The 72,089-nt window shown below is 37.3% G+C and overlaps 3 long non-coding RNA genes across 7 annotated transcripts; 1 reads left to right on the top strand and 2 right to left on the bottom strand.

Annotated features, from left to right (window-relative positions):
- Window positions 1-41,369: 41,369 nt before the first annotated feature.
- LOC146375788 (uncharacterized) lies at window positions 41,370-43,835 on the bottom strand. Its single transcript, XR_014801770.1, has 3 exons — window positions 42,846-43,835; window positions 41,978-42,135; window positions 41,370-41,550 (listed from the first exon to the last, which is right to left on the bottom strand). It is a non-coding gene; the product is annotated as an uncharacterized LOC146375788 (long non-coding RNA).
- A 61-nt stretch (window positions 43,836-43,896) lies between these two features.
- LOC146375789 (uncharacterized) lies at window positions 43,897-47,400 on the top strand. The gene is made up of 3 exons (XR_014801769.1): window positions 43,897-45,924; window positions 46,635-46,792; window positions 47,220-47,400. It is a non-coding gene; the product is annotated as an uncharacterized LOC146375789 (long non-coding RNA).
- A 4,926-nt stretch (window positions 47,401-52,326) lies between these two features.
- LOC146375790 (uncharacterized) lies at window positions 52,327-58,363 on the bottom strand. 5 transcript variants are annotated; one of them, XR_014801867.1, is made up of 7 exons: window positions 58,237-58,363; window positions 57,119-57,199; window positions 54,517-55,273; window positions 53,875-54,031; window positions 53,515-53,622; window positions 53,288-53,409; window positions 52,327-53,145 (listed from the first exon to the last, which is right to left on the bottom strand). It is a non-coding gene; the product is annotated as an uncharacterized LOC146375790 (long non-coding RNA). The 5 variants fall into 5 exon arrangements; XR_014801868.1 differs by lacking the exon at window positions 58,237-58,363 and adding an exon at window positions 57,741-58,083 and having other exon boundaries at window positions 52,329-53,145; XR_014801869.1 differs by lacking the exon at window positions 58,237-58,363 and adding an exon at window positions 57,431-57,516 and having other exon boundaries at window positions 52,329-53,145.
- Window positions 58,364-72,089: the final 13,726 nt, after the last annotated feature.

Genomic DNA, 72,089 nt, shown 5'->3' on the forward strand with positions numbered 1-72,089 from the left:
TTATTTCGCCAAGACAGTGCGTTTCTCGCTATTACATGCATTTGAATGGAGTTCTCGCCCAAAACAAAGTATAGGTTTTCATCTTGTGAATAACTTGAAAATCTTAGCTCAAACAGCTGCAAAACCTATTTCCCCAGCACGGAGATGCTGAATTCTATAAGGCAAAGCCATATTAATGTGTGTCTGAGTCTTCTATTACAGTTATAGCTATGTTTATGAAGTTGTACAAAAACGCTTTATTTCGCCAAAAAAGTGCGTTTCTCGCTATTACATGCATTTGAATGGAGTTCTCGCCCGACACAAAGTATAGGTTTTCATTTTGTGAATAACTTGAAAATCTTAGCTCAAACAGCTGCAAAACCTGTTTGCCCAGCACGGAGATGCTGAAATCTATAAGGCAAAGCCATAAATACGTATATCTGAGTCTTCTATCAAAAGTTATAGCTATGTTTATGAAGTTGTACAAAAAGTCTTTATTTCGCCAAAACAGTGCGTTTCTCACTGATACATGCATTTGAATGGAATTCTCGCCCGACACAAAGTATAGGTTTTCATTTTGTGAATAACTTGAAAATCTTAGCTCAAACAGCTGCAAAACCTGTTTGCCCAGCACGGAGATGCTGAAATCTATAAGGCAAAGCCATATTAATGTGTGTCTGAGTCTTCTATCAAAAGTTATAGCTATGTTTATGAAGTTGTACAAAAAGGCTTTATTTCGCCAAAACAGTGCGTTTCTCGCTATTACATGCATTTGAATGGAGTTCTCGCCCGACACAAAGTATAGGTTTTCATTTTGTGAATAACTTGAAAATCTTAGCTCAAACAGCTGCAAAACCTGTTTGCCCAGCACGGAGATGCTGAATTATATAAGGCAAAGCTATAAATACGTATATCTGAGTCTTCTATCAAAAGTTATAGCTATGTTTATGAAGTTGTACAAAAAGTCTTTATTTCGCCAAAACAGTGCGTTTCTCACTGATACATGCATTTGAATGGAATTCTCGCCCGACACAAAGTATAGGTTTTCATTTTGTGAATAACTTGAAAATCTTAGCTCAAACAGCTGCAAAACCTATTTCCCCAGCACGGAGATGCTGAATTCTATAAGGCAAAGACATATTAATGTGTGTCTGAGTCTTCTATCAAAAGTTATAGCTATGTTTATGAAGTTGTACAAAAACGCTTTATTTCGCCAAGACAGTGCGTTTCTCACTGATACATGCATTTGAATGGAGTTCTCGCCCGACACAAAGTATAGGTTTTCATTTTGTGAATAAATGAAAATCTTAGCTCAAACAGCTGCAAAACCTATTTCCCCAGCACGGAGATGCTGAATTCTATAAGGCAAAGCCATATTAATGTTTGTCTGAGTCTTCTATCAAAAGTTATAGCTATGTTTATGAAGTTGTACAAAAAGGCTTTATTTCGCCAAAACAGTGCGTTTCTCACTGATACATGCATTTGAATGGAGTTCTCGCCCAAAACAAAGTATAGGTTTTCATTTTGTGAATAACTTGAAAATCTTAGCTCAAACAGCTGCAAAACCTATTTCCCCAGCACGGAGATGCTGAATTCTATAAGGCAAAGCTATAAATACGTATATCAGAGTCTTCTATCAAAAGTTATAGCTATGTTTATGAAGTTGTACAAAATGTCTTTATTTCGCCAAGACAGTGCGTTTCTCACTGATACATGCATTTGAATGGAATTCTCGCCCGACACAAAGTATAGGTTTTCATTTTGTGAATAACTTGAAAATCTTAGCTCAAACAGCTGCAAAACCTATTTCCCCAGCACGGAGATGCTGAATTCTATAAGGCAAAGCCATATTAATGTGTGTCTGAGTCTTCTATCAAAAGTTATAGCTATGTTTATGAAGTTGTACAAAAAGGCTTTATTTCGCCAAAACAGTGCGTTTCTCGCTATTACATGCATTTGAATGGAGTTCTCGACCGACACAAAGTATAGGTTTTCATTTTGTGAATAACTTCAAAATCTTAGCTCAAACAGCTGCAAAACCTGTTTGCCCAGCACGGAGATGCTGAAATCTATAAGGCAAAGCCATATTAATGTGTGTCTGAGTCTTCTATCAAAAGTTATAGCTATGTTTATGAAGTTGTACAAAAACGCTTTATTTCGCCAAGACAGTGCGTTTCTCGCTATTACATGCATTTGAATGGAGTTCTCGCCCAAAACAAAGTATAGGTTTTCATTTTGTGAATAACTTGAAAATCTTAGCTCAAACAGCTGCAAAACCTATTTCCCCAGCACGGAGATGCTGAATTCTATAAGGCAAAGCTATAAATACGTATATCAGAGTCTTCTATCAAAAGTTATAGCTATGTTTATGAAGTTGTACAAAAAGTCTTTATTTCGCCAAGACAGTGCCTTTCTCGCTATTACATGGAGTTCTCGCCCAAAACAAAGTATAGGTTTTCATTTTGTGAATAACTTGAAAATCTTAGCTCAAACAGCTGTAAAACCTATTTCCCCAGCACGGAGATGCTGAAATCTATAAGGCAAAGCCATATTAATGTGTGTCTGAGTCTTCTATCAAAAGTTATAGCTATGTTTATGAAGTTGTACAAAAACGCTTTATTTCGCCAAAAAAGTGCGTTTCTCCATTTGAATGGAGTTCTCGCCCGACACAAAGTATAGGTTTTCATTTTGTGAATAACTTGAAAATCTTAGCTCAAACAGCTGCAAAACCTGTTTGCCCAGCACGGAGATGCTGAAATCTATAAGGCAAAGCCATATTAATGTGTGTCTGAGTCTTCTATCAAAAGTTATAGCTATGTTTATGAAGTTGTACAAAAACGCTTTATTTCGCCAAGACAGTAGGTTTCTCACTGATACATGCATTTGAATGGAATTCTCGCCCGACACAAAGTATAGGTTTTCATTTTGTGAATAACTTGAAAATCTTAGCTCAAACAGCTGCAAAACCTATTTCCCCAGCACGGAGATGCTGAATTCTATAAGGCAAATCCATATTTATGTGTGTCTGAGTCTTCTATCAAAAGTTATAGTTATGTTTATGAAGTTGTACAAAAACGCTTTATTTCGCCAAGACAGTGCGTTTCTCGCTATTACATGCATTTGAATGGAGTTCTCGCCCAAAACAAAGTATAGGTTTTCATTTTGTGAATAACTTGAAAATCTTAGCTCAAACAGCTGCAAAACCTATTTCCCCAGCACGGAGATGCTGAATTCTATAAGGCAAAGCTATAAATACGTATATCAGAGTCTTCTATCAAAAGTTATAGCTATGTTTATGAAGTTGTACAAAAAGTCTTTATTTCGCCAAGACAGTGCCTTTCTCGCTATTACATGGAGTTCTCGCCCAAAACAAAGTATAGGTTTTCATTTTGTGAATAACTTGAAAATCTTAGCTCAAACAGCTGTAAAACCTATTTCCCCAGCACGGAGATGCTGAAATCTATAAGGCAAAGCCATATTAATGTGTGTCTGAGTCTTCTATCAAAAGTTATAGCTATGTTTATGAAGTTGTACAAAAACGCTTTATTTCGCCAAGACAGTGCCTTTCTCGCTATTACATGGAGTTCTCGCCCAAAACAAAGTATAGGTTTTCATTTTGTGAATAACTTGAAAATCTTAGCTCAAACAGCTGTAAAACCTATTTCCCCAGCACGGAGATGCTGAATTCTATAAGGCAAAGCCATATTAATGTGTGTCTGAGTCTTCTATCAAAAGTTATAGCTATGTTTATGAAGTTGTACAAAAACGCTTTATTTCGCCAAAAAACTGCGTTTCTCGCTATTACATGCATTTGAATAGAGTTCTCGCCCGACACAAAGTATAGGTTTTCATTTTGTGAATACACAAAGTATAGGTTTTCATTTTGTGAATAACTTGAAAATCTTAGCTCAAACAGCTGCAAAACCTATTTCCCCAGCACGGAGATGCTGAAATCTATAAGGCAAAGCTATAAATACCTATATCAGAGTCTTCTATCAAAAGTTATAGCTATGTTTATGAAGTTGTACAAAAAGGCTTTATTTCGCCAAGACAGTGCGTTTCTCACTGATACATGCATTTGAATGGAGTTCTCGCCCGACACAAAGTATAGGTTTTCATTTTGTGAATAAATGAAAATCTTAGCTCAAACAGCTGCAAAACCTATTTCCCCAACACGGAGATGCTGAATTCTATAAGGCAAAGCTATAAATACCTATATCAGAGTCTTCTATCAAAAGTTATAGCTATGTTTATGAAGTTGTACAAAAACGCTTTATTTCGCCAAGACAGTGCGTTTCTCACTGATACATGCATTTGAATGGAATTCTCGCCTGACACAAAGTATAGGTTTTCATTTTGTGAATAAATGAAAATCTTAGCTCAAACAGCTGCAAAACCTATTTCCCCAGCACGGAGATGCTGAATTCTATAAGGCAAAGCCATATTAATGTGTGTCTGAGTCTTCTATCAAAAGTTATAGCTATGTTTATGAAGTTGTACAAAAACGCTTTATTTCGCCAAAAAAGTGCGTTTCTCCATTTGAATGGAGTTCTCGCCCGACACAAAGTATAGGTTTTCATTTTGTGAATAACTTGAAAATCTTAGCTCAAACAGCTGCAAAACCTGTTTGCCCAGCACGGAGATGCTGAATTCTATAAGGCAAAGCCATATTAATGTGTGTCTGAGTCTTCTATCAAAAGTTATAGCTATGTTTATGAAGTTGTACAAAAACGCTTTATTTCGCCAAGACAGTAGGTTTCTCACTGATACATGCATTTGAATGGAATTCTCGCCCGACACAAAGTATAGGTTTTCATTTTGTGAATAACTTGAAAATCTTAGCTCAAACAGCTGCAAAACCTATTTCCCCAGCACGGAGATGCTGAATTCTATAAGGCAAAGCCATATTAATGTGTGTCTGAGTCTTCTATCAAAAGTTATAGCTATGTTTATGAAGTTGTACAAAAACGCTTTATTTCGCCAAAAAAGTGCGTTTCTCCATTTGAATGGAGTTCTCGCCCGACACAAAGTATAGGTTTTCATTTTGTGAATAACTTGAAAATCTTAGCTCAAACAGCTGCAAAACCTGTTTGCCCAGCACGGAGATGCTGAATTCTATAAGGCAAAGCCATATTAATGTGTGTCTGAGTCTTCTATCAAAAGTTATAGCTATGTTTATGAAGTTGTACAAAAACGCTTTATTTCGCCAAGACAGTAGGTTTCTCACTGATACATGCATTTGAATGGAATTCTCGCCCGACACAAAGTATAGGTTTTCATTTTGTGAATAACTTGAAAATCTTAGCTCAAACAGCTGCAAAACCTATTTCCCTAGCACGGAGATACTGAATTCTATAAGGCAAAGCTATAAATACCTATATCAGAGTCTTCTATCAAAAGTTATAGCTATGTTTATGAAGTTGTACAAAAACGCTTTATTTCGCCAAGACAGTGCGTTTCTCACTGATACATGCATTTGAATGGAATTCTCGCCCGACACAAAGTATAGGTTTTCATTTTGTGAATAAATGAAAATCTTAGCTCAAACAGCTGCAAAACCTATTTCCCCAGCACGGAGATGCTGAATTCTATAAGGCAAAGCCATATTAATGTGTGTCTGAGTCTTCTATCAAAAGTTATAGCTATGTTTATGAAGTTGTACAAAAACGCTTTATTTCGCCAAGACAGTGCGTTTCTCGCTATTACATGCATTTGAATGGAGTTCTCGCCCAAAACAAAGTATAGGTTTTCATTTTGTGAATAACTTGAAAATCTTAGCTCAAACAGCTGCAAAACCTATTTCCCCAGCACGGAGATGCTGAATTCTATAAGGCAAAGCTATAAATACGTATATCAGAGTCTTCTATCAAAAGTTATAGCTATGTTTATGAAGTTGTACAAAAAGTCTTTATTTCGCCAAGACAGTGCCTTTCTCGCTATTACATGGAGTTCTCGCCCAAAACAAAGTATAGGTTTTCATTTTGTGAATAACTTGAAAATCTTAGCTCAAACAGCTGTAAAACCTATTTCCCCAGCACGGAGATGCTGAAATCTATAAGGCAAAGCCATATTAATGTGTGTCTGAGTCTTCTATCAAAAGTTATAGCTATGTTTATGAAGTTGTACAAAAACGCTTTATTTCGCCAAAAAACTGCGTTTCTCGCTATTACATGCATTTGAATGGAGTCCTCGCCCGACACCAAGTATAGGTTTTCATTTTGTGAATAAATGAAAATCGTAGCTCAAACAGCTGCAAAACCTATTTCCCCAGCACGGAGATGCTGAAATCTATAAGGCAAAGCCATATTAATGTGTGTCTGAGTCTTCTATCAAAAGTTATAGCTATGTTTATGAAGTTGTACAAAAACGCTTTATTTCGCCAAGACAGTGCGTTTCTCACTGATACATGCATTTGAATGGAGTTCTCGCCCGACACAAAGTATAGGTTTTCATTTTGTGAATAAATGAAAATCTTAGCTCAAACAGCTGCAAAACCTATTTCCCCAACACGGAGATGCTGAAATCTATAAGGCAAAGCCATATTAATGTGTGTCTGAGTCTTCTATCAAAAGTTATAGCTATGTTTATGAAGTTGTACAAAAACGCTTTATTTCGCCAAGACAGTGCGTTTCTCACTGATACATGCATTTGAATGGAATTCTCGCCCGACACAAAGTATAGGTTTTCATTTTGTGAATAAATGAAAATCTTAGCTCAAACAGCTGCAAAACCTATTTCCCCAGCACGGAGATGCTGAATTCTATAAGGCAAATCCATATTTATGTGTGTCTGAGTCTTCTATCAAAAGTTATAGTTATGTTTATGAAGTTGTACAAAAACGCTTTATTTCGCCAAGACAGTGCGTTTCTCGCTATTACATGCATTTGAATGGAGTTCTCGCCCAAAACAAAGTATAGGTTTTCATTTTGTGAATAACTTGAAAATCTTAGCTCAAACAGCTGCAAAACCTATTTCCCCAGCACGGAGATGCTGAATTCTATAAGGCAAAGCTATAAATACGTATATCAGAGTCTTCTATCAAAAGTTATAGCTATGTTTATGAAGTTGTACAAAAAGTCTTTATTTCGCCAAGACAGTGCCTTTCTCGCTATTACATGGAGTTCTCGCCCAAAACAAAGTATAGGTTTTCATTTTGTGAATAACTTGAAAATCTTAGCTCAAACAGCTGTAAAACCTATTTCCCCAGCACGGAGATGCTGAAATCTATAAGGCAAAGCCATATTAATGTGTGTCTGAGTCTTCTATCAAAAGTTATAGCTATGTTTATGAAGTTGTACAAAAACGCTTTATTTCGCCAAGACAGTGCGTTTCTCACTGATACATGCATTTGAATGGAATTCTCGCCCGACACAAAGTATAGGTTTTCATTTTGTGAATAAATGAAAATCTTAGCTCAAACAGCTGCAAAACCTATTTCCCCAGCACGGAGATGCTGAATTCTATAAGGCAAAGCCATATTAATGTGTGTCTGAGTCTTCTATCAAAAGTTATAGCTATGTTTATGAAGTTGTACAAAAACGCTTTATTTCGCCAAAAAAGTGCGTTTCTCCATTTGAATTGAGTTCTCGCCCGACACAAAGTATAGGTTTTCATTTTGTGAATAACTTGAAAATCTTAGCTCAAACAGCTGCAAAACCTATTTCCCCAGCACGCAGATGCTGAATTCTATAAGGCAAAGCTATAAATACGTATATCAGAGTCTTCTATCAAAAGTTATAGCTATGTTTATGAAGTTGTACAAAAAGGCTTTATTTCGCCAAAACAGTGCGTTTCTCGCTATTACATGCATTTGAATGGAGTTCTCGCCCGACACAAAGTATAGGTTTTCATTTTGTGAATAACTTGAAAATCTTAGCTCAAACAGCTGCAAAACCTATTTCCCCAACACGGAGATGCTGAATTCTATAAGGCAAAGCCATATTAATGTGTGTCTGAGTCTTCTATCAAAAGTTATAGCTATGTTTATGAAGTTGTACAAAAACGCTTTATTTCGCCAAGACAGTGCGTTTCTCACTGATACATGCATTTGAATGGAGTTCTCGCCCGACACAAAGTATAGGTTTTCATTTTGTGAATAACTTGAAAATCTTAGCTCAAACAGCTGCAAAACCTATTTCCCCAACACGGAGATGCTGAATTCTATAAGGCAAAGCCATATTAATGTGTGTCTGAGTCTTCTATCAAAAGTTATAGCTATGTTTATGAAGTTGTACAAAAACGCTTTATTTCGCCAAGACAGTGCGTTTCTCACTGATACATGCATTTGAATGGAGTTCTCGCCCGACACAAAGTATAGGTTTTCATTTTGTGAATAAATGAAAATCTTAGCTCAAACAGCTGCAAAACCTATTTCCCCAGCACGGAGATGCTGAATTCTATAAGGCAAAGCTATAAATACGTATATCAGAGTCTTCTATCAAAAGTTATAGCTATGTTTATGAAGTTGTACAAAAACGCTTTATTTCGCCAATACAGTGCGTTTCTCACTGATACATGCATTTGAATGGAGTTCTCGCCCGACACAAAGTATAGGTTTTCATTTTGTGAATAAATGAAAATCTTAGCTCAAACAGCTGCAAAACCTATTTCCCCAGCACGGAGATGCTGAATTCTATAAGGCAAAGCTATAAATACGTATATCAGAGACTTCTATCAAAAGTTATAGCTATGTTTATGAAGTTGTACAAAAACGCTTTATTTCGCCAAAAAAGTGCGTTTCTCCATTTGAATGGAGTTCTCGCCCGACACAAAGTATAGGTTTTCATTTTGTGAATAACTTGAAAATCTTAGCTCAAACAGCTGCAAAACCTATTTCCCCAGCACGGAGATGCTGAATTCTATAAGGCAAAGCCATATTAATGTGTGTCTGAGTCTTCTATCAAAAGTTATAGCTATGTTTATGAAGTTGTACAAAAACGCTTTATTTCGCCAAGACAGTGCGTTTCTCACTGATACATGCATTTGAATGGAGTTCTCGCCCGACACAAAGTATAGGTTTTCATTTTGTGAATAACTTGAAAATCTTAGCTCAAACAGCTGCAAAACCTATTTCCCCAGTACGGAGATGCTGAATTCTATAAGCCAAAGCTATAAATACGTATATCAGAGTCTTCTATCAAAAGTTATAGCTATGTTTATGAAGTTGTACAAAAAGTCTTTATTTCGCCAAGACAGTGCGTTTCTCACTGATACATGCATTTGTATGGAATTCTCGCCCGACACAAAGTATAGGTTTTCATTTTGTGAATAACTTGAAAATCTTAGCTCAAACAGCTGCAAAACCTGTTTGCCCAGCACGGAGATGCTGAATTCTATAAGGCAAAGCTATAAATACGTATATCAGAGTCTTCTATCAAAAGTTATAGCTATGTTTATGAAGTTGTACAAAAAGGCTTTATTTCGCCAAAACAGTGCGTTTCTCACTGATACATGCATTTGAATGGAGTTCTCTCCCGACACAAAGTATGGGTTTTCATTTTGTGAATAACTTGAAAATCTTAGCTCAAACAGCTGCAAAACCTGTTTGCCCAGCACGGAGATGCTGAATTCTATAAGGCAAAGCCATATTAATGTGTGTCTGAGTCTTCTATCAAAAGTTATAGCTATGTTTATGAAGTTGTACAAAAACGCTTTATTTCGCCAAAACAGTGCGTTTCTCGCTATTACATGCATTTGAATGGAGTTCTCGCCCGACACAAAGTATAGGTTTTCATTTTGTGAATAACTTGAAAATCTTAGCTCAAACAGCTGCAAAACCTATTTCCCCAGCACTGAGATGCTGAATTATATAAGGCAAAGCTATAAATACGTATATCTGAGTCTTCTATCAAAAGTTATAGTTATGTTTATGAAGTTGTACAAAAACGCTTTATTTCGCCAAAAAAGTGCGTTTCTCGCTATTACATGCATTTGTATTACATGCATTTGTATGGAGTTCTCGCCCGACACAAAGTATAGGTTTTCATTTTGGGAATAACTTGAAAATCTTAGCTCAAACAGCTGCAAAACCTATTTCCCCAACACGGAGATGCTGAATTCTATAAGGCAAAGCCATATTAATGTGTGTCTGAGTCTTCTATCAAAAGTTATAGCTATGTTTATGAAGTTGTATAAAAACGCTTTATTTCGCCAAAACAGTGCGTTTCTCGCTATTACATGCATTTGAATGGAGTTCTCGCCCGACACAAAGTATAGGTTTTCATTTTGTGAATAAATGAAAATCTTAGCTCAAACAGCTGCAAAACCTATTTCCCCAGCACGGAGATGCTGAATTCCATAAGGCAAAGCCATATTAATGTGTGTCTGAGTCTTCTATCAAAAGTTATAGCTATGTTTATGAAGTTGTACAAAAACGCTTTATTTCGCCAAGACAGTGCGTTTCTCACTGATACATGCATTTGAATGGAATTCTCGCCCGACACAAAGTATAGGTTTTCATTTTGTGAATAAATGAAAATCTTAGCTCAAACAGCTGCAAAACCTATTTCCCCAGCACGGAGATGCTGAATTCTATAAGGCAAAGCCATATTAATCTGTGTCTGAGTCTTCTATCAAAAGTTATAGCTATGTTTATGAAGTTGTACAAAAACGCTTTATTTCGCCAAAAAAGTGCGTTTCTCCATTTGAATGGAGTTCTCGCCCGACACAAAGTATGGGTTTTCATTTTGTGAATAACTTGAAAATCTTAGCTCAAACAGCTGCAAAACCTGTTTGCCCAGCACGGAGATGCTGAATTCTGTAAGGCAAAGCCATATTAATGTGTGTCTGAGTCTTCTATCAAAAGTTATAGCTATGTTTATGAAGTTGTACAAAAACGCTTTATTTCGCCAAAAAAGTGCGTTTCTCGCTATTACATGCATTTGAATGGAGTTCTCGCCCGACACAAAGTATAGGTTTTAATTTTGTGAATAACTTGAAAATCTTAGCTCAAACAGCTGCAAAACCTATTTCCCCAGCACGGAGATGCTGAATTCTATAAGGCAAAGCCATATTAATGTGTGTCTGAGTCTTCTATCAAAAGTTATAGCTATGTTTATGAAGTTGTACAAAAACGCTTTATTTCGCCAAGACAGTGCGTTTCTCACTGATACATGCATTTGAATGGAGTTCTCGCCCAAAACAAAGTATAGGTTTTCATTTTGTGAATAACTTGAAAATCTTAGCTCAAACAGCTGCAAAACCTATTTCCCCAGCACGGAGATGCTGAGTTCTATAAGCCAAAGCTATAAATACGTATATCAGAGTCTTCTATCAAAAGTTATAGCTATGTTTATGAAGTTGTACAAAAAGGCTTTATTTCGCCAAAACAGTGCGTTTCTCACTGATACATGCATTTGAATGGAGTTCTCTCCCGACACAAAGTATGGGTTTTCATTTTGTGAATAACTTGAAAATCTTAGCTCAAACAGCTGCAAAACCTGTTTGCCCAGCACGGAGATGCTGAATTCTATAAGGCAAAGCTATAAATACGTATATCAGAGTCTTCTATCAAAAGTTATAGCTATGTTTATGAAGTTGTACAAAAAGGCTTTATTTCGCCAAAACAGTGCGTTTCTCACTGATACATGCATTTGAATGGAGTTCTCGCCCAAAACAAAGTATGGGTTTTCATTTTGTGAATAACTTGAAAATCTTAGCTCAAACAGCTGCAAAACCTGTTTGCCCAGCACGGAGATGCTGAATTCTATAAGGCAAAGCTATAAATACGTATATCAGAGTCTTCTATCAAAAGTTATAGCTATGTTTATGAAGTTGTACAAAAAGGCTTTATTTCGCCAAAACAGTGCGTTTCTCACTGATACATGCATTTGAATGGAGTTCTCGCCCGACACAAAGTATAGGTTTTCATTTTGTGAATAACTTGAAAATCTTAGCTCAAACAGCTGCAAAACCTATTTCCCCAGCACGGAGATGCTGAATTATATAAGGCAAAGCTATAAATACGTATATCTGAGTCTTCTATCAAAAGTTATAGCTATGTTTATGAAGTTGTACAAAAACGCTTTATTTCGCCAAGACAGTGCGTTTCTCACTGATACATGCATTTGAATGGAGTTCTCGCCCGACACAAAGTATAGGTTTTCATTTTGTGAATAAATGAAAATCTTAGCTCAAACAGCTGCAAAACCTATTTCCCCAGCACGGAGATGCTGAATTCCATTAGGCAAAGCCATATTAATGTGTGTCTGAGTCTTCTATCAAAAGTTATAGCTATGTTTATGAAGTTGTACAAAAACGCTTTATTTCGCCAAGACAGTGCGTTTCTCACTGATACATGCATTTGAATGGAGTTCTCGCCCGACACAAAGTATAGGTTTTCATTTTGTGAATAACTTGAAAATCTTAGCTCAAACAGCTGCAAAACCTATTTCCCCAGCACGGAGATGCTGAATTCTATAAGGCAAAGCCATATTAATGTGTGTCTGAGTCTTCTATCAAAAGTTATAGCTATGTTTATGAAGTTGTACAAAAACGCTTTATTTCGCCAAAAAAGTGCGTTTCTCCATTTTAATGGAGTTCTCGCCCGACACAAAGTATAGGTTTTCATTTTGTGAATAACTTGAAAATCTTAGCTCAAACAGCTGCAAAACCTATTTCCCCACCACGCAGATGCTGAATTCTATAAGGCAAAGCTATAAATACGTATATCAGAGTCTTCTATCAAAAGTTATAGCTATGTTTATGAAGTTGTACAAAAAGGCTTTATTTCGCCAAAACAGTGCGTTTCTCGCTATTACATGCATTTGAATGGAGTTCTTGCCCGACACAAAGTATAGGTTTTCATTTTGTGAATAAATGAAAATCTTAGCTCAAACAGCTGCAAAACCTATTTCCCCAGCACGGAGATGCTGAATTCCATAAGGCAAAGCCATATTAATGTGTGTCTGAGTCTTCTATCAAAAGTTATAGCTATGTTTATGAAGTTGTACAAAAACGCTTTATTTCGCCAAAAAAGTGCGTTTCTCCATTTTAATGGAGTTCTCGCCCGACACAAAGTATAGGTTTTCATTTTGTGAATAACTTGAAAATCTTAGCTCAAACAGCTGCAAAACCTATTTCCCCAGCACGCAGATGCTGAATTCTATAAGGCAAAGCTATAAATACGTATATCAGAGTCTTCTATCAAAAGTTATAGCTATGTTTATGAAGTTGTACAAAAAGGCTTTATTTCGCCAAAACAGTGCGTTTCTCGCTATTACATGCATTTGAATGGAGTTCTCGCCCGACACAAAGTATAGGTTTTCATTTTGTGAATAACTTGAAAATCTTAGCTCAAACAGCTGCAAAACCTATTTCCCCAGCACGGAGATGCTGAATTCTATAAGGCAAAGCCATATTAATGTGTGTCTGAGTCTTCTATCAAAAGTTATAGCTATGTTTATGAAGTTGTACAAAAACGCTTTATTTCGCCAAAAAAGTGCGTTTCTCGCTATTACATGCATTTGAATAGAGTTCTCGCCCGACACATAGTATAGGTTTTCATTTTGTGAGTAACTTGAAAATCTTAGCTCAAACAGCTGCAAAACCTATTTCCCCAGCACGGAGATGCTGAAATCTATAAGGCAAAGCCATATTAATGTGTGTCTGAGTCTTCTATCAAAAGTTATAGCTATGTTTATGAAGTTGTACAAAAACGCTTTATTTTCGCCAAAAAAGTGCGTTTCTCGCTATTACATGCATTTGAATAGAGTTCTCGCCCGACACAAAGTATAGGTTTTCATTTTGTGAATAACTTGAAAATCTTAGCTCAAACAGCTGCAAAACCTATTTCCCCAGCACGGAGATGCTGAATTATATAAGGCAAAGCTATAAATACGTATATCTGAGTCTTCTATCAAAAGTTACATGTAACTTCATGAAGTTGTACAAAAAGGCTTTATTTCGCCGAGACAGTGCGTTTCTGACTATTACATGCATTTGAATGGAGTTCTCGCCCAAATCAAAGTATAGGTTTTCATTTTATGAATAACTTGAAAATCTTAGCTCAAACAGCTGCAAAACCTGTTTGCCCAGCACGGAGATGCTGAATTCTATAAGGCAAAGCCATATTAATGTGTGTCTGAGTCTTCTATCAAAAGTTATAGCTATGTTTATGAAGTTGTACAAAAAGTCTTTATTTCGCCAAAACAGTGCGTTTCTCGCTATTACATGCATTTGAATGGAGTTCTCGCCCGACACAAAGTATAGGTTTTCATTTTGTGAATAACTTGAAAATCTTAGCTCAAACAGCTGCAAAACCTATTTCCCCAGCACGGAGATGCTGAATTCTATAAGGCAAAGCCATATTAATGTGTGTCTGAGTCTTCTATCAAAAGTTATAGCTACGTTTATGAAGTTGTACAAAAACGCTTTATTTCGCCAAGACAGTGCCTTTCTCGCTATTACATGCATTTGAATGGAGTTCTCGCCCGACACAAAGTATAGGTTTTCATTTTGTGAATAACTTGAAAATCTTAGCTCAAACAGCTGCAAAACCTATTTCCCCAGCACGGAGATGCTGAATTATATAAGGCAAAGCTATAAATACGTATATCTGAGTCTTCTATCAAAAGTTATAGTTATGTTTAGGAAGTTGTACAAAAAGTCTTTATTTCGCCAAGACAGTGCCTTTCTCGCTATTACATGGAGTTCTCGCCCAAAACAAAGTATAGGTTTTCATTTTGTGAATAACTTGAAAATCTTAGCTCAAACAGCTGCAAAACCTATTTCCCCAGCACGGAGATGCTGAATTCTATAAGGCAAAGCCATATTAATGTGTGTCTGAGTCTTCTATCAAAAGTTATAGCTATGTTTATGAAGTTGTACAAAAACGCTTTATTTCGCCAAAAAACTGCGTTTCTCGCTATTACATGCATTTGAATAGAGTTCTCGCCCGACACAAAGTATAGGTTTTCATTTTGTGAATACACAAAGTATAGGTTTTCATTTTGTGAATAACTTGAAAATCTTAGCTCAAACAGCTGCAAAACCTATTTCCCCAGCACGGAGATGCTGAATTCTATAAGGCAAAGCCATATTAATGTGTGTCTGAGTCTTCTATCAAAAGTTATAGCTATGTTTATGAAGTTGTACAAAAACGCTTTATTTCGCCAAAAAAGTGCGTTTCTCGCTATTACATGCATTTGAATGGAGTTCTCGCCCGACACAAAGTATAGGTTTTCATTTTGTGAATAACTTGAAAATCTTAGCTCGAACAGCTGCAAAACCTATTTCCCCAGCAGGGAGATGCTGAAATCTATAAGGCAAAGCCATATTAATGTGTGTCTGAGTCTTCTATCAAAAGTTATAGCTATGTTTATGAAGTTGTACAAAAACGCTTTATTTCGCCAAAAAAGTGCGTTTCTCGCTATTACATGCATTTGAATAGAGTTCTCGCCCGACACAAAGTATAGGTTTTCATTTTGTGAATAAATGAAAATCTTAGCTCAAACAGCTGCAAAACCTATTTCCCCAGCACGGAGATGCTGAATTCTATAAGGCAAAGCCATATTAATGTGTGTCTGAGTCTTCTATCAAAAGTTATAGCTATGTTTATGAAGTTGTACAAAAAGGCTTTATTTCGCCAAGACAGTGCGTTTCTCGCTGATACATGCATTTGTATGGAGTTCTCGCCCGACACAAAGTATAGGTTTTCATTTTGTGAATAACTTGAAAATCTTAGCTCAAACAGCTGCAAAACCTGTTTGCCCAGCACGGAGATGCTGAATTCTATAAGCCAAAGCTATAAATACGTATATCAGAGTCTTCTATCAAAAGTTATAGCTATGTTTATGAAGTTGTACAAAAAGTCTTTATTTCGCCAAGACGGTGCCTTTCTCGCTATTACATGCATTTGTATGGAGTTCTCGCCCAAAACAAAGTATAGGTTTTCATTTTGTGAATAACTTGAAAATCTTAGCTCAAACAGCTGCAAAACCTATTTCCCCAGCACGGAGATGCTGAATTCTATAAGGCAAAGCCATATTAATGTTTGTCTGAGTCTTCTATCAAAAGTTATAGCTATGTTTATGAAGTTGTACAAAAACGCTTTATTTCGCCAAAAAAGTGCGTTTCTCGCTATTACATGCATTTGTATGGAGTTCTCGCCCAAAACAAAGTATAGGTTTTCATTTTGTGAATAACTTGAAAATCTTAGCTCAAACAGCTGCAAAACCTATTTCCCCAGCACGGAGATGCTGAAATCTATAAGGCAAAGCCATATTAATGTGTGTCTGAGTCTTCTATCAAAAGTTATAGCTATGTTTATGAAGTTGTACAAAAAGTCTTTATTTCGCCAAGACAGTGCCTTTCTCGCTATTACATGGAGTTCTCACCCAAAACAAAGTATAGGTTTTCATTTTGTGAATAACTTGAAAATCTTAGCTCAAACAGCTGCAAAACCTATTTCCCCAGCACGGAGATGCTGAAATCTATAAGGCAAAGCCATATTAATGTGTGTCTGAGTCTTCTATCAAAAGTTATAGCTATGTTTATGAAGTTGTACAAAAACGCTTTATTTCGCCAAGACAGTGCCTTTCTCGCTATTACATGCATTTGAATGGAGTTCTCGCCCGACACAAAGTATAGGTTTTCATTTTGTGAATAACTTGAAAATCTTAGCTCAAACAGCTGCAAAACCTATTTCCCCAGCACGGAGATGCTGAAATCTATAAGGCAAAGCCATATTAATGTGTGTCTGAGTCTTCTATCAAAAGTTATAGCTATGTTTATGAAGTTGTACAAAAACGCTTTATTTCGCCAAGACAGTGCGTTTCTCACTGATACATGCATTTGAATGGAGTTCTCGCCCGACACAAAGTATAGGTTTTCATTTTGTGAATAAATGAAAATCTTAGCTCAAACAGCTGCAAAACCTATTTCCCCAGCACGGAGATGCTGAATTCCATAAGGCAAAGCCATATTAATGTGTGTCTGAGTCTTCTATCAAAAGTTATAGCTATGTTTATGAAGTTGTAAAAAAAACGCTTTATTTCGCCAAAAAAGTGCGTTTCTCGCTATTACATGCATTTGAATAGAGTTCTCGCCCGACACAAAGTATAGGTTTTCATTTTGTGAATAAATGAAGATCTTAGCTCAAACAGCTGCAAAACCTATTTCCCCAGCACGCAGATGCTGAATTCTATAAGGCAAATCCATATTCATGTGTGTCTGAGTCTTCTATCAAAAGTTATTGCTATGTTTATGAAGTTGTACAAAAACGCTTTATTTCGCCAAGACAGTGCGTTTCTCACTGATACATGCATTTGAATGGAGTTCTCGCCCAAAACAAAGTATAGGTTTTCATTTTGTGAATAACTTGAAAATCTTAGCTCAAACAGCTGCAAAACCTATTTCCCCAGCACGGAGATGCTGAATTCTATAAGGCAAAGCCATATTAATGTTTGTCTGAGTCTTCTATCAAAAGTTATAGTTATGTTTATGAAGTTGTACAAAAACGCTTTATTTCGCCAAAAAAGTGCGTTTCTCGCTATTACATGCATTTGAATGGAGTTCTCGCCCGACACAAAGTATAGGTTTTCATTTTGTGAATAACTTGAAAATCTTAGCTCAAACAGCTGCAAAACCTATTTCCCCAGCACGGAGATGCTGAATTCTATAAGGCAAAGCCATATTAATGTGTGTCTGAGTCTTCTATCAAAAGTTATAGCTATGTTTATGAAGTTGTACAAAAACGCTTTATTTCGCCAAAACAGTGCGTTTCTCGCTGATACATGCATTTGAATGGAGTTCTCGCCAGAAACAAAGTATAGGTTTTCATTTTGTGAATAACTTGAAAATCTTAGCTCAAACAGCTGCAAAACCTGTTTGCCCAGCACGGAGATGCTGAATTATATAAGGCAAAGCTATAAATACGTATATCTGAGTCTTCTATCAAAAGTTATTGCTATGTTTATGAAGTTGTACAAAAACGCTTTATTTCGCCAAAACAGTGCGTTTCTCACTGATACATGCATTTGAATGGAGTTCTCGCCCGACACAAAGTATAGGTTTTCATTTTGTGAATAACTTGAAAATCTTAGCTCAAACAGCTGCAAAACCTATTTCCCCAGCACGGAGATGCTGAATTCTATAAGGCAAAGCCATATTAATGTTTGTCTGAGTCTTCTATCAAAAGTTATAGTTATGTTTATGAAGTTGTACAAAAACGCTTTATTTCGCCAAAAAAGTGCGTTTCTCGCTATTACATGCATTTGAATGGAGTTCTCGCCCGACACAAAGTATAGGTTTTCATTTTGTGAATAACTTGAAAATCTTAGCTCAAACAGCTGCAAAACCTATTTCCCCAGCACGGAGATGCTGAATTCTATAAGGCAAAGCCATATTAATGTGTGTCTGAGTCTTCTATCAAAAGTTATAGCTATGTTTATGAAGTTGTACAAAAACGCTTTATTTCGCCAAAACAGTGCGTTTCTCGCTGATACATGCATTTGAATGGAGTTCTCGCCAGAAACAAAGTATAGGTTTTCATTTTGTGAATAACTTGAAAATCTTAGCTCAAACAGCTGCAAAACCTATTTCCCCAGCACGGAGATGCTGAATTCTATAAGGCAAAGCCATATTAATGTGTGTCTGAGTCTTCTATCAAAAGTTATAGCTATGTTTATGAAGTTGTACAAAAACGCTTTATTTCGCCAAAAAAGTGCGTTTCTCGCTATTACATGCATTTGTATGGAGTTCTCGCCCGACACAAAGTATAGGTTTTCATTTTGTGAATAACTTGAAAATCTTAGCTCAAACAGCTGCAAAACCTATTTCCCCAGCACGGAGATGCTGAATTCTATAAGGCAAAGCCATATTAATGTGTGTCTGAGTCTTCTATCAAAAGTTATAGCTATGTTTATGAAGTTGTACAAAAACGCTTTATTTCGCCAAAACAGTGCGTTTCTCGCTATTACATGCATTTGTATGGAGTTCTCGCCCGACACAAAGTATAGGTTTCATTTTGTGAATAACTTGAAAATCTTAGCTCAAACAGCTGCAAAACCTATTTCCCCAGCACGGAGATGCTGAATTCTATAAGGCAAAGCCATATTAATGTTTGTCTGAGTCTTCTATCAAAAGTTATAGCTATGTTTATGAAGTTGTACAAAAACGCTTTATTTCGCCAAAAAAGTGCGTTTCTCGCTATTACATGCATTTGAATGGAGTTCTCGCCCGACACAAAGTATAGGTTTCATTTTGTGAATAACTTGAAAATCTTAGCTCAAACAGCTGCAAAACCTATTTCCCCAGCACGGAGATGCTGAATTCTATAAGGCAAAGCCATATTAATGTGTGTCTGAGTCTTCTATCAAAAGTTATAGCTATGTTTATGAAGTTGTACAAAAACGCTTTATTTCGCCAAAAAAGTGCGTTTCTCGCTATTACATGCATTTGTATGGAGTTCTCGCCCGACACAAAGTATAGGTTTCATTTTGTGAATAACTTGAAAATCTTAGCTCAAACAGCTGCAAAACCTATTTCCCCAGCACGGAGATGCTGAATTCTATAAGGCAAAGCCATATTAATGTTTGTCTGAGTCTTCTATCAAAAGTTATAGCTATGTTTATGAAGTTGTACAAAAACGCTTTATTTCGCCAAAAAAGTGCGTTTCTCGCTATTACATGCATTTGAATGGAGTTCTCGCCCGACACAAAGTATAGGTTTTCATTTTGTGAATAAATGAAAATCTTAGCTCAAACAGCTGCAAAACCTATTTCCCCAGCACGGAGATGCTGAATTCTATAAGGCAAAGCTATAAATACGTATATCAGAGTCTTCTATCAAAAGTTATAGCTATGTTTATGAAGTTGTACAAAAAGTCTTTATTTCGCCAAGACAGTGCGTTTCTCACTGATACATGCATTTGAATGGAATTCTCGCCCGACACAAAGTATAGGTTTTCATTTTGTGAATAACTTGAAAATCTTAGCTCAAACAGCTGCAAAACCTATTTCCCCAGCACGGAGATGCTGAAATCTATAAGGCAAAGCCATATTAATGTGTGTCTGAGTCTTCTATCAAAAGTTATAGCTATGTTTATGAAGTTGTACAAAAACGCTTTATTTCGCCAAAAAAGTGCGTTTCTCGCTATTACATGCATTTGAATGGAGTTCTCGCCCGACACAAAGTATAGGTTTTCATTTTGTGAATAACTTGAAAATCTTAGCTCAAACAGCTGCAAAACCTATTTCCCCAGCACGGAGATGCTGAATTCTATAAGGCAAAGCCATATTAATGTGTGTCTGAGTCTTCTATCAAAAGTTATAGCTATGTTTATGAAGTTGTACAAAAACGCTTTATTTCGCCAAAACAGTGCGTTTCTCGCTGATACATGCATTTGAATGGAGTTCTCGCCAGAAACAAAGTATAGGTTTTCATTTTGTGAATAACTTGAAAATCTTAGCTCAAACAGCTGCAAAACCTATTTCCCCAGCACGGAGATGCTGAATTCTATAAGGCAAAGCCATATTAATGTGTGTCTGAGTCTTCTATCAAAAGTTATAGCTATGTTTATGAAGTTGTACAAAAACGCTTTATTTCGCCAAAAAAGTGCGTTTCTCGCTATTACATGCATTTGTATGGAGTTCTCGCCCGACACAAAGTATAGGTTTTCATTTTGTGAATAACTTGAAAATCTTAGCTCAAACAGCTGCAAAACCTATTTCCCCAGCACGGAGATGCTGAATTCTATAAGGCAAAGCCATATTAATGTGTGTCTGAGTCTTCTATCAAAAGTTATAGCTATGTTTATGAAGTTGTACAAAAACGCTTTATTTCGCCAAAACAGTGCGTTTCTCGCTATTACATGCATTTGTATGGAGTTCTCGCCCGACACAAAGTATAGGTTTCATTTTGTGAATAACTTGAAAATCTTAGCTCAAACAGCTGCAAAACCTATTTCCCCAGCACGGAGATGCTGAATTCTATAAGGCAAAGCCATATTAATGTTTGTCTGAGTCTTCTATCAAAAGTTATAGCTATGTTTATGAAGTTGTACAAAAACGCTTTATTTCGCCAAAAAAGTGCGTTTCTCGCTATTACATGCATTTGAATGGAGTTCTCGCCCGACACAAAGTATAGGTTTCATTTTGTGAATAACTTGAAAATCTTAGCTCAAACAGCTGCAAAACCTATTTCCCCAGCACGGAGATGCTGAATTCTATAAGGCAAAGCCATATTAATGTGTGTCTGAGTCTTCTATCAAAAGTTATAGCTATGTTTATGAAGTTGTACAAAAACGCTTTATTTCGCCAAAAAAGTGCGTTTCTCGCTATTACATGCATTTGTATGGAGTTCTCGCCCGACACAAAGTATAGGTTTCATTTTGTGAATAACTTGAAAATCTTAGCTCAAACAGCTGCAAAACCTATTTCCCCAGCACGGAGATGCTGAATTCTATAAGGCAAAGCCATATTAATGTTTGTCTGAGTCTTCTATCAAAAGTTATAGCTATGTTTATGAAGTTGTACAAAAACGCTTTATTTCGCCAAAAAAGTGCGTTTCTCGCTATTACATGCATTTGAATGGAGTTCTCGCCCGACACAAAGTATAGGTTTTCATTTTGTGAATAAATGAAAATCTTAGCTCAAACAGCTGCAAAACCTATTTCCCCAGCACGGAGATGCTGAATTCTATAAGGCAAAGCTATAAATACGTATATCAGAGTCTTCTATCAAAAGTTATAGCTATGTTTATGAAGTTGTACAAAAAGTCTTTATTTCGCCAAGACAGTGCGTTTCTCACTGATACATGCATTTGAATGGAATTCTCGCCCGACACAAAGTATAGGTTTTCATTTTGTGAATAACTTGAAAATCTTAGCTCAAACAGCTGCAAAACCTATTTCCCCAGCACGGAGATGCTGAAATCTATAAGGCAAAGCCATATTAATGTGTGTCTGAGTCTTCTATCAAAAGTTATAGCTATGTTTATGAAGTTGTACAAAAACGCTTTATTTCGCCAAGACAGTGCGTTTCTCACTGATACATGCATTTGAATGGAGTTCTCGCCCAAAACAAAGTATAGGTTTTCATTTTGTGAATAACTTGAAAATCTTAGCTCAAACAGCTGCAAAACCTATTTCCCCAGCACGGAGATGCTGAATTCTATAAGGCAAAGCCATATTAATGTTTGTCTGAGTCTTCTATCAAAAGTTATAGCTATGTTTATGAAGTTGTACAAAAACGCTTTATTTCGCCAAAACAGTGCGTTTCTCGCTGATACATGCATTTGAATGGAGTTCTCGCCCAAAACAAAGTATAGGTTTTCATTTTGTGAATAACTTGAAAATCTTAGCTCAAACAGCTGCAAAACCTATTTCCCCAGCACGGAGATGCTGAATTCTATAAGGCAAAGCCATATTAATGTTTGTCTGAGTCTTCTATCAAAAGTTATAGCTATGTTTATGAAGTTGTACAAAAACGCTTTATTTCGCCAAAAAAGTGCGTTTCTCGCTATTACATGCATTTGAATGGAGTTCTCGCCCGACACAAAGTATAGGTTTTCATTTTGTGAATAAATGAAAATCTTAGCTCAAACAGCTGCAAAACCTATTTCCCCAGCACGGAGATGCTGAATTCTATAAGGCAAAGCTATAAATACGTATATCAGAGTCTTCTATCAAAAGTTATAGCTATGTTTATGAAGTTGTACAAAAAGTCTTTATTTCGCCAAGACAGTGCGTTTCTCACTGATACATGCATTTGAATGGAATTCTCGCCCGACACAAAGTATAGGTTTTCATTTTGTGAATAACTTGAAAATCTTAGCTCAAACAGCTGCAAAACCTATTTCCCCAGCACGGAGATGCTGAAATCTATAAGGCAAAGCCATATTAATGTGTGTCTGAGTCTTCTATCAAAAGTTATAGCTATGTTTATGAAGTTGTACAAAAACGCTTTATTTCGCCAAGACAGTGCGTTTCTCACTGATACATGCATTTGAATGGAGTTCTCGCCCAAAACAAAGTATAGGTTTTCATTTTGTGAATAACTTGAAAATCTTAGCTCAAACAGCTGCAAAACCTATTTCCCCAGCACGGAGATGCTGAATTCTATAAGGCAAAGCCATATTAATGTTTGTCTGAGTCTTCTATCAAAAGTTATAGCTATGTTTATGAAGTTGTACAAAAACGCTTTATTTCGCCAAGACGGTGCCTTTCTCGCTATTACATGCATTTGTATGGAGTTCTCGCCCAAAACAAAGTATAGGTTTTCATTTTGTGAATAACTTGAAAATCTTAGCTCAAACAGCTGCAAAACCTATTTCCCCAGCACGGAGATGCTGAATTCTATAAGGCAAAGCCATATTAATGTTTGTCTGAGTCTTCTATCAAAAGTTATAGCTATGTTTATGAAGTTGTACAAAAACGCTTTATTTCGCCAAAACAGTGCGTTTCTCGCTGATACATGCATTTGAATGGAGTTCTCGCCCAAAACAAAGTATAGGTTTTCATTTTGTGAATAACTTGAAAATCTTAGCTCAAACAGCTGCAAAACCTATTTCCCCAGCACGGAGATGCTGAATTCTATAAGGCAAAGCCATATTAATGTTTGTCTGAGTCTTCTATCAAAAGTTATAGCTATGTTTATGAAGTTGTACAAAAACGCTTTATTTCGCCAAAAAAGTGCGTTTCTCGCTATTACATGCATTTGAATGGAGTTCTCGCCCGACACAAAGTATAGGTTTTCATTTTGTGAATAAATGAAAATCTTAGCTCAAACAGCTGCAAAACCTATTTCCCCAGCACGGAGATGCTGAATTCTATAAGGCAAAGCTATAAATACGTATATCAGAGTCTTCTATCAAAAGTTATAGCTATGTTTATGAAGTTGTACAAAAAGTCTTTATTTCGCCAAGACAGTGCGTTTCTCACTGATACATGCATTTGAATGGAATTCTCGCCCGACACAAAGTATAGGTTTTCATTTTGTGAATAACTTGAAAATCTTAGCTCAAACAGCTGCAAAACCTATTTCCCCAGCACGGAGATGCTGAATTCTATAAGGCAAAGCCATATTAATGTGTGTCTGAGTCTTCTATCAAAAGTTATAGCTATGTTTATGAAGTTGTACAAAAACGCTTTATTTCGCCAAAAAAGTGCGTTTCTCGCTATTACATGCATTTGAATGGAGTTCTCGCCCGACACAAAGTATAGGTTTTCATTTTGTGAATAACTTGAAAATCTTAGCTCGAACAGCTGCAAAACCTATTTCCCCAGCAGGGAGATGCTGAAATCTATAAGGCAAAGCCATATTAATGTGTGTCTGAGTCTTCTATCAAAAGTTATAGCTATGTTTATGAAGTTGTACAAAAACGCTTTATTTCGCCAAAACAGTGCGTTTCTCGCTGATACATGCATTTGTATGGAGTTCTCGCCCGACACAAAGTATAGGTTTTCATTTTGTGAATAACTTGAAAATCTTAGCTCAAACAGCTGCAAAACCTATTTCCCCAGCACGGAGATGCTGAATTCTATAAGGCAAAGCCATATTAATGTGTGTCTGAGTCTTCTATCAAAAGCTATAGCTATGTTTATGAAGTTGTACAAAAACGCTTTATTTCGCCAAGACAGTGCGTTTCTCACTGATACATGCATTTGAATGGAGTTCTCGCCCAAAACAAAGTATAGGTTTTCATTTTGTGAATAACTTGAAAATCTTAGCTCAAACAGCTGCAAAACCTGTTTGCCCAGCACGGAGATGCTGAATTCTATAAGCCAAAGCTATAAATACGTATATCAGAGTCTTCTATCAAAAGTTATAGCTATGTTTATGAAGTTGTACAAAAACGCTTTATTTCGCCAAAAAAGTGCGTTTCTCGCTATTACATGCATTTGAATGGAGTTCTCGCCCGACACAAAGTATAGGTTTTCATTTTGTGAATAAATGAAAATCTTAGCTCAAACAGCTGCAAAACCTATTTCCCCAGCACGGAGATGCTGAATTCTATAAGGCAAAGCTATAAATACGTATATCAGAGTCTTCTATCAAAAGTTATAGCTATGTTTATGAAGTTGTACAAAAAGTCTTTATTTCGCCAAGACAGTGCGTTTCTCACTGATACATGCATTTGAATGGAATTCTCGCCCGACACAAAGTATAGGTTTTCATTTTGTGAATAACTTGAAAATCTTAGCTCAAACAGCTGCAAAACCTATTTCCCCAGCACGGAGATGCTGAAATCTATAAGGCAAAGCCATATTAATGTGTGTCTGAGTCTTCTATCAAAAGTTATAGCTATGTTTATGAAGTTGTACAAAAACGCTTTATTTCGCCAAGACAGTGCGTTTCTCACTGATACATGCATTTGAATGGAGTTCTCGCCCAAAACAAAGTATAGGTTTTCATTTTGTGAATAACTTGAAAATCTTAGCTCAAACAGCTGCAAAACCTATTTCCCCAGCACGGAGATGCTGAATTCTATAAGGCAAAGCCATATTAATGTTTGTCTGAGTCTTCTATCAAAAGTTATAGCTATGTTTATGAAGTTGTACAAAAACGCTTTATTTCGCCAAAACAGTGCGTTTCTCGGTATTACATGCATTTGTATGGAGTTCTCGCCCGACACAAAGTATAGGTTTCATTTTGTGAATAACTTGAAAATCTTAGCTCAAACTGCTGCAAAACCTATTTCCCCAGCACGGAGATGCTGAATTCTATAAGGCAAAGCCATATTAATGTTTGTCTGAGTCTTCTATCAAAAGTTATAGCTATGTTTATGAAGTTGTACAAAAACGCTTTATTTCGCCAAAAAAGTGCGTTTCTCGCTATTACATGCATTTGAATGGAGTTCTCGCCCGACACAAAGTATAGGTTTTCATTTTGTGAATAAATGAAAATCTTAGCTCAAACAGCTGCAAAACCTATTTCCCCAGCACGGAGATGCTGAATTCTATAAGGCAAAGCTATAAATACGTATATCAGAGTCTTCTATCAAAAGTTATAGCTATGTTTATGAAGTTGTACAAAAACGCTTTATTTCGCCAAAACAGTGCGTTTCTCGCTATTACATGCATTTGAATGGAGTTCTCGCCCAAAACAAAGTATAGGTTTTCATTTTGTGAATAACTTGAAAATCTTAGCTCAAACAGCTGCAAAACCTATTTCCCCAGCACGGAGATGCTGAATTCTATAAGGCAAAGCCATATTAATGTGTGTCTGAGTCTTCTATCAAAAGTTATAGCTATGTTTATGAAGTTATACAAAAACGCTTTATTTCGCCAAGACAGTGCGTTTCTCACTGATACATGCATTTGAATGGAGTTCTCTCCCGACACAAAGTATAGGTTTTCATTTTGTGAATAACTTGAAAATCTTAGCTCAAACAGCTGCAAAACCTGTTTGCCCAGCACGGAGATGCTGAATTATATAAGGCAAAGCTATGAATACGTATATCTGAGTCTTCTATCAAAAGTTATAGCTATGTTTATGAAGTTGTACAAAAAGTCTTTATTTCGGAAAGACGGTGCGTTTCTCGCTATTACATGCATTTGTATGGAGTTCTCGCCCAAAACAAAGTATAGGTTTTCATTTTGTGAATAACTTGAAAATCTTAGCTCAAACAGCTGCAAAACCTATTTCCCCAGCACGCAGATGCTGAATTCTATAAGGCAAAGCTATAAATACGTATATCTGAGTCTTCTATCAAAAGTTATAGCTATGTTTACGAAGTTGTACAAAAACGCTTTATTTCGCCAAGACAGTGCGTTTCTCGCTATTACATGCATTTGAATGGAGTTCTCGCCCGACACAAAGTATAGGTTTTCATTTTGTGAATAACTTGAAAATCTTAGCTCAAACAGCTGCAAAACCTATTTCCCCAGCACGGAGATGCTGAATTCTATAAGGCAAAGCCATATTAATGTTTGTCTGAGTCTTCTATCAAAAGTTATAGCTATGTTTATGAAGTTGTACAAAAACGCTTTATTTCGCCAAGACGGTGCCTTTCTCGCTATTACATGCATTTGTATGGAGTTCTCGCCCAAAACAAAGTATAGGTTTTCATTTTGTGAATAACTTGAAAATCTTAGCTCAAACAGCTGCAAAACCTATTTCCCCAGCACGGAGATGCTGAATTCTATAAGGCAAAGCCATATTAATGTTTGTCTGAGTCTTCTATCAAAAGTTATAGCTATGTTTATGAAGTTGTACAAAAACGCTTTATTTCGCCAAAAAAGTGCGTTTCTCGCTATTACATGCATTTGAATGGAGTTCTCGCCCGACACAAAGTATAGGTTTTCATTTTGTGAATAACTTGAAAATCTTAGCTCAAACAGCTGCAAAACCTATTTCCCCAGCACGGAGATGCTGAATTCTATAAGGCAAAGCCATATTAATGTGTGTCTGAGTCTTCTATCAAAAGTTATAGCTATGTTTATGAAGTTGTACAAAAACGCTTTATTTCGCCAAAACAGTGCGTTTCTCGCTGATACATGCATTTGAATGGAGTTCTCGCCAGAAACAAAGTATAGGTTTTCATTTTGTGAATAACTTGAAAATCTTAGCTCAAACAGCTGCAAAACCTATTTCCCCAGCACGGAGATGCTGAATTCTATAAGGCAAAGCCATATTAATGTGTGTCTGAGTCTTCTATCAAAAGTTATAGCTATGTTTATGAAGTTGTACAAAAACGCTTTATTTCGCCAAGACAGTGCGTTTCTCACTGATACATGCATTTGAATGGAGTTCTCGCCCGACACAAAGTATAGGTTTTCATTTTGTGAATAAATGAAGATCTTAGCTCAAACAGCTGCAAAACCTATTTCCCCAGCACGCAGATGCTGAATTCTATAAGGCAAAGCTATAAATACGTATATCTGAGTCTTCTATCAAAAGTTATAGCTATGTTTACGAAGTTGTACAAAAACGCTTTATTTCGCCAAAACAGTGCGTTTCTCGCTATTACATGCATTTGTATGGAGTTCTCGCCCGACACAAAGTATAGGTTTTCATTTTGTGAATAACTTGAAAATCTTAGCTCAAACAGCTGCAAAACCTATTTCCCCAGCACGGAGATGCTGAATTCTATAAGGCAAAGCCATATTAATGTTTGTCTGAGTCTTCTATCAAAAGTTATAGCTATGTTTATGAAGTTGTACAAAAACGCTTTATTTCGCCAAAACAGTGCGTTTCTCGCTATTACATGCATTTGTATGGAGTTCTCGCCCGACACAAAGTATAGGTTTTCATTTTGTGAATAACTTGAAAATCTTAGCTCAAACAGCTGCAAAACCTATTTCCCCAGCACGGAGATGCTGAATTCTATAAGGCAAAGCCATATTAATGTTTGTCTGAGTCTTCTATCAAAAGTTATAGCTATGTTTATGAAGTTGTACAAAAACGCTTTATTTCGCCAAAACAGTGCGTTTCTCGCTATTACATGCATTTGAATGGAGTTCTCGCCCAAAACAAAGTATAGGTTTTCATTTTGTGAATAACTTGAAAATCTTAGCTCAAACAGCTGCAAAACCTATTTCCCCAGCACGGAGATGCTGAAATCTATAAGGCAAAGCCATATTAATGTGTGTCTGAGTCTTCTATCAAAAGTTATAGCTATGTTTATGAAGTTGTACAAAAACGCTTTATTTCGCCAAGACAGTGCGTTTCTCACTGATACATGCATTTGAATGGAGTTCTCGCCCGACACAAAGTATAGGTTTTCATTTTGTGAATAAATGAAAATCTTAGCTCAAACAGCTGCAAAACCTATTTCCCCAGCACGGAGATGCTGAATTCTATAAGGCAAAGCTATAAATACGTATATCAGAGTCTTCTATCAAAAGTTATAGCTATGTTTATGAAGTTGTACAAAAAGTCTTTATTTCGCCAAGACAGTGTGTTTCTCACTGATACATGCATTTGAATGGAATTCTCGCCCGACACAAAGTATAGGTTTTCATTTTGTGAATAACTTGAAAATCTTAGCTCAAACAGCTGCAAAACCTGTTTGCCCAGCACGGAGATGCTGAATTATATAAGGCAAAGCTATAAATACGTATATCTGAGCCTTCTATCAAAAGTTATAGCTATGTTTACGAAGTTGTACAAAAACGCTTTATTTCGCCAAAAAAGTGCGTTTCTCGCTATTACATGCATTTGAATGGAGTTCTCGCCCGACACAAAGTATAGGTTTTCATTTTGTGAATAACTTGAAAATCTTAGCTCAAACAGCTGCAAAACCTATTTCCCCAGCACGGAGATGCTGAATTCTATAAGGCAAAGCCATATTAATGTGTGTCTGAGTCTTCTATCAAAAGTTATAGCTATGTTTATGAAGTTGTACAAAAACGCTTTATTTCGCCAAAACAGTGCGTTTCTCGCTATTACATGCATTTGTATGGAGTTCTCGCCCGACACAAAGTATAGGTTTTCATTTTGTGAATAACTTGAAAATCTTAGCTCAAACAGCTGCAAAACCTATTTCCCCAGCACGGAGATGCTGAATTCTATAAGGCAAAGCCATATTAATGTTTGTCTGAGTCTTCTATCAAAAGTTATAGCTATGTTTATGAAGTTGTACAAAAACGCTTTATTTCGCCAAAACAGTGCGTTTCTCGCTATTACATGCATTTGTATGGAGTTCTCGCCCGACACAAAGTATAGGTTTTCATTTTGTGAATAACTTGAAAATCTTAGCTCAAACAGCTGCAAAACCTATTTCCCCAGCACGGAGATGCTGAAATGTATAAGGCAAAGCCATATTAATGTGTGTCTGAGTCTTCTATCAAAAGTTATAGCTATGTTTATGAAGTTGTACAAAAACGCTTTATTTCGCCAAGACAGTGCGTTTCTCACTGATACATGCATTTGAATGGAGTTCTCGCCCGACACAAAGTATAGGTTTTCATTTTGTGAATAAATGAAAATCTTAGCTCAAACAGCTGCAAAACCTATTTCCCCAGCACGGAGATGCTGAATTCTATAAGGCAAAGCTATAAATACGTATATCAGAGTCTTCTATCAAAAGTTATAGCTATGTTTATGAAGTTGTACAAAAAGTCTTTATTTCGCCAAGACAGTGCGTTTCTCACTGATACATGCATTTGAATGGAATTCTCGCCCGACACAAAGTATAGGTTTTCATTTTGTGAATAACTTGAAAATCTTAGCTCAAACAGCTGCAAAACCTATTTCCCCAGCACGGAGATGCTGAAATCTATAAGGCAAAGCCATATTAATGTGTGTCTGAGTCTTCTATCAAAAGTTATAGCTATGTTTATGAAGTTGTACAAAAACGCTTTATTTCGCCAAGACAGTGCGTTTCTCACTGATACATGCATTTGAATGGAGTTCTCGCCCAAAACAAAGTATAGGTTTTCATTTTGTGAATAACTTGAAAATCTTAGCTCAAACAGCTGCAAAACCTGTTTGCCCAGCACGGAGATGCTGAATTATATAAGGCAAAGCTATAAATACGTATATCTGAGTCTTCTATCAAAAGTTATAGCTATGTTTACGAAGTTGTACAAAAACGCTTTATTTCGCCAAAAAAGTGCGTTTCTCGCTATTACATGCATTTGAATGGAGTTCTCGCCCGACACAAAGTATAGGTTTTCATTTTGTGAATAACTTGAAAATCTTAGCTCAAACAGCTGCAAAACCTATTTCCACAGCACGGAGATGCTGAATTCTATAAGGCAAAGCCATATTAATGTTTGTCTGAGTCTTCTATCAAAAGTTATAGCTATGTTTATGAAGTTGTACAAAAACGCTTTATTTCGCCAAGACGGTGCCTTTCTCGCTATTACATGCATTTGTATGGAGTTCTCGCCCAAAACAAAGTATAGGTTTTCATTTTGTGAATAACTTGAAAATCTTAGCTCAAACAGCTGCAAAACCTATTTCCCCAGCACGGAGATGCTGAATTCTATAAGGCAAAGCCATATTAATGTTTGTCTGAGTCTTCTATCAAAAGTTATAGCTATGTTTATGAAGTTGTACAAAAACGCTTTATTTCGCCAAAAAAGTGCGTTTCTCGCTATTACATGCATTTGAATGGAGTTCTCGCCCGACACAAAGTATAGGTTTTCATTTTGTGAATAAATGAAAATCTTAGCTCAAACAGCTGCAAAACCTATTTCCCCAGCACGGAGATGCTGAATTCTATAAGGCAAAGCCATATTAATGTGTGTCTGAGTCTTCTATCAAAAGTTATAGCTATGTTTATGAAGTTGTACAAAAACGCTTTATTTCGTCAAAACAGTGCGTTTCTCGCTGATACATGCATTTGAATGGAGTTCTCGCCCGACACAAAGTATAGGTTTTCATTTTGTGAATAACTCGAAAATCTTAGCTCAAACAGCTGCAAAACCTATTTCCCCAGCACGGAGATGCTGAATTCTATAAGGCAAAGCCATATTAATGTTTGTCTGAGTCTTCTATCAAAAGTTATAGCTATGTTTATGAAGTTGTACAAAAACGCTTTATTTCGCCAAAAAAGTGCGTTTCTCGCTATTACATGCATTTGAATGGAGTTCTCGCCCAAAACAAAGTATAGGTTTTCATTTTGTGAATAACTCGAAAATCTTAGCTCAAACAGCTGCAAAACCTATTTCCCCAGCACGGAGATGCTGAATTCTATAAGGCAAAGCCATATTAATGTTTGTCTGAGTCTTCTATCAAAAGTTATAGCTATGTTTATGAAGTTGTACAAAAAGTCTTTATTTCGCCAAGACAGTGCGTTTCTCACTGATACATGCATTTGAATGGAATTCTCGCCCGACACAAAGTATAGGTTTTCATTTTGTGAATAACTTGAAAATCTTAGCTCAAACAGCTGCAAAACCTATTTCCCCAGCACGGAGATGCTGAATTCTATAAGGCAAAGCCATATTAATGTTTGTCTGAGTCTTCTATCAAAAGTTATAGCTATGTTTATGAAGTTGTACAAAAACGCTTTATTTCGCCAAAAAAGTGCGTTTCTCGCTATTACATGCATTTGAATGGAGTTCTCGCCCGACACAAAGTATAGGTTTTCATTTTGTGAATAAATGAAAATCTTAGCTCAAACAGCTGCAAAACCTATTTCCCCAGCACGGAGATGCTGAATTCTATAAGGCAAAGCCATATTAATGTGTGTCTGAGTCTTCTATCAAAAGTTATAGCTATGTTTATGAAGTTGTACAAAAACGCTTTATTTCGCCAAAACAGTGCGTTTCTCGCTGATACATGCATTTGAATGGAGTTCTCGCCCAAATCAAAGTATAGGTTTTCATTTTGTGAATAACTTGAAAATCTTAGCTCAAACAGCTGCAAAACCTATTTCCCCAGCACGGAGATGCTGAATTCTATAAGGCAAAGCCATATTAATGTGTGTCTGAGTCTTCTATCAAAAGTTATAGCTATGTTTATGAAGTTGTACAAAAACGCTTTATTTCGCCAAAACAGTGCGTTTCTCGCTGATACATGCATTTGAATGGAGTTCTCGCCTAAATCAAAGTATAGGTTTTCATTTTGTGAATAACTTGAAAATCTTAGCTCAAACAGCTGCAAAACCTATTTCCCCAGCACGGAGATGCTGAATTATATAAGGCAAAGCTATAAATACGTATATCTGAGTCTTCTATCAAAAGTTATAGTTATGTTTATGAAGTTGTACAAAAAGTCTTTATTTCGCCAAGACAGTGCCTTTCTCGCTATTACATGCATTTGTATGGAGTTCTCGCCCAAAACAAAGTATAGGTTTTCATTTTGTGAATAACTTGAAAATCTTAGCTCAAACAGCTGCAAAACCTATTTCCCCAGCACGGAGATGCTGAATTCTATAAGGCAAAGCCATATTCATGTTTGTCTGAGTCTTCTATCAAAAGTTATAGCTATGTTTATGAAGTTGTACAAAAACGCTTTATTTCGCCAAGACAGTGCGTTTCTCACTGATACATGCATTTGAATGGAGTTCTCGCCCGACACAAAGTATAGGTTTTCATTTTGTGAATAAATGAAGATCTTAGCTCAAACAGCTGCAAAACCTATTTCCCCAGCACGGAGATGCTGAATTCTATACGGCAAATCCATATTTATGTGTGTCTGAGTCTTCTATCAAAAGTTATAGCTATGTTTATGAAGTTGTACAAAAAGGTTTTATTTCGCCAAGACAGTGCGTTTCTCGCTATTAAATGCATTTGAATGGAGTTCTCGCACGAAACAAAGTATAGGTTTTCATCTTGTGAATAACTTGAAAATCTTAGCTCAAACAGCTGCAAAACCTATTTCCCCAGCACTGAGATGCTGAATTCTATAAGGCAAAGCCATATTAATGTTTGTCTGAGTCTTCTATCAAAAGTTATAGCTATGTTTATGAAGTTGTACAAAAACGCTTTATTTCGCCAAAAAAGTGCGTTTCTCGCTATTACATGCATTTGAATGGAGTTCTCGCCCGACACAAAGTATAGGTTTTCATTTTGTGAATAAATGAAAATCTTAGCTCAAACAGCTGCAAAACCTATTTCCCCAGCACGGAGATGCTGAATTCTATAAGGCAAAGCCATATTAATGTGTGTCTGAGTCTTCTATCAAAAGTTATAGCTATGTTTATGAAGTTGTACAAAAACGCTTTATTTCGCCAAAACAGTGCGTTTCTCGCTATTACATGCATTTGAATGGAGTTCTCGCCCAAATCAAAGTATAGGTTTTCATTTTGTGAATAACTTGAAAATCTTAGCTCAAACAGCTGCAAAACCTATTTCCCCAGCACTGAGATGCGGAATTATATAAAGCAAAGCTATAAATACGTATATCTGAGTCTTCTATCAAAAGTTATAGCTATGTTTATGAAGTTGTACAAAAACGCTTTATTTCGCCAAGACGGTGCCTTTCTCGCTATTACATGCATTTGTATGGAGTTCTCGCCCAAAACAAAGTATAGGTTTTCATTTTGTGAATAACTTGAAAATCTTAGCTCAAACAGCTGCAAAACCTATTTCCCCAGCACGGAGATGCTGAATTCTATAAGGCAAAGCCATATTAATGTTTGTCTGAGTCTTCTATCAAAAGTTATAGCTATGTTTATGAAGTTGTACAAAAACGCTTTATTTCGCCAAAAAAGTGCGTTTCTCGCTATTACATGCATTTGAATGGAGTTCTCGCCCGACACAAAGTATAGGTTTTCATTTTGTGAATAAATGAAAATCTTAGCTCAAACAGCTGCAAAACCTATTTCCCCAGCACGGAGATGCTGAATTCTATAAGGCAAAGCCATATTAATGTGTGTCTGAGTCTTCTATCAAAAGTTATAGCTATGTTTATGAAGTTGTACAAAAACGCTTTATTTCGCCAAAACAGTGCGTTTCTCGCTGATACATGCATTTGAATGGAGTTCTCGCCCAAATCAAAGTATAGGTTTTCATTTTGTGAATAACTTGAAAATCTTAGCTCAAACAGCTGCAAAACCTATTTCCCCAGCACGGAGATGCTGAATTCTATAAGGCAAAGCCATATTAATGTTTGTCTGAGTCTTCTATCAAAAGTTATAGCTATGTTTATGAAGTTGTACAAAAACGCTTTATTTCGCCAAAAAAGTGCGTTTCTCGCTATTACATGCATTTGAATGGAGTTCTCGCCCGACACAAAGTATAGGTTTTCATTTTGTGAATAAATGAAAATCTTAGCTCAAACAGCTGCAAAACCTATTTCCCCAGCACGGAGATGCTGAATTCTATAAGGCAAAGCCATATTAATGTGTGTCTGAGTCTTCTATCAAAAGTTATAGCTATGTTTATGAAGTTGTACAAAAACGCTTTATTTCGCCAAAACAGTGCGTTTCTCGCTGATACATGCATTTGAATGGAGTTCTCGCCCAAATCAAAGTATAGGTTTTCATTTTGTGAATAACTTGAAAATCTTAGCTCAAACAGCTGCAAAACCTATTTCCCCAGCACGGAGATGCTGAATTATATAAGGCAAAGCCATATTAATGTTTGTCTGAGTCTTCTATCAAAAGTTATAGTTATGTTTATGAAGTTGTACAAAAAGTCTTTATTTCGCCAAGACAGTGCCTTTCTCGCTATTACATGCATTTGTATGGAGTTCTCGCCCAAAACAAAGTATAGGTTTTCATTTTGTGAATAACTTGAAAATCTTAGCTCAAACAGCTGCAAAACCTATTTCCCCAGCACGGAGATGCTGAATTCTATAAGGCAAAGCCATATTAATGTTTGTCTGAGTCTTCTATCAAAAGTTATAGCTATGTTTATGAAGTTGTACAAAAACGCTTTATTTCGCCAAGACAGTGCGTTTCTCACTGATACATGCATTTGAATGGAGTTCTCGCCCGACACAAAGTATAGGTTTTCATTTTGTGAATAAATGAAGATCTTAGCTCAAACAGCTGCAAAACCTATTTCCCCAGCACGGAGATGCTGAATTCTATACGGCAAATCCATATTTATGTGTGTCTGAGTCTTCTATCAAAAGTTATAGCTATGTTTATGAAGTTGTACAAAAAGGTTTTATTTCGCCAAGACAGTGCGTTTCTCGCTATTAAATGCATTTGAATGGAGTTCTCGCACGAAACAAAGTATAGGTTTTCATCTTGTGAATAACTTGAAAATCTTAGCTCAAACAGCTTTAAAACCTGTTTGCTCAACACGGGTATATTGAATTCTAGAAGGCAAAGCCATAAGTAAGTATATCTGAGTCTTCTATCAAAAGTTACAGCTAACTTTATGAAGTAGAAAAATGCTGTATTTTTCCGAGACAGTGCGTTTCTGACTATTACATGCATTTGAATGGAGTTCTCGCCCGACACAAAGTATAGGTTTTCATTTTGTGAATAACTTAAAAATCTTAGCTCAAACAGCTTCAAAACCTGTTTGCCCAGCACGGAGATGCTGAATTCTATAAGGCAAATCCATATTTATGTGTGTCTGAGTCTTCTATCAAAAGTTATAGCTATGTTTATGAAGTTGTACAAAAAGGTTTTATTTCGCCAAGACAGTGCGGTTCTCGCTATTAAATGCATTTGAATGGAGTTCTCGCACGAAACAAAGTATAGGTTTTCATTTTGTGAATAACTTAAAAATCTTAGCTCAAACAGCTTTAAAACCTGTTTGCTCAACACGGGGATATTGAATTGTATAAGATAAAGCCATAAATATGTGTGTCAGAGCCTTCTATCAAACGTTACAGCTAACTTCATGAAGTTGTACAAAAACACTTTATTTCGCCAAGACAGTGCGTTTCTCACAGTTACATGCATTTGAATTTACTTCTGCCCGACAGAAAGTATAGGTTTTAATTTGTGAATAACTTGAAAGTCTTAGCTCAAACAGCTTTACAACCTGTTTGCTCAACACGGGGATATTCAATTCTATAAGATAAAGCCATAAATACATATATCTGAGTCTTCTATCAAAAGTTATAGCTATGTTTAAGAAGTTGTACAAAAACGCTTTATTTCACCAAGTTAGTGCGTTTCTCGCTATGACTTGCATTTGAATGGAGTTCTCGCCCGACACAAAGTATAGGTTTTCATTTTGTGAATAATTTGAAAATCTTAGCTCAAACAGTTTTAAAACCTATTTCCCCAGCACGGAGATGCTTCATTCTATAAGGCAAAGCCATATTTATGTGTGTCTGAGTCTTCTATCAAAAGTTATAGCTAACTTCATGAAGTTGTAAAAAAAAAGGCTTTCTTTCGCAAAGACAGTGCGTTTCTGACTGATACATGCATTTGAATGGAGTTCTCGCTCGAAACAAAGTATATCATTTTGTGAATAACTTGAAAAACCTTAGCGCAAACAGCTTTAAAACCTTTTTGCTCAACACGGGGATATTGAATTCTATAAGATAAAGCCATGAATATGTGTGTCTGAGTCTTCTATCAAAGGTTACAACTATGTCTATGAAGTTGATGAAAAACGCTTTATTTCACCACTTTAGTGCGTTTCTCGCTATGACTTGCATTTGAATGGAGTTCTCGCCTGACACAAAGTATAGGTTTTCATTTTGTGAATAACTTGAAAATCTTAGCTCAAACAGCTGCAAAACCTATTTCCCCAGCACGGAGATGCTGAATTCTATAAGGCAAGGCCATATTTATGTGTGTCTGAGTCCTCCATCAAAATTTACAGCTGTCTTTATGAAATGGCGTTATTAGCACAAATCAGTCCCATAGATATGGACCATCTCCTGCTAGATTGTTCAGAAGGTTGTTATCATCCATCCAGATGGAGGATCACTAACAGGAGCGTGGGAAGACTCCAGAATCCACTCTGGCTGGAATCCGGTGGATACAGCAGTGTTTACAGGTAAGACCATTTAAACGGACAGCATTTATAGAATGACTATAAAAGTCAGCGAGTGTCAATAATGTTAATGTGGTTATGTTAGTAATACACCGAGTGCTAATATAACCAGTATTGGGACTAACGCGTTATTAAGTAACGTGTTACAGTAACTACGTTATTATTGTGGTAACGAGCACGGTAACTAGTTATTATGCCAAAACCGGGAACGCGTTACTCGTTACTGGGATTTAGATGGGCTCGTTATTCGTTACTTCGTGTGGTGGCTATCGCGGAGCTTCCACAGATTCAATAACATTAGCAAGTGGTGGAAGCCAGCAGGTGGATGAAGGAAAAGGGAGGCAAGAGGAGAGACCCGAAGCGGCCGCTGGTCCGAGAGTGTCAGGTGAACTGAACTTCAGGTAAGAAGTTATAACCTGCAGTCCATCTGGGTCAGATATGAACCAAGTTTAGGTGGAGTTTATTTTCGTTATGCTGACTTTTTCGTACTGCGTGCTAGCTAGCATGACGGAGTTTCTATACAGCTGGGTGGGTGCTATGTTACTGATGTTGAACTTTATTTTGTTCATAAGGTTAATTATTAGAGTTGCCAACTGTCCCGTAAAAAACGGAATCGTCTCGTATTCAGAGAAAATATCATGCGTTTCGTATTGAGGTGAAAAGGAACACAGTTTGTCCCCGACTTCAGCTACAATGAAAAAGACACAAAGCTGGAGTTATTCTGTGTTTACGCTGCACAGCTGCCTCTTCTTCTCTCATCCTCTCACCCTCCCTCTCCTGTTTCTACTTCAATCATGAAACTGATCAATGATCAGCTGATCGGCTTTTCTCTCTTGTTTATTTATCGCCCACTTTGCGCCAGAAAGAGGAAACCAGCGGATGTCGCGGTAAACAACAGCAGCACTTTTAAGCTTGATCAGCTGTTGTTAGAATTTATTTAATATTAATTTCTAGTATCAGCTGATGTTTGCTGGAGCCACAGCTGTAAACCTGCTGGTCATGATATCGGTTTGGTTATGTGATGAGAGGGAAACATGAAGATGAAACCAGGAGATGTCCTTACTGAATCATCAGAGCTGTGATGGAGAAACAGGTTTACCTTTTAGTTAACATGAATGAGTTGAAGGGAAGTTATGAACTGTTTCTGAGAGACAAATAACACCAGGATCCTTTTCTAAGTAGCTGACAGCTGGTAATTGTGCAGGGGCGGGTCTAGCAAAGTGTTGCCAGGGGTCCATGTAGGGCATTAAAAGGGAAAGGGGGGCACAAGGAAATACTTTCTTATTCTCATTTAAAATGTCTCACTTTTAAAAAAAATAATTATCTGAGTCTTGCAACAAACAATGGATAGATTGATACATATATACCATCAGAACAGTGTACATCACTGTCACAACAGTGTTTATTTTCATTCAAAGGCTTTATGATTTTTCCTATAATGGTGGGCCGGTCTCTAGTCAAAATGCCCGGGACGATTTTTTTGTCCCAGTCCAGCTCTGTATGCAGCTCATCTTCAGTCTGGTGTTACCTACATCTTCCTATTCAGAAGGCAGAATTTCCGAGTTCTGAGTACAATCGAAAGCACCACGACTGCAGTTTTTGTGTTGGATGTAAAAAGCAGGCTAGGATAGAATCAGGCGTGGGATTTCTCTCGTGGAAATGTGCACATTATATTTTCCTTTCTATTGGTAGGTGGCACAGTGCACTTGTGGCAAGTAAGCAAGCTAGAAGACTGGCAGTCTTGCTGGGTATCCAGTTACGGAAGCAACACATTAACAAGAGAATTCTGAGTAAAACCAAAGTTACTTTCCCTAGTAACTAGTTACTCTGAAAGTAACGAGTAACTTGAAGTAACTGAGTTACTTTTGATAGAAGTAACTAGTAATGTAACTAAGTTACTAATTTAAAGTAACTTACCCAACACTGCTTGCATATGATGAATGAAGTCTGTCTTTGACTGTATTGTCCAGCTGATCCATCAAACCCCCAGCAGGTGAACCTTATTCATGACATAACACCGCAACAATGTAAAAAATTAAACAGCAACAGTCTAAATGTAAAGTGCATTCTAAAGTCCTCTTCAATAAATTGTATGCAAAGAGTCATTCAGGTCACTACAGAACCCAGAGTCTTCATCATTAAATCTCTGGTTGCTTCATTTTTCTATCCTATATCAGATACTTTAAAGGTTAGGTTAGGTAAAGTTGCATTCTCATGGTGAGGCAAAGTGCTTTATGTGTGTGTGTGCGTGTCATGAACGGCTATAAAAGGCCTATAATTAAAGAACAAAGCGGGGTTTGAGTTCGAGTTACAGCAGACTGTCACTACTTGTAAATGGAACGCAGCCTTCCTACGGCGGACAGCTAATAACAGGAATCGTACGCGGTCCACCCAAGTCCACAGCAACCACCATAGCAACCGCCTAGCATGACCTTAAAAACATATTCTGTCTTCATAACTATCAAAAACGTGAAATGATTTGCAAAGTGTGAAAGTGTTACAGCTGCAGAGAGCTATGGCGGTATCTTTGGAAGCTGTTTACATAGCTAATAATATACGATGTAACTATGGAGACAGTCAGTCACGTGAGCTAGCGGTGCATGTTTACTACAGTAAATAAGGTGATTGTGTGCACAGCGTCCACACGCTGCAGAGGGTAAAGACATTACTTCAATATTGTTTTATATTGATATATATTTGCCTTCTGTTGACCATCACCTCAGGTTCACCATTACAGTTTCAGCCTACAGATGCACACTGTCTAAATATGAACACATTCAAAAACTCATGTCTCAGAAATAAGCACAGCTGTTCATGTTTGTCATTAGAGTTTTATTTGTAAGAAAATTATGAACTTCATATTGTGCATCAAATAAAAGAACATTTCACAACTCTGAGTCAACAGAAACAGGTAACAGAAATGTCTCTAATGTAGACATGTACAGTGTAGTGTAAGCATTAAAAGATTATAAAGGAAACACTAACATTTATGTGAAACTAATTGTAATAAAAAATGAGCAGGTGCTTTATAGATTTAAAAGAAAGAATCTGAAAACAACACTTTTTTTGGTCTAAGTGATCAAAGTAGAAAACAGAACTGATGTTCAAGAACAAACCGTAGCTGCACTAATATTACACATCTCGATCGTTGTAGTGAACAGACATGTTGCTTTTAAAACCACATGCAGTGTGTGACCATGACTGTTCACTGAGACCATGAACGCCACTTCGCTGAAGCATTCTTCTTCTTCTTCTTCTTCTTCTTCTTGCCATTAAATTGGAAGCAGAAGGAGCACGAGCTGATTTGATCTACTGAAAGGAAAAAGCAGAACATCTGAGCTGAAACCAGTCAGCTGAAATCATTAAGACAGGAACAATCATTCAATGCAGTGTCTCAGGTGGCTTAGCCTGTTACAACTGTTGATACAAGCTAAATACGGTTAACACACAGTGTCAGGGAATTCCAGTGTGGGAACTAGTGGCTTTACGTTTGTAGTCATTTAACTTTCATCCATTCATTCATTTAATTCAGGAGGAAGAAATGCCAGGTTGGTGCAGGCTGGTTACATGCATTTGGTCCCATGCTGTCTTTAACTAAATGACTTGGTTCATTTTATGGCTGGGCTGTATGTGGGGTTATATCATGTTATTTGGGCAGGAGTACCTGTCCCCTGTTAGACTTAGAAACTCTACTTATGGAGAAACTTTCTAACTCTTCTAGCACATCTGTGGCTGACAGCTTTTTGGTGGCTCTTTTTACCCCACACTGGTTGTGAGTGTGTAAATAGCCCCACTAGTTCTTGTGGGTTGCAGTTAACTTGGGAGGAAGGGGTGGGTATGCCATGACTAGATGAATAACAATTATCTGGGATACATAAATTTCATAATGCATGCATATATCTCTATCAATTAAACCTGGCCTGAGGGCTGCCATTTTTTACATTCAGTTATTTCTCTTAGAAATGTTGGAACTAAATAATGAATGTGTTACAGTTAAAGTGAAACACTGGTCAGTGTAAATGGCTCATTGGGACACAGAAACCTTTAAATTAAACCTGATATCTAGTGTCAAACAATATCAAAGCTGTTAAAGATGTTTACAGTCAGAATTTATAAAACTATGATTGTAAATAAATTCAAACAAGTGAGCTTTTCTCTTTGTGCTGAATATCAACACTGTGATTTCTTAGACTGTAAGCTTTACTTTAGCACAACCAGTTGTAGAAGCCGTCACTCCAAATGTCTTTTGATAACAAGAAAAAAATACCTTTTCAGTACACGGCCTGAAGTTCTTCTCCGACATCTTCTGCCATCAGCTTTGTCTGCTGGTTTGAAGACAATAAACCACAAAAAAGATGATTTAGTCACTTTGTCTGCGTCATGCAGCTCGAATGTGTCGTGTAACGATGTTGAATAGCCGTCGTTATCCCTCTGCTGCGTCAGTAGGATTGTACTGTACAGCATCTCATTGATATGTGAGGAATGCTAATGTAACACGATAACAGACTTACATCATTAAAATATAAAGGGCAGGAGATATTTAGATATTTTTTATATTTATATTACATTTTATAGCTGACAGATATTACTAAATAGATAGAATTTACTAAATAGCTGGATGAACATGAAAAATATGTCTATAATAACAAATGACCATGAGAGCCAGTAGAATTAATTCAACTGGACACTCAAAAGATGTCCTTAAATGCTCTTTAAGTGGCAGAACAGATTAACAAACAGTTAATCGCTTACTTGAGATGAAATCTGCTCAGCTACTTTGAAAACAGCTTCTAACTGGTTCCTCCTTTAACAGGATGACTGCTCAGGGGTAAGGCCATCATGCAATCCAGCAACCTTTATGGTTCTGCTTTGATTCACCAGGAACTATTAGGGAAACCTTCCAGCGCCTCCTGTGAAAGACACAGGGATAAACACAAACATTTATTAACATGTTCCACAGTGTTCCAGTTTGATTTTCTCATCCTGTGGACAACAACATACAGGGATGCAGGTTTATTGTTAACTTTTGTAAGGTTTATTTAGTGAACATATCCAGCTGCAGCTCCACTGTGATCCTGAACTGGATAAGCACTTAAGAAAATGTGTCAATAAATGGACATACATCAACTTACTATATTTATCCAAACAGACTGGACCAATAATGCTTCACTGAGTTACAGTGTAAGAATGTCTTGTGCTGATATACCTGCAAACTTGACAAAAAAGGTTTTTCAGACTGCATGTAGCTGTCCTCTATGTCAGCTAGCACATTTACATTTATGTCACACTTATTTCTGCTTTCCCATTTTATAATTATTACTTACATTTTGATTAGATACCTTGAGTTTGTAAATGATCAGATTACATAATTGGAATACAATGTATCCAATTCAGGGTTGCGGGAGGATGAAGCCTATCCCAGCTGATACAGGACAGAGACAGGACAGGCTGCCAGTTTATTGCAGGGCTAACACAATATGTGTAACAGAAAATCCACTTAAATGTTTGATATTTGTTATAATAATCATAATTATGACTATTATTTAAAGGTTTCTTCATAAATACATTTTGATTTTTTATAACCCCTAAAATACAAACCTGAGCTGTTTCAGATTCTGACCTCTGACCTCAGTGACCTGGCTGTGTCCTCACTGCAGCTCCCTCTTGGAAGTACGTCTGCTTCTTGTCTTCCCCCAGTGTTGACCGCCTGCCCTTGATATCACGTACTGTAACTGAGGAACACAAAAGGACAAACACTTGCCTTCATTTAAGAAGTACATTCATACAGAGATAATCTATGGAAGAACACCCTTTTGGGAGGAATCAGTTCCTGTGAAACATTTCTGTAAATGAACATCATGTGGAGAATGAATGAAATGAGTTCTTCAGGTGACTCAGCAGTCCCACACTGACAAATGAAATCTAGTTAAACTATTAAGCATATTTGCTCTTCTGAAATCTGTGTTAAACAACAACAAACATAAATTAGTAACAAAAATACAGCTGAGTATAGGCTTTACAAACCACCAGCAGCCATAATTCAAAATTTTAATCTTCAAATGTTTCTGAGCCGTCTTCAACCTGCTTTTAACACATTAAAGTCCCAATAAATAAAGTCAATGCAGCCTGACTCAATCCTAAATGTTCAGAGACACACAGAGACACAGAGGTACCGTTTAAAGTTTAGTGTTAACTTGAGTCACTGATCATTTACAGTATTACAGAGTCTGGCAGTCTTTGCATGATGTCCACGTCACTGTACGTTTCTAGCTGACTCTCAGGTGTGACAGGTGTGCCAGCAGGAAAGAGTAATAATAACCTGCATCCTGAGGTTTGTCATGCAGGATTAAAGGAGCCAGGCTTTGTTCACACAGCTAGGATTGTATTTTACACTGACCCTGGGTCAGTATAAGTATCATACAGTTTAAACGAAGCACTGAAACTTGCACATATTTATTACAGATGTACTGAAGCTAATCGAGATATTTGCTGTCAATCTGTGGCTGCGATTAAACACTTTACTGGAAACTTTATTAACTAGTAACTTCATCAGTCATGACAGAAGCTAATATTTCTGTGCTAACATCGTTTAAACCAATGACTGTATAAAAGATGGACGACGCGACACCGCCTCCTCCCATTGTGCAAAAATGAAGCCAAAATATCCCACTTGTGGAGGCTGCCATCTTGCAAATTTGGAGCCAGAGTCTGCGCAGTAGTGACTTGAGGTGGAGCGACTATGTAACACTCCCGCCCACACACCCGCTGGACGTGACCGCAAACACGCCCTCTACACTTTTTACGTAGCACCTGTGGCTCGAGTTTTTTGCTGGTTTACTGCGACTGACGACTCGTTTAATTAAGGTAAATACAACCATGTCACTGTTATAAGAAAAGACACACAGCTTATCATCTTATAGTTCTAAAATCGCTCTGTTGTTAATTCGTTTGCTAGATTAGCCGCTAGCATACGCACTGTGTTGGAGGCTTGTTGCTAGCTAGTTAGCGATGCTACACACCTGTTACTCTAATAGTCTGTGTTATTGAAGGATTCAGCACTTCTTATGGTTTTTTTTTTTTTATCCATTTTTAGACAGCGATGAGATCAGCTGCACACTCTACAGAGGCCCAGAGTTACTGTTAATATCAAAAATATAATGCTGTCCTTTGAGATTTTAACATTTAAGACTGAGTGTAATGGATCTAAAACGGTTTAAATCTCTAGTCTACAGCCTGGTAACATGGAAACTTTAAAAACAGCAGCAGGTTTCAGTAGTGTAGTCTAATGTGTTCTTTTCATTTAATAATAATCCATATTATGTATAACAGCTACATTCAACCTGGAGAGAAACTAGTGAGGGAGACCATCAGGACCAAGCTGGGTTTCTGGGTCCAGAGGTTTGGAGAAACTTCTTCCCTTTCTTTCATCACAGCTGTCCTGTGCCAGAAGTTCTGTTGACCACTGAAAGAGGCATCATTTAAGAAACACCAGGAACACTGAAGCTCATCGCATTGATCAAGCAGGACTCATGATCTTCACCAGCAGCTCCCTCACAGGGAAATCACAGGGAGTGTTACATAGTCGCTCCACCTCAAGTCACTACTGCGCAGACTCTGGCTCCAGATTTGCAAGATGGCAGCCTCCACAAGTGGGATATTTTGGCTTCATTTTTGCACAATGGGAGGAGGCGGTGTCGCGTCGTCCATCTTTTATACAGTCATTGGTTTAAACGATGTTAGCACAGAAATATTAGCTTCTGTCATGACTGATGAAGTTACTAGTTAATAAAGTTTCCAGTAAAGTGTTTAATCGCAGCCACAGATTGACAGCAAATATCTCGATTAGCTTCAGTACATCTGTAATAAATATGTGCAAGTTTCAGTGCTTCGTTTAAACTGTATGATACTTATACTGACCCAGGGTCAGTGTAAAATACAATCCTAGCTGTGTGAACAAAGCCTGGCTCCTTTAATCCTGCATGACAAACCTCAGGATGCAGGTTATTATTACTCTTTCCTGCTGGCACACCTGTCACACCTGAGAGTCAGCTAGAAACGTACAGTGACGTGGACATCATGCAAAGACTGCCAGACTCTGTAATACTGTAAATGATCAGTGACTCAAGTTAACACTAAACTTTAAACGGTACCTCTGTGTCTCTGTGTGTCTCTGAACATTTAGGATTGAGTCAGGCTGCATTGACTTTATTTATTGGGACTTTAATGTGTTAAAAGCAGGTTGAAGACGGCTCAGAAACATTTGAAGATTAAAATTTTGAATTATGGCTGCTGGTGGTTTGTAAAGCCTATACTCAGCTGTATTTTTGTTACTAATTTATGTTTGTTGTTGTTTAACACAGATTTCAGAAGAGCAAATATGCTTAATAGTTTAACTAGATTTCATTTGTCAGTGTGGGACTGCTGAGTCACCTGAAGAACTCATTTCATTCATTCTCCACATGATGTTCATTTACAGAAATGTTTCACAGGAACTGATTCCTCCCAAAAGGGTGTTCTTCCATAGATTATCTCTGTATGAATGTACTTCTTAAATGAAGGCAAGTGTTTGTCCTTTTGTGTTCCTCAGTTACAGTACGTGATATCAAGGGCAGGCGGTCAACACTGGGGGAAGACAAGAAGCAGACGTACTTCCAAGAGGGAGCTGCAGTGAGGACACAGCCAGGTCACTGAGGTCAGAGGTCAGAATCTGAAACAGCTCAGGTTTGTATTTTAGGGGTTATAAAAAATCAAAATGTATTTATGAAGAAACCTTTAAATAATAGTCATAATTATGATTATTATAACAAATATCAAACATTTAAGTGGATTTTCTGTTACACATATTGTGTTAGCCCTGCAATAAACTGGCAGCCTGTCCTGTCTCTGTCCTGTATCAGCTGGGATAGGCTTCATCCTCCCGCAACCCTGAATTGGATACATTGTATTCCAATTATGTAATCTGATCATTTACAAACTCAAGGTATCTAATCAAAATGTAAGTAATAATTATAAAATGGGAAAGCAGAAATAAGTGTGACATAAATGTAAATGTGCTAGCTGACATAGAGGACAGCTACATGCAGTCTGAAAAACCTTTTTTGTCAAGTTTGCAGGTATATCAGCACAAGACATTCTTACACTGTAACTCAGTGAAGCATTATTGGTCCAGTCTGTTTGGATAAATATAGTAAGTTGATGTATGTCCATTTATTGACACATTTTCTTAAGTGCTTATCCAGTTCAGGATCACAGTGGAGCTGCAGCTGGATATGTTCACTAAATAAACCTTACAAAAGTTAACAATAAACCTGCATCCCTGTATGTTGTTGTCCACAGGATGAGAAAATCAAACTGGAACACTGTGGAACATGTTAATAAATGTTTGTGTTTATCCCTGTGTCTTTCACAGGAGGCGCTGGAAGGTTTCCCTAATAGTTCCTGGTGAATCAAAGCAGAACCATAAAGGTTGCTGGATTGCATGATGGCCTTACCCCTGAGCAGTCATCCTGTTAAAGGAGGAACCAGTTAGAAGCTGTTTTCAAAGTAGCTGAGCAGATTTCATCTCAAGTAAGCGATTAACTGTTTGTTAATCTGTTCTGCCACTTAAAGAGCATTTAAGGACATCTTTTGAGTGTCCAGTTGAATTAATTCTACTGGCTCTCATGGTCATTTGTTATTATAGACATATTTTTCATGTTCATCCAGCTATTTAGTAAATTCTATCTATTTAGTAATATCTGTCAGCTATAAAATGTAATATAAATATAAAAAATATCTAAATATCTCCTGCCCTTTATATTTTAATGATGTAAGTCTGTTATCGTGTTACATTAGCATTCCTCACATATCAATGAGATGCTGTACAGTACAATCCTACTGACGCAGCAGAGGGATAACGACGGCTATTCAACATCGTTACACGACACATTCGAGCTGCATGACGCAGACAAAGTGACTAAATCATCTTTTTTGTGGTTTATTGTCTTCAAACCAGCAGACAAAGCTGATGGCAGAAGATGTCGGAGAAGAACTTCAGGCCGTGTACTGAAAAGGTATTTTTTTCTTGTTATCAAAAGACATTTGGAGTGACGGCTTCTACAACTGGTTGTGCTAAAGTAAAGCTTACAGTCTAAGAAATCACAGTGTTGATATTCAGCACAAAGAGAAAAGCTCACTTGTTTGAATTTATTTACAATCATAGTTTTATAAATTCTGACTGTAAACATCTTTAACAGCTTTGATATTGTTTGACACTAGATATCAGGTTTAATTTAAAGGTTTCTGTGTCCCAATGAGCCATTTACACTGACCAGTGTTTCACTTTAACTGTAACACATTCATTATTTAGTTCCAACATTTCTAAGAGAAATAACTGAATGTAAAAAATGGCAGCCCTCAGGCCAGGTTTAATTGATAGAGATATATGCATGCATTATGAAATTTATGTATCCCAGATAATTGTTATTCATCTAGTCATGGCATACCCACCCCTTCCTCCCAAGTTAACTGCAACCCACAAGAACTAGTGGGGCTATTTACACACTCACAACCAGTGTGGGGTAAAAAGAGCCACCAAAAAGCTGTCAGCCACAGATGTGCTAGAAGAGTTAGAAAGTTTCTCCATAAGTAGAGTTTCTAAGTCTAACAGGGGACAGGTACTCCTGCCCAAATAACATGATATAACCCCACATACAGCCCAGCCATAAAATGAACCAAGTCATTTAGTTAAAGACAGCATGGGACCAAATGCATGTAACCAGCCTGCACCAACCTGGCATTTCTTCCTCCTGAATTAAATGAATGAATGGATGAAAGTTAAATGACTACAAACGTAAAGCCACTAGTTCCCACACTGGAATTCCCTGACACTGTGTGTTAACCGTATTTAGCTTGTATCAACAGTTGTAACAGGCTAAGCCACCTGAGACACTGCATTGAATGATTGTTCCTGTCTTAATGATTTCAGCTGACTGGTTTCAGCTCAGATGTTCTGCTTTTTCCTTTCAGTAGATCAAATCAGCTCGTGCTCCTTCTGCTTCCAATTTAATGGCAAGAAGAAGAAGAAGAAGAAGAATGCTTCAGCGAAGTGGCGTTCATGGTCTCAGTGAACAGTCATGGTCACACACTGCATGTGGTTTTAAAAGCAACATGTCTGTTCACTACAACGATCGAGATGTGTAATATTAGTGCAGCTACGGTTTGTTCTTGAACATCAGTTCTGTTTTCTACTTTGATCACTTAGACCAAAAAAAGTGTTGTTTTCAGATTCTTTCTTTTAAATCTATAAAGCACCTGCTCATTTTTTATTACAATTAGTTTCACATAAATGTTAGTGTTTCCTTTATAATCTTTTAATGCTTACACTACACTGTACATGTCTACATTAGAGACATTTCTGTTACCTGTTTCTGTTGACTCAGAGTTGTGAAATGTTCTTTTATTTGATGCACAATATGAAGTTCATAATTTTCTTACAAATAAAACTCTAATGACAAACATGAACAGCTGTGCTTATTTCTGAGACATGAGTTTTTGAATGTGTTCATATTTAGACAGTGTGCATCTGTAGGCTGAAACTGTAATGGTGAACCTGAGGTGATGGTCAACAGAAGGCAAATATATATCAATATAAAACAATATTGAAGTAATGTCTTTACCCTCTGCAGCGTGTGGACGCTGTGCACACAATCACCTTATTTACTGTAGTAAACATGCACCGCTAGCTCACGTGACTGACTGTCTCCATAGTTACATCGTATATTATTAGCTATGTAAACAGCTTCCAAAGATACCGCCATAGCTCTCTGCAGCTGTAACACTTTCACACTTTGCAAATCATTTCACGTTTTTGATAGTTATGAAGACAGAATATGTTTTTAAGGTCATGCTAGGCGGTTGCTATGGTGGTTGCTGTGGACTTGGGTGGACCGCGTACGATTCCTGTTATTAGCTGTCCGCCGTAGGAAGGCTGCGTTCCATTTACAAGTAGTGACAGTCTGCTGTAACTCGAACTCAAACCCCGCTTTGTTCTTTAATTATAGGCCTTTTATAGCCGTTCATGACACGCACACACACACATAAAGCACTTTGCCTCACCATGAGAATGCAACTTTACCTAACCTAACCTTTAAAGTATCTGATATAGGATAGAAAAATGAAGCAACCAGAGATTTAATGATGAAGACTCTGGGTTCTGTAGTGACCTGAATGACTCTTTGCATACAATTTATTGAAGAGGACTTTAGAATGCACTTTACATTTAGACTGTTGCTGTTTAATTTTTTACATTGTTGCGGTGTTATGTCATGAATAAGGTTCACCTGCTGGGGGTTTGATGGATCAGCTGGACAATACAGTCAAAGACAGACTTCATTCATCATATGCAAGCAGTGTTGGGTAAGTTACTTTAAATTAGTAACTTAGTTACATTACTAGTTACTTCTATCAAAAGTAACTCAGTTACTTCAAGTTACTCGTTACTTTCAGAGTAACTAGTTACTAGGGAAAGTAACTTTGGTTTTACTCAGAATTCTCTTGTTAATGTGTTGCTTCCGTAACTGGATACCCAGCAAGACTGCCAGTCTTCTAGCTTGCTTACTTGCCACAAGTGCACTGTGCCACCTACCAATAGAAAGGAAAATATAATGTGCACATTTCCACGAGAGAAATCCCACGCCTGATTCTATCCTAGCCTGCTTTTTACATCCAACACAAAAACTGCAGTCGTGGTGCTTTCGATTGTACTCAGAACTCGGAAATTCTGCCTTCTGAATAGGAAGATGTAGGTAACACCAGACTGAAGATGAGCTGCATACAGAGCTGGACTGGGACAAAAAAATCGTCCCGGGCATTTTGACTAGAGACCGGCCCACCATTATAGGAAAAATCATAAAGCCTTTGAATGAAAATAAACACTGTTGTGACAGTGATGTACACTGTTCTGATGGTATATATGTATCAATCTATCAATTGTTTGTTGCAAGACTCAGATAATTATTTTTTTTAAAAGTGAGACATTTTAAATGAGAATAAGAAAGTATTTCCTTGTGCCCCCCTTTCCCTTTTAATGCCCTACATGGACCCCTGGCAACACTTTGCTAGACCCGCCCCTGCACAATTACCAGCTGTCAGCTACTTAGAAAAGGATCCTGGTGTTATTTGTCTCTCAGAAACAGTTCATAACTTCCCTTCAACTCATTCATGTTAACTAAAAGGTAAACCTGTTTCTCCATCACAGCTCTGATGATTCAGTAAGGACATCTCCTGGTTTCATCTTCATGTTTCCCTCTCATCACATAACCAAACCGATATCATGACCAGCAGGTTTACAGCTGTGGCTCCAGCAAACATCAGCTGATACTAGAAATTAATATTAAATAAATTCTAACAACAGCTGATCAAGCTTAAAAGTGCTGCTGTTGTTTACCGCGACATCCGCTGGTTTCCTCTTTCTGGCGCAAAGTGGGCGATAAATAAACAAGAGAGAAAAGCCGATCAGCTGATCATTGATCAGTTTCATGATTGAAGTAGAAACAGGAGAGGGAGGGTGAGAGGATGAGAGAAGAAGAGGCAGCTGTGCAGCGTAAACACAGAATAACTCCAGCTTTGTGTCTTTTTCATTGTAGCTGAAGTCCGGGACAAACTGTGTTCCTTTTCACCTCAATACGAAACGCATGATATTTTCTCTGAATACGAGACGATTCCGTTTTTTACGGGACAGTTGGCAACTCTAATAATTAACCTTATGAACAAAATAAAGTTCAACATCAGTAACATAGCACCCACCCAGCTGTATAGAAACTCCGTCATGCTAGCTAGCACGCAGTACGAAAAAGTCAGCATAACGAAAATAAACTCCACCTAAACTTGGTTTATATCTGACCCAGATGGACTGCAGGTTATAACTTCTTACCTGAAGTTCAGTTCACCTGACACTCTCGGACCAGCGGCCGCTTCGGGTCTCTCCTCTTGCCTCCCTTTTCCTTCATCCACCTGCTGGCTTCCACCACTTGCTAATGTTATTGAATCTGTGGAAGCTCCGCGATAGCCACCACACGAAGTAACGAATAACGAGCCTATCTAAATCCCAGTAACGAGTAACGCGTTCCCGGTTTTGGCATAATAACTAGTTACCGTGCTCGTTACCACAATAATAACGTAGTTACTGTAACGCGTTACTTAATAACGCGTTAGTCCCAACACTGTATGCAAGAATCCTAGTTGGATTTTTGTTGTCACTCATGTTTTTGAACCAAATATTGAAAACAATTCTGCCAGGTGTACATTACCTTGTACTCAAGCATCCCAGGACAGAGCCCTGCCCCACCATGAGTCTGGGTGGATACGTGGTTATAATATAAAAGGACCGATACTGAATATGAATATTTCATGAAAATTGAATTATAATACAAATTAGTAATAAGGGTTTCTCTGCGCCCTTATCTACCCCATACTCAAAGAGCTGCGGGCAGAGAGGGTGACAGGAGAGGATGGCACTGAAGAGAAGATGCTCGGTTTCTGGAGTCTCCTGGTCCTGTCAGTATTAGTAGGATGCATCTGCTGTCTTCTCGTGGATGCTCACCTACCTTGACTCGTTCCAGCCTGGTATGGATTTCCCAACACTGCGGACAGTGGCCCACGTCAGAGACGTTTGATATTGATTACATATGTCTGAATTCCTAACCCTAACCCTAACCCTAGCTCAACAGACCACAATGCTCTGGACTGTCAGTATTATTACATGCTGTGAACATAAGTAGCTTTGATCACAGTTTATGTTGTAAAGAGAAGGAATATTGAAAAAAAGATCAACATTGTGATACTATTTCTTCCAAACTGACCAGAAACATGCTTGTCATACTCTCACAGCAAAGGATCAGACTCACTGTGCATGATGGCTCAGGCCAATGATGTCTGTTAGATTGTCAGTTGTTTAGTGTGCTTCTGTACAGTTAGGGTCACCATCTCTATTTCAGAATAATTAATATGCGGAAAACACTAAAAGTTGATTGTCTTCCAATATTCTAACATAATTAAAAAACTTTAAGTTTGTAAGTACATATTGTTACAGTCCTAATGCCAATATGATTCTTCATAACTCCTGCTTTGAAATACTGAACTTTAAAATTTACCTGATGAAAGATAATTTACAGTGGCACTCTGTCAGGATAATTCTGACTATAAGATCACTGTATTAATCTGAATCCTTCTGAAATGTGCTGTGAATGAATGCTGATGCAACTCACTGTGGGAAAGCTGTTAATAAAATGAATCTGTGACACATGCAACACATTCACAGAGGAAGAGAACAGAAAGGGAGGACACGCAGAGGCTGTGTTAAAGTCAGAAATCCAAATCTTTAGTCAAAAACAGGCGGTGGTTACAAACAGGAAGACAAGCAGTCCATCAAACAGTCTACAGCGTCAAACATTCAGAGAATTCAAACAGCAGTAAAAAATAACTGGACACTGAAAAACTTAAAGCAATGTGTGACGCAATAAAAGGAAGCAGCGCAGTATATTCACTGAATTATCATCAATTACAAAAGAGAAAAAGAGAAAAGGAGAAAAACTATGATTTCTAAGAAAATAAACCTTGATGGAAACATACAGAATGTAAACTATGTGAGTTTGGTGAACTTTGTTAGTAACAAATGAGGTAAAAACCCAAAACAGACAAAACACAGAAAGAGGCTCTCAGTATTCATTAATAATTAGAAAGCATCTAAACATTCTGGTCGTGGATTTTTACAGTCTTAGTTCCGCTCGCTGTCATCATTATAATCATCATAATCAATGGGTCCTGAGGTGGGCGGGACTGTCTCTGGTGATGTCACCATGAAGGAACAGCATCTGGCACGTGTTACTGAAACGTCCCAGTACACTGGTGTAGTTTCCTCTCCAGCTGTTTGACATTTGACACTTGAACATTAAGGGGAAGAAGAAGAAACAGTGTTAGGTCAGGTGACCACATGGTTTCTAAAGTAACTGACAGGAAGTAACCAGGCCGTTAGAAATGGATGGCATGTGCTTAGAGTTACTGGAGTTGGGTAACTCTACTTACCAAAAGCAGAAGCACACAGATGACAGATCAGATGCTGAATGTTGCAGGAACATGCTCATGTGTGGTGATCATTCAATGCTGCTCCGGCAGGTTAGACAGTCCAAGACTGATATACTGCCCATCTGAGAGTTTGAAAACACACATGCAAAGATTTATTTTGTATTACAGTCAAAGTTGGATGTTCATTTTTGTCCTTTAAAAATGTTTGTGTATTTGAAAGCACTAACATTTAAGGATGACTTGGATTGTCTCCTTTAAAGGGGAGACAAGTGAATCACTGATCCACGTCACTTTACCTGGATGATGACTCCTCTCCCCCTCACTCAGAAACACTCCTAATATAACCAAGCAAATAAATAATATTGAAGATTTACTTACATCATTACAAAAACAGGAAAAACATCTTCCTTTGATTCTATTTCTCCATTCCTGCTGAACATCAGGCAACAAATATCTCAATAAATCACAGTAAAATGTAAAGCACATATTTTCTCTGCTTTGTCTAACCTCCGCAGAGCCTCTGTCAAGAAAAACATATCTGTAAGCATAAAACAAATATACATTTCATAACACGTCACTGGACAAACCTCGGTCAGTTGATTTCCTCTGTGCAGTGCAGACGAACATCAGTCAGCAAGTCAAGGTGGTGAGATGGACTGGTGTCCTTTGTGACTCTGCTGGTTCTTCTGAGGAAACACCACCGTCTCTCCACACCGTCACCATCTGTGAGCACAAACTGCCGCTCTGCTAGCATGTAGGAAATCACATATCACACACACAAGGGTGAAGAAACATTAGAGCTCAACTTTGGATACTTTAGATCTAAACAGATCAAACTAGCTCTTAGTTTCAATAATCATTGAACAGACAAACAATGATACCATACTGATTCTGTATGAATACAATATGGTATTTTCAATACAGGTGTCAAATTAATTAATTAAAACTAATACAGATATATGTATATATATTTTTTTGATAAATTAGTTTGCTAAATTATAAGAATATATATTTTTTTCATTTAACAATTGCAACTGAAAGAAATTAAATATTGAACAAAAATATATTGTCACATTCTGAGCATGCTCAGCATGCTGACAGACTTGAAGTTGCTACAGATTTTAAGAAGTGATAATTATAGGGAAGAAACTTCTCTTTTTCATCCGTTTAATCAAACATTTGATGCCTTAGATGTCTCAGTCCTATAGCATTCTGCAACTACAACTAACCTGAAGCTTGGATTTGGCTGCAGGTGCCCCTGTACATCCTTCTCAACATGTGGGTACCATTTAATCACACTTCTTCCTGAGCTTTGCTTCATCACAAGACCAAAGGTGGCATCCCGTGTCACGGTCATATCATCATCCAGAAGAAACATTTGAAGAAACATCATGGAGAAGAAACATTTACGCGCCTCCTGGTTTTGTTTTCTGATCCTGTAAAAAGACTGAGGACAACAAAGCCCAGAGAACACGAGATACACAACATCCAACATTCAGACTCAACAGCCTCCATAAATGAAGAGCACCAGGTTGGTTCAGTTATAGTAGATATAAGCATACTTCACATTACTGGGTATGAATAATAATCAAGAGACAAACTTTAAAGATGCAGAGCATGATGTCCCATCATCAGACTGTAAACAAACATCCACCAGGCTTCTTTGTTGGCAAAATTGATGATTCTCCTATCAGGGATCAGTAGAGTGTATTAACCTGTGGTATAAGCAGCAGTCACTGAAATATTACTGTTTCCGATAAGAAATCTAGCACATAAAAGCCAGGGTGGGAGGGATCTCTGCAAACTGACTTAGTGTGAAGCTCAACAAAAATCTGACTCTCCAGTCACAGACAAACAAAAACCTCCAGCTGGGAGATAGAAAACGCTGTCTGGGTCTTGCTGGATGTTGCTGGTCAGAGTCCACACATTAGCAGAGTGCTTCTTGGTCCCACTGACCCATGTGGACAGTGACTGTGGAGAACTGTTCTGGAAAACAGAAAAGAGAATTAAAATAACAAAAAGCCAAACAGGATTTCCACAAAGACTATCTTGGAATCAGCAATCAAAAAAAAAACACTGGTTCATATTTCAATTAAATATGAACAGGTTCCTTAAATGTACGCAGTTCAGATCTGATTTAATTTAATTTCCTTCACACAGCACATTTGTCCAGGCTGACAGGTAAACATAGAATTAATCTCAGGTAACATGACTCATAGTAGAGATTCAGTAAGAAAGATTGCTAGCTCTAATATTATTACCACACAATCCAAGGACACACCAACAGCTCAGATTTCTAGAACTATTTAAACAAATGTCTTCTGAATATTCAATTCAGGTTCACAGTGGGAGGGTGGGGGGTGTCGTGGAATTTTTTAAATAAAGTCTGCAACACAGAAAGAGCTGTGATCAAGCTATTTATTACTGCGCACAGGAGAGCCAACACACATCAAACATCACAGTTCAGTCATGTCAGCCACAGAAGTGGTGCTCCTACTCCTTTATGCATTCCAAGGAAGAGGGAGGAAGTTACAAACTGATCCTACCACACTTCACGTGTCTCGCTATGAAACCTAACGGATCAATGGTTATGCTGTTTTGTGCCCTTGGCCTTATCAGCACCTATAAAGGGAGTTGTTTTCTCAAACTGCTGACGCTGAAGTAAGTTCATCTAGTTTTAGAAACTTTCACTGAACAGTCTATAACAGTGTCACAACTAAGCATATGCATAAGCACTTAAATACTTTAAATGAAAATATCAGAAAAATTCTATTACAGAGGCTAGAGCCTGTCCCAGTAGTCATAGGTAGAGCACACCTGGACAGGTCACCAGTCTGTCAGAGGACTAACACAGAGACAGACATCAGAGTAACAAATCTATTTAAAATGAATGTAAGTTTGCTGCAGCTGTATGTATGAACATGTGTTTCTGTGCTCACAGTCCACCTCTCAGGAACCTGCAGTTCATTTTTAGTCTACTTTAAACAGACCTCACAAAAGGCTGATGTGGCGGGATCAGTAGTCTGATTTAAGTACGATACCTTTGGCCAGGGATTAATCTGGTACATCGCTTCACTGCAGTCTTACGTATTTTCCCCACACCTGAATTAAAAAAAATACTGATACAAATAACAGCTTCAGCTGATGCAGCCCGACTCAATCCTAAATGTTCAGCACACAGAGACACAGGGGTACCGTTTAAAGTTTAGTGTTAACTTGAGTCACTGATCATTTGCAGTATTACAGAGTCTGGCAGTCTTTGCATGATGTCCACGTCACTGTACGTTTCTAGCTGACTCTCAGGTGTGACAGGTGTGCCAGCAGGAAAGAGTAATAATAACCTGCATCCTGAGGTTTTTCATGCAGGATTAAAGGAGCCAGGCTTTGTTCACACAGCTAGGATTGTATTTTACACTGACCCTGGGTCAGTATAAGTATCATACAGTTTAAACGAAGCACTGAAACTTGCACATATTTATTACAGATGCACTGAAGCTAATCGAGATATTTGCTGTCAATCTGTGGCTGCGATTAAACACTTTACTGGAAACTTTATTAACTAGTAACTTCATCAGTCATGACAGAAGCTAATATTTCTGTGCTAACATCGTTTAAACAGTAACAGCTTTACTACAATATAAGCTAACGTTTACACCGTAACTTTAAGCTAGCACCATAAAGATGGTAAAACACGTAATAATATCTACAAATGCATCTTAAAGCTGTTATATTAGCACTCGGTGTATTACTAACATAACCACATTAACATTATTGACACTCGCTGACTTTTAATAGTCATTCTATAAATGCTGTCTGTTTAAATGGTCTTACCTGTAAACACTGCTGTATCCACCGGATTCCAGCCAGAGTGGATTCTGGAGTCTTCCCACGCTCCTGTTAGTGATCCTCCATCTGGATGGATGATAACAACCTTCTGAACAATCTAGCAGGAGATGGTCCATATCTATGGGACTGATTTGTGCTAATAACGCCCATTGTATGGACTGATAACAGCCGAAGCGGGTGAATAAAGTCACCCAGTCGCTAGCTGTGCCATTACCCAGCATACAACAGCACAATATTAGGCACAGCACCACCACAGACATTTTCAGTGGTTTTGAATGCAGGACATGGTTATCTTACCTTGTAAAACGCATGACAATAAAACAGCTAACCACCATAAAATGGTATTGTGTGTGTATGTATGTGCATGTGTGTGCGTGTGTGTGTGGTGTGTGTGTGTGGTGTGCGTGTGTGTGTGGTGTGTGTGTGTGTGTGTGTGTGTGTGTGTGTGTGTGTGTGTGTGCGTGTGAGAGAGAGAGAGAGGGAGAGGGAGAGAGATCAAAGGCGTGCGTTTATGTTTTTTCTTGATCAAGAGTGAGCCTCCTCTCTCTTATTGGATGTATGGTATAGCATGTTTATTCAGGTGCACCTTTGAAGTCTATGAGAATACTTTGCAGCCTGGTCTGAGTGGTCATTTCTGCACAGACACAATGAAGCGTGCACTCAGTTTAGAGGAGGCTGTTGCTGCAGTTTTGCACTCTTCAGAAAGTGAAAACGATACCACAAGCAGTGGAGATACTTCTGACAGCGAAGAATTTTTGCCAGGCACCGAGGAGCTTTGCAGCTCGTGTGAGGAGGAGGAGGAGGAGAAGGAGGAAGAAGAGCAGGAGGAAGAGACAAGACTGGAGGATGGCCAGTGGAGATCTAAAAATGGAGAAATCATGTGGCAACCCACACATGAAGAGGTCCTGCCATTTTTTCCTCCCCCCATTTTAACCCCAGGACCAACCCATTATTCAATTCGTAGGATCAGCAGCCCTGTGAGCACTTTCCATCTTTTTTTTGCAGAGGACATTATGCAGCTAATCCTCCATTTCACCAACCTGCAGGGCAACAGGTCAGTAAAAGACTGGAAGGACATAGATGAGGAGGAGTTGCAGGCTTACATGGGGCTTGTGATGCTGGCTGGCCTGTACAGGTCTCAACATGAAACGACAACAAGCCTGTGGGATGGGGAGACAGGGCTCTTCTGTTTCCTGCTACCATGTCAAAAAAAAAGATTTGAGCAAATTAATCGGGCAATAAGATTCGATGATCGTCTCTCCCGTCCAGGTCGCTACAGGGGGGACAAGGCTGTGGTTTCCTACATCCCCAAGCAAAGAAAAAATGTTGTCTTATTGAGCACCAGGCACCGTGAGCTACAAATCCAGGACTCTGGGAAGAGAAAGCCCCACATCATCCTGGATTATAACAAATGCAAAGGGGCTGTGGATCATCTGGACCAGGTAAGCACAATTATAAGTCATTTATTTGCCAAATTGTTTACCGTTTCTCATTGTTATAACTGATAAAGTCAGATAATGTGATTATGATAGTTTTGATATGAGATGATAGTTTTAGACTATGATAGTTTTGATAGTTACAGAAAGGAGGGGGGGGGGTAATAGTTTGACGCCCACGGGCAGGAAGAATCTATAAAGTTTATGAAAAAACGCCTTATTTCACCACGTTAGTGCGTTTCTCGCTATTACATGCATTTGAATGGAGTTCTCGCCCAACGCAAAGTATAGGTTTTCATGTTATGAATAACTTGAAAATCTTAGCTCAAACAGCTGTAAAACCTATTTCCCCAGCACACAGATGCTGAATTCTATAAGGCAAAGCCATGAATACGTATATCTGAGCCTTCTATCAAAAGTTACATGTAACTTCATGAAGTTGTACAAAAACACTTTATTTCGCCGAGACAGTGAGTTTCTGACTATTACATGCATTTGAATGGAGTTCTCGCACGAAACAAAGTATAGGTTTTCATTATGTGAATAACTCGAAAATCTTAGATCAAACAGCTTTAAAACCTGTTTGCTCAACACGGGGATATAGAATTTTATAAGATAAAGCCATAAATAAGTATATCTGAGCCTTCTATCAAAAGTTACAGCTAACTTCATGAAGTTGTACAAAAAGGCTTTATTTCGCCGAGACAGTGCGTTTCTGACTATTACATGCATTTGAATGGAGTTCTCGCACGAAACAAAGTATAGGTTTTCATTATGTGAATAACTCGAAAATCTTAGCTCAAACTGCTTTAAAACCTGTCTGCTCAACACGGGGATATTGAATTCTATAAGATAAAACCATAAATATGTGTGTCTGAGCCTTCTATCAAAAGTTACATGTAACTTCATGAAGTTGTACAAAAACACTTTATTTCGCCGAGACAGTGAGTTTCTGACTATGACATGCATTTGAATGGAGTTCTCGCACGAAACAAAGTATAGGTTTTCATCTTGTGAATAACTCGAAAATCGTAGCTCAAACTGCTTTAAAACCTGTCTGCTCAACACGGGGATATAGAATTCTATAAGATAAAGCTATAAATAAGTATATCTGAGCCTTCTATCAAAAGCTATAGCTAACTTCATGAAGTTGTACAAAAACACTTTATTTCGCCAAGACAGTGCGTTTCTGACTGTTACATGCATTTGAATGGAGTTCTCACACGAAACAAAGTATAGGTTTTCATCTTGTGAATAACTCGAAAATCTTAGATCAAACAGCTTTAAAACCTGTTTGCTCAACACGGGGATATAGAATTCTATAAGATAAAGCCATAAATAAGTATTTCTGAGCCTACTATCAAAAGTTACATGTAACTTCATGAAGTTGTACAAAAACACTTTATTTCGCCGAGACAGTGCGTTTCTGACTATTACATGCATTTGAATGGAGTTCTCGCACGAAACAAAGTATAGGTTTTCATTATGAATAACTTGAAAATCTTAGCTCAAACAGCTGCAAAACCTGTTTAGTCAACACGGGGATATAGAATTCTATAAGATAAAGCCATAAATAAGTATTTCTGAGCCTACTATCAAAAGTTACATGTAACTTCATGAAGTTGTACAAAAACACTTTATTTCGCCGAGACAGTGCGTTTCTGACTATTACATGCATTTGAATGGAGTTCTCGCACGAAACAAAGTATAGGTTTTCATTATGTGAATAACTTGAAAATCTTAGCTCAAACTGCTTTAAAACCTGTCTGCTCAACACGGGGATATTGAATTCTATGAGATAAAACCATAAATATGTGTGTCTCAGCCTTCTATCAAAAGTTACAGCTAACTTCATGAAGTTGTACAAAAACACTTTATTTCGCCAAGACAGTGCGTTTCTGACTATTACATGCATTTGAATGGAGTTCTCGCACGAAACAAAGTATAGGTTTTCATCTTGTGAATAACTCGAAAATCGTAGCTCAAACTGCTTTAAAACCTGTTTGCTCAACACGGGGATATTGAATTCTATAAGATAAAGCCATAAATAAGTATATCTGAGCCTTCTATCAAAAGTTACATGTAACTTCATGAAGTTGTACAAAAAGGCTTTATTTCGCCGAGACAGTGCGTTTCTGACTATTACATGCATTTGAATGGAGTTCTCGCACGAAACAAAGTATAGGGTTTCATTATGAATAACTTGAAAATCTTAGCTCAAACAGCTGCAAAACCTATTTCCCCAGCACACAGATGCTGAATTCTATAAGGCAAAGCCATGAATACGTATATCTGAGCCTTCTATCAAAAGTTACAGCTAACTTCATGAAGTTGTACAAAAACACTTTATTTCGCAAAGACAGTGCGTTTCTGACTATTACATGCATTTGAATGGAGTTCTCGCACGAAACAAAGTATAGGGTTTCATTATGAATAACTTGAAAATCTTAGCTCAAACAGCTGCAAAACCTATTTCCCCAGCACACAGATGCTGAATTCTATAAGGCAAAGCCATGAATACGTATATCTGAGCCTTCTATCAAAAGTTACAGCTAAATTCATGAAGTTGTACAAAAAGGCTTTATTTCGCCGAGACAGTGCGTTTCTGACTATTACATGCATTTGAATGGAGTTCTCGCTCGAAACAAAGTATAGGTTTTCATCTTGTGAATAACTTGAAAATCTTAGCTCAAACAGCTTTAAAACCTGTTTGCTCAACACGTGGATATATAATTCTATAAGATAAAGCCATAAATAAGTATATCTGAGCCTTCTATCAAAAGTTACATGTAACTTCATGAAGTTGTACAAAAACACTTTATTTCGCCAAGACAGTGCGTTTCTGACTGTTACATGCATTTGAATAGAGTTCTCGCACGAAACAAAGTATAGGTTTTCATCTTGTGAATAACTCGAAAATCTTAGCTCAAACAGCTCTAAATCCTGTTTGCTCAACACGGGGATATTGAATTCTATAAGATAAAGCCATAAATAAGTATATCTGAGCCTTTTATCAAAAGTTACATGTAACTTCATGAAGTTGTACAAAAACACTTTATTTCGCCGAGACAGTGCGTTTCTGACTATTACATGCATTTGAATGGAGTTCTCGCACGAAACAAAGTATAGGTTTTCATTATGTGAATAACTTGAAAATCGTAGCTCAAACAGCTTTAAAACCTGTTTGCTCAACACATGGATATAGAATTCTATAAGATAAAGCCATAAATAAGTATATCTGAGCCTTCTATCAAAAGTTACATGTAACTTCATGAAGTTGTACAAAAACACTTTATTTCGCCAAGAGAGTGCGTTTCTGACTATTACATGCATTTGAATGGAGTTCTCGCACGAAACAAAAATTATAGGTTTTCATTATGTGAATAACTCGAAAATCGTAGCTCAAACTGCTTTAAAACCTGTTTGCTCAACACATGGATATAGAATTCTATAAGATAAAGCCATAAATAAGTATATCTGAGCCTTCTATCAAAAGTTACATGTAACTTCATGAAGTTGTACAAAAACACTTTATTTCGCCAAGACAGTGCGTTTCTGACTGTTACATGCATTTGAATGGAGTTCTCGCACGAAACAAAGTATAGGTTTTCATTATGTGAATAACTTGAAAATCTTAGCTCAAACAGCTGCAAAACCTATTTCCCCAGCACGCAGATGCTGAATTCTATAAGGCAAAGCCATGAATACGTATATCTGAGCCTTCTATCAAAAGTTACATGTAACTTCATGAAGTTGTACAAAAACACTTTATTTCGCCAAGACAGTGCGTTTCTGACGATTACAATGCATTTGAATGGAGTTCTCGCACGAAACAAAGTATAGGTTTTCATTATGTGAATAACTCGAAAAGCTTAGCTCAAACTGCTTTAAAACCTGTCTGCTCAACACGGGGATATTGAATTCTATGAGATAAAACCATAAATATGTGTGTCTGAGCCGTCTATCAAAAGTTACATGTAACTTCATGAAGTTGTACAAAAACACTTTATTTCGCCAAGACAGTGCGTTTCTGACTATTACATGCATTTGAATGGAGTTCTCGCACGAAACAAAGTATAGGTTTTCATTATGTGAATAACTTGAAAATCGTAGCTCAAACAGCTGCAAAACCTATTTCCCCAGCACGCAGATGCTGAATTCTATAAGGCAAAGCCATGAATACGTATATCTGAGCCTTCTATCAAAAGTTATAGCTAACTTCATGAAGTTGTACAAAAACACTTTATTTCGCCAAGACAGTGCGTTTCTGACTGTTACATGCATTTGAATGGAGTTCTCGCACGAAACAAAGTATAGGTTTTCATTATGTGAATAACTCGAAAATCTTAGCTCAAACAGCTGCAAAACCTGTTTGCTCAACACATGGATATAGAATTCTATAAGATAAAGCCGTAAATAAGTATATCTGAGCCTTCTATCAAAAGTTACATGTAACTTCATGAAGTTGTACAAAAAGGCTTTATTTCGCCGAGACGGTGCGTTTCTGACTGTTACATGCATTTGAATGGAGTTCTCGCAGGAAACAAAGTATAGGTTTTCATTATGTGAATAACTTGAAAATCTTAGCTCAAACAGCTGCAAAACCTGTTTGCTCAACACGGGGATATTGAATTCTATAAGGCAAAGCCATGAATACGTATATCTGAGTCTTCTATCAAAAGTTATAGCTAACTTCATGAAGTTGTACAAAAACACTTTATTTCGCCAAGACAGTGCGTTTCTGACTGTTACATGCATTTGAATGGAGTTCTCGCACGAAACAAAGTATAGGTTTTCATTATGTGAATAACTTGAAAATCTTAGCTCAAACAGCTGCAAAACCTACTTCCCCAGCACGCAGATGCTGAATTCTATAAGGCAAAGCCATGAATACGTATATCTGAGCCTTCTATCAAAAGTTACAGCTAACTTCATGAAGTTGTACAAAAAGGCTTTATTTCGCCGAGACAGTGCGTTTCTGACTATTACATGCATTTGAATGGAGTTCTCGCACGAAACAAAGTATAGGTTTTCATTATGTGAATAACTCGAAAATCTTAGCTCAAACAGCTGCAAAACCTGTTTGCTCAACACATGGATATAGAATTCTATAAGATAAAGCCGTAAATAAGTATATCTGAGCCTTCTATCAAAAGTTACATGTAACTTCATGAAGTTGTACAAAAAGGCTTTATTTCGCCGAGACGGTGCGTTTCTGACTATTACATGCATTTGAATGGAGTTCTCGCACGAAACAAAGTATAGGTTTTCATTATGTGAATAACTTGAAAATCTTAGCTCAAACTGCTTTAAAACCTGTTTGCTCAACACGGGGATATAGAATTCTATAAGATAAAACCATAAATATGTGTGTCTGAGCCTTCTATCAAAAGTTACATGTAACTTCATGAAGTTGTACAAAAACACTTTATTTCGCCGAGACAGTGCGTTTCTGACTATTACATGCATTTGAATGGAGTTCTCGCACGAAACAAAGTATAGGTTTTCGTCTTGTGAATAACTTGAAAATCTTAGCTCAAACTGCTTTAAAACCTGTTTGCTCAACACGGGGATATAGAATTCTATAAGATAAAACCATAAATATGTGTGTCTGAGCCTTCTATCAAAAGTTACATGTAACTTCATGAAGTTGTACAAAAACACTTTATTTCTCCAAGACAGTGCGTTTCTGACTGTTACATGCATTTGAATGGAGTTCTCGCCCGGAACAAAGTATAGGTTTTCATTATGTGAATAACTTGAGAATCTTAGCTCAAACAGCTGCAAAACCTATTTCCCCAGCACACAGATGCTGAATTCTAAAAGGCAAAGCCATGAATACGTATATCTGAGCCTTCTATCAAAAGTTACAGCTAACTTCATGAAGTTGTACAAAAACACTTTATTTCGCCAAGACAGTGAGTTTCTGACTATTACATGCATTTGAATGGAGTTCTCTCACGAAACAAAGTATAGGTTTTCATTATGTGAATAACTTGAAAATCGTAGCTCAAACAGCTGAAAAACCTATTTCCCCAGCACGCAGATGCTGAATTCTATAAGGCAAAGCCATGAATACGTATATCTCAGCCTTCTATCAAAAGTTACAGCTAACTTCATGAAGTTGTACAAAAAGGCTTTATTTCGCCGAGACAGTGCGTTTCTGACTATTACAATGCATTTGAATGGAGTTCTCGCCCGAAACAAAGTATAGGTTTTCATTATGTGAATAACTTGAAAATCTTAGCTCAAACAGCTGCAAAACCTATTTCCCCAGCACGCAGATGCTGAATTCTATAAGGCAAAGCCATGAATACGTATATCTGAGCCTTCTATCAAAAGTTACAGCTAACTTCATGAAGTTGTACAAAAAGGCTTTATTTCGCCGAGACAGTGCGTTTCTGACTATTACATGCATTTGAATGTAGTTCTCGCACGAAACAAAGTATAGGTTTTCGTCTTGTGAATAACTCGAAAATCGTAGCTCAAACTGCTTTAAAACCTGTTTGCTCAACACGGGGATATTGAACTCTATGAGATAAAACCATAAATATGTGTGTCTGAGCCTTCTATCAAAAGTTACATGTAACTTCATGAAGTTGTACAAAAACACTTTATTTCGCCAAGACAGTGCGTTTCTGACTGTTACATGCATTTGAATGGAGTTCTCGCACGAAACAAAGTATAGGTTTTCATTATGTGAATAACTTGAAAATCTTAGCTGAAACAGCTGCAAAACCTATTTCCCCAGCACGGAGATGCTGAATTCTATAAGGCAAAGCCATGAATACGTATATCTGAGCCTTCTATCAAAAGTTACAGCTAACTTCATGAAGTTGTACAAAAAGGCTTTATTTCGCCGAGACAGTGCGTTTCTGACTATTACAATGCATTTGAATGGAGTTCTCGCCCGAAACAAAGTATAGGTTTTCATTATGTGAATAACTTGAAAATCTTAGCTCAAACAGCTGCAAAACCTATTTCCCTAGCACACAGATGCTGAATTCTATAAGGCAAAGCCATGAATACGTATATCTGAGCCTTCTATCAAAAGTTACAGCTAACTTCATGAAGTTGTACAAAAAGGCTTTATTTCGCCGAGACAGTGCGTTTCTGACTATTACATGCATTTGAATGGAGTTCTCGCACGAAACAAAGTATAGGTTTTCATTATGTGAATAACTTGAAAATCTTAGCTCAAACTGCTTTAAAACCTGTCTGCTCAACACGGGGATATTGAATTCTATGAGATAAAACCATAAATACGTATACCTGAGCCTTCTATCAAAAGTTACATGTAACTTCATGAAGTTGTACAAAAAGGCTTTATTTCGCCGAGACAGTGCGTTTCTGACTATTACATGCAGTTGAATGGAGTTCTCGCACGAAACAAAGTATAGGTTTTCATCTTGTGAATACCTCGAGAATCTTAGCTCAAACAGCTTTAAAACCTGTTTGCTCAACACGGGGATACTGAATTCTATAAGATAAAGCTATAAATAAGTATATCTGAGCCTTCTATCAAAAGCTATAGCTAACTTCATGAAGTTGTACAAAAACACTTTATTTCGCCAAGACAGTGCGTTTCTGACTGTTACATGCATTTGAATGGAGTTCTCGCACGAAACAAAGTATAGGTTTTCATTATGTGAATAACTCGAAAATCGTAGCTCAAACTGCTTTAAAACCTGTTTGCTCAACACGGGGATACTGAATTCTATAAGATAAAGCCATAAATAAGTATATCTGAGCCTTCTATCAAAAGTTACATGTAACTTCATGAAGTTGTACAAAAACACTTTATTTCGCCGAGACAGTGCGTTTCTGACTGTTACATGCATTTGAATGGAGTTCTCGCACGAAACAAAGTATAGGTTTTCATCTTGTGAATAACTCGAAAATCGTAGCTCAAACTGCTTTAAAACCTGTCTGCTCAACACGGGGATATTGAATTCTATGAGATAAAACCATAAATACGTATACCTGAGCCTTCTATCAAAAGTTACATGTAACTTCATGAAGTTGTACAAAAAGGCTTTATTTCGCCGAGACAGTGCGTTTCTGACTATTACAATGCATTTGAATGGAGTTCTCGCACGAAACAAAGTATAGGTTTTCATCTTGTGAATACCTCGAGAATCTTAGCTCAAACAGCTTTAAAACCTGTTTGCTCAACACGGGGATACTGAATTCTATAAGATAAAGCTATAAATAAGTATATCTGAGCCTTCTATCAAAAGCAATAGCTAACTTCATGAAGTTGTACAAAAACACTTTATTTCGCCAAGACAGTGCGTTTCTGACTGTTACATGCATTTGAATGGAGTTCTCGCACGAAACAAAGTATAGGTTTTCATTATGTGAATAACTTGAGAATCTTAGCTCAAACTCCTGCAAAACCTGTCTGCTCAACACGGGGATATTGAATTCTATAAGATAAAGCCATAAATAAGTATGTCTGAGCCTTCTATCAAAAGTTACATGTAACTTCATGAAGACTAGAAAAAGGTTTTATTTCGCCGAGACAGTGCGTTTCTGACTATTACATGCATTTGAATGGAGTTCTCGCCCGACACAAAGTATAGGTTTTCATCTTGTGAATAACTTGAAAATCTTAGCTCAAACAGCTGCAAAACCTATTTCCCCAGCACGCAGATGCTGAATTCTATAAGGCAAAGCCATGAATACGTATATCTGAGCCTTCTATCAAAAGTTACAGCTAAATTCATGAAGTTGTACAAAAAGGCTTTATTTCGCCGAGACAGTGCGTTTCTGACTATTACATGCATTTGAATGGAGTTCTCGCACGAAACAAAGTATAGGTTTTCATTATGTGAATAACTTGAAAATCTTAGCTCAAACTGCTTTAAAACCTGTCTGCTCAACACGGGGATATTGAATTCTATGAGATAAAACCAAAAAATATGTGTGTCTGAGCCTTCTATCAAAAGTTACATGTAACTTCATGAAGTTGTACAAAAAGGCTTTATTTCGCCAAGACAGTGCGTTTCTGACTATTACATGCATTTGAATGGAGTTCTCGCACGAAACAAAGTATAGGTTTTCATTATGTGAATAACTTGAAAATCTTAGCTCAAACAGCTGCAAAACCTATTTCCCCAGCACGCAGATGCTGAATTCTATAAGGCAAAGCCATGAATACGTATATCTGAGCCTTCTATCAAAAGTTACATGTAACTTCATGAAGTTGTACAAAAACACTTTATTTCGCCGAGACAGTGAGTTTCTGACTATTACATGCATTTGAATGGAGTTCTCTCACGAAACAAAGTATAGGTTTTCATTATGTGAATAACTCGAAAATCTTAGCTCAAACTGCTTTAAAACCTGTCTGCTCAACACGGGGATATTGAATTCTATGAGATAAAACCATAAATATGTGTGTCTGAGCCTTCTATCAAAAGTTACATGTAACTTCATGAAGTTGTACAAAAACACTTTATTTCGCCGAGACAGTGAGTTTCTGACTATTACATGCATTTGAATGGAGTTCTCTCACGAAACAAAGTATAGGTTTTCATTATGTGAATAACTTGAAAATCTTAGCTCAAACAGCTGCAAAACCTATTTCCCCAGCACGCAGATCTTGAATTCTATAAGGCAAAGCCATGAATACGTATATCTGAGCCTTCTATCAAAAGTTACAGCTAACTTCATGAAGTTGTACAAAAACACTTTATTTCGCCAAGACAGTGCGTTTCTGACTGTTACATGCATTTGAATGGAGTTCTCGCACGAAACAAAGTATAGGTTTTCATTATGTGAATAACTTGAGAATCTTAGCTCAAACTCCTGCAAAACCTGTCTGCTCAACACGGGGATATTGAATTCTATAAGATAAAGCCATAAATAAGTATGTCTGAGCCTTCTATCAAAAGTTACATGTAACTTCATGAAGACTAGAAAAAGGTTTTATTTCGCCGAGACAGTGCGTTTCTCGCTATTACATGCATTTGAATGGAGTTCTCGCCCGACACAAAGTATAGGTTTTCATCTTGTGAATAACTTGAAAATCTTAGCTCAAACAGCTGCAAAACCTATTTCCCCAGCACGCAGATGCTGAATTCTATAAGGCAAAGCCATGAATACGTATATCTGAGCCTTCTATCAAAAGTTACAGCTAAATTCATGAAGTTGTACAAAAAGGCTTTATTTCGCCGAGACAGTGCGTTTCTGACTATTACATGCATTTGAATGGAGTTCTCGCACGAAACAAAGTATAGGTTTTCATTATGTGAATAACTCGAAAATCTTAGCTCAAACTGCTTTAAAACCTGTCTGCTCAACACGGGGATATTGAATTCTATGAGATAAAACCATAAATATGTGTGTCTGAGCCTTCTATCAAAAGTTACATGTAACTTCATGAAGTTGTACAAAAACACTTTATTTCGCCGAGACAGTGAGTTTCTGACTATTACATGCATTTGAATGGAGTTCTCTCACGAAACAAAGTATAGGTTTTCATTATGTGAATAACTTGAAAATCTTAGCTCAAACAGCTGCAAAACCTATTTCCCCAGCACGCAGATCTTGAATTCTATAAGGCAAAGCCATGAATACGTATATCTGAGCCTTCTATCAAAAGTTACAGCTAACTTCATGAAGTTGTACAAAAAGGCTTTATTTCGCCGAGACAGTGCGTTTCTGACTATTACATGCATTTGAATGGAGTTCTCGCACGAAACAAAGTATAGGTTTTCATTATGTGAATAACTTGAAAATCTTAGCTCAAACAGCTGCAAAACCTATTTCCCCAGCACGCAGATGCTGAATTCTATAAGGCAAAGCCATGAATACGTATATCTGAGCCTTCTATCAAAAGTTACAGCTAACTTCATGAAGTTGTACAAAAAGGCTTTATTTCGCCGAGACAGTGCGTTTCTGACTATTACATGCATTTGAATGGAGTTCTCGCACGAAACAAAGTATAGGTTTTCGTCTTGTGAATAACTTGAAAATCTTAGCTCAAACAGCTGCAAAACCTATTTCCCCAGCACGCAGATGCTGAATTCTATAAGGTAAAGCCATGAATACGTATATCTGAGCCTTCTATCAAAAGGTACAGCTAACTTCATGAAGTTGTACAAAAAGGCTTTATTTCGCCGAGACAGTGCGTTTCTGACTATTACATGCATTTGAATGGAGTTCTCGCCCGAAACAAAGTATAGGTTTTCATTATGTGAATAACTTGAAAATCTTAGCTCAAACAGCTGCAAAACGTATTTCCCCAGCACGCAGATGCTGAATTCTATAAGGGAAAGCCATGAATAAGTATATCTGAGCCTTCTATCAAAAGGTACAGCTAACTTCATGAAGTTGTACAAAAAGGTTTTATTTCGCCGAGACAGTGCGTTTCTGACTATTACATGCATTTGAATGGAGTTCTCGCACGAAACAAAGTATAGGTTTTCATTATGTGAATAACTTGAAAATCTTAGCTCAAACAGCTGCAAAACGTATTTCCCCAGCACGCAGATGCTGAATTCTATAAGGGAAAGCCATGAATAAGTATATCTGAGCCTTCTATCAAAAGGTACAGCTAACTTCATGAAGTTGTACAAAAAGGTTTTATTTCGCCGAGACAGTGCGTTTCTGACTATTACATGCATTTGAATGGAGTTCTCGCACGAAACAAAGTATAGGTTTTCATTATGTGAATAACTTGAAAATCGTAGCTCAAACAGCTTTAAAACCTGTTTGCTCAACACATGGATATAGAATTCTATAAGATAAAGCCATAAATAAGTATATCTGAGCCTTCTATCAAAAGTTACATGTAACTTCATGAAGTTGTACAAAAACACTTTATTTCGCCAAGAGAGTGCGTTTCTGACTATTACATGCATTTGAATGGAGTTCTCGCACGAAACAAAAATTATAGGTTTTCATTATGTGAATAACTTGAAAATCGTAGCTCAAACAGCTTTAAAACCTGTTTGCTCAACACATGGATATAGAATTCTATAAGATAAAGCCATAAATAAGTATATCTGAGCCTTCTATCAAAAGTTACATGTAACTTCATGAAGTTGTACAAAAACACTTTATTTCGCCAAGACAGTGCGTTTCTGACTGTTACATGCATTTGAATGGAGTTCTCGCACGAAACAAAGTATAGGTTTTCATTATGTGAATAACTTGAAAATCTTAGCTCAAACAGCTGCAAAACCTATTTCCCCAGCACGCAGATGCTGAATTCTATAAGGCAAAGCCATGAATACGTATATCTGAGCCTTCTATCAAAAGTTACATGTAACTTCATGAAGTTGTACAAAAACACTTTATTTCGCCAAGACAGTGCGTTTCTGACGATTACAATGCATTTGAATGGAGTTCTCGCACGAAACAAAGTATAGGTTTTCATTATGTGAATAACTCGAAAAGCTTAGCTCAAACTGCTTTAAAACCTGTCTGCTCAACACGGGGATATTGAATTCTATGAGATAAAACCATAAATATGTGTGTCTGAGCCGTCTATCAAAAGTTACATGTAACTTCATGAAGTTGTACAAAAACACTTTATTTCGCCAAGACAGTGCGTTTCTGACTATTACATGCATTTGAATGGAGTTCTCGCACGAAACAAAGTATAGGTTTTCATTATGTGAATAACTTGAAAATCGTAGCTCAAACAGCTGCAAAACCTATTTCCCCAGCACGCAGATGCTGAATTCTATAAGGCAAAGCCATGAATACGTATATCTGAGCCTTCTATCAAAAGTTATAGCTAACTTCATGAAGTTGTACAAAAACACTTTATTTCGCCAAGACAGTGCGTTTCTGACTGTTACATGCATTTGAATGGAGTTCTCGCACGAAACAAAGTATAGGTTTTCATTATGTGAATAACTCGAAAATCTTAGCTCAAACAGCTGCAAAACCTGTTTGCTCAACACATGGATATAGAATTCTATAAGATAAAGCCGTAAATAAGTATATCTGAGCCTTCTATCAAAAGTTACATGTAACTTCATGAAGTTGTACAAAAAGGCTTTATTTCGCCGAGACGGTGCGTTTCTGACTGTTACATGCATTTGAATGGAGTTCTCGCAGGAAACAAAGTATAGGTTTTCATTATGTGAATAACTTGAAAATCTTAGCTCAAACAGCTGCAAAACCTGTTTGCTCAACACGGGGATATTGAATTCTATAAGGCAAAGCCATGAATACGTATATCTGAGTCTTCTATCAAAAGTTATAGCTAACTTCATGAAGTTGTACAAAAACACTTTATTTCGCCAAGACAGTGCGTTTCTGACTGTTACATGCATTTGAATGGAGTTCTCGCACGAAACAAAGTATAGGTTTTCATTATGTGAATAACTTGAAAATCTTAGCTCAAACAGCTGCAAAACCTATTTCCCCAGCACGCAGATGCTGAATTCTATAAGGCAAAGCCATGAATACGTATATCTGAGCCTTCTATCAAAAGTTACAGCTAACTTCATGAAGTTGTACAAAAAGGCTTTATTTCGCCGAGACAGTGCGTTTCTGAC

This window comes from Perissodus microlepis, chromosome 12, assembly GCF_051167445.1.
Source record: "Perissodus microlepis isolate ML-2025 ecotype Zambia chromosome 12, ASM5116744v1, whole genome shotgun sequence".
NCBI lineage: Eukaryota > Metazoa > Chordata > Actinopteri > Cichliformes > Cichlidae > Perissodus > Perissodus microlepis.